Source organism: Helianthus annuus, chromosome 7, assembly GCF_002127325.2.
Source record: "Helianthus annuus cultivar XRQ/B chromosome 7, HanXRQr2.0-SUNRISE, whole genome shotgun sequence".
Lineage (NCBI taxonomy): Eukaryota > Viridiplantae > Streptophyta > Magnoliopsida > Asterales > Asteraceae > Helianthus > Helianthus annuus.
This window is the reverse complement of record NC_035439.2, coordinates 81,768,289-81,840,377: the sequence shown is the minus strand read 5'-3', so window position 1 is coordinate 81,840,377 and position 72,089 is coordinate 81,768,289. Positions and strand designations below refer to the sequence as shown.

At 41.0% G+C, this 72,089-nt stretch overlaps 1 protein-coding gene across 1 annotated transcript; it reads right to left on the bottom strand.

The window, feature by feature from the left end:
* Positions 1-20,447: 20,447 nt before the first annotated feature.
* LOC118480204 lies at positions 20,448-66,660 on the bottom strand. Its single transcript, XM_035974927.1, has 4 exons — positions 66,445-66,660; positions 65,965-66,345; positions 21,100-21,500; positions 20,448-20,517 (listed from the first exon to the last, which is right to left on the bottom strand). The coding sequence occupies exons 1-4, from the start codon at positions 66,658-66,660 to the stop codon at positions 20,448-20,450; spliced, it is 1,068 nt and encodes a 355-aa protein (XP_035830820.1).
* Between the last annotated feature and the right edge of the window lie 5,429 nt (positions 66,661-72,089).

The window sequence follows — 72,089 nt, the reverse complement described above, 5'->3', positions numbered from 1 at the left end:
TCTTCTTCAAATTGTTGATGATGATCTTGTTAGATGATTCTGCCTGACCATTAGCTTGTGGGTGGACTGGTGTTGATGTTATCATCTTAATCCCCCAGCTATCACAAAAGTTAGTAGTTCTGCCCCCAATAAATTGGGAACCATTATCACATATAATTTCAGAAGGAATACCAAATCTAGTTAAAATATTTCTATTAATGAAGGATATAACTTCCTTTTCTCTGACTTGGGCAAAAGCTTCAGCCTCTATCCACTTGGAGAAGTAATCAGTCATAGCCAGCATGAACACTTTTCCACCAGGTGCCTTAGGGAGCTTACCAACTATATCCATACCCCATCTCATAAATGGCCAAGAGGAGGATATAGGATGCAAAAATTCAGCTGGTTGATGAAGGATATTGCTGTGTCTCTAACAAGGATCACACTTCTTAGCATACTCCACAGCATCTCTTTTCATAGTTGGCCTATAGTATCCTGTCCTCAGGATCCTTGAGAATAATGCCCTGCCCCTAGTGTGGTTTCCACAATCTCCTTCATGGAAGTCTTTTAAAACTTCTTGGATTTCAGGATCCTCAATGCATCTTAAATATGGTTCTGCAAGAGATCGCTTATACAACATATTATTTAAAATTGTGAATTGAGATACCTTAATTTTGAAAGCCCTAGGGTTTTCTCTTGTAGGAATCTCTCCATGTTGTAAGTATCTCATGATTGGGAGGATCCATGATCCTGATCCTGAATGAGATCGAGTATCCTCACTAGGGATAATTGCAGAATCCTCTCCTATTTCCATGGCCGCATGATCCTCAATGGCAGGAGCCAGGATATGGATAATGGGGATACTGATATCCTCCGGGATCTTCAAAGATGATCCTAAATTAGCTAATGCATCAGCTTCTGTATTTTCTTCCCTTGGTACCTGTGTCAAACTAAAGGAAACAAAAGAGAGTGCCAATTCTTTGACTATCTCTAAATATTTGGTTAGCTTCTCACCTTTAACAGCATAGGATCCATTAAAGTGATTAGTGATTAACAATGAATCTACATGTACCTCAAGATACCTGATCCCCATATGCTTAGCAATTTGCAAACCAGCAATCAAGGCTTCATACTCAGCCTCATTATTAGTGGTTTGGAACTCACAAGCTATAGAGTAGGGTATTATGTCCCCCTGTGGCGATTTTAGTAGTATTCCAAGCCCTGTGCCATTGACATTTGAGGATCCATCAGTATAGAGTATCCAAGGATCCTTAGTCTCCCCTAGCTGCTGGACTTCTAACTCAGCTTCCTTTTGTAAATCACTACTGAAATCAACCACAAAGTCTGCTAATGCTTGGGATTTGATGGCTGTCCTAGGCTCATATCTTATATCATATGCACTAAGCTTCACTGCCCACTTAGCCATCCTTCCTGACATTTCAGGTTTCCTGAGGACATTCTTAATTGGAAAATTAGTTTTAACAATTATAGCATGAGTTTCAAAATAATGTCTTAATTTAGTAGATGCCATAATTAAAGCAAGGATGAGCTTTTCAAGATGTGAATACCTGGATTCGGCATCAAGTAAACTCTTACTTACATAATAGACAGGATGTTGTGTACCTTCGTGATCCTTAACAAGGACTGCACTTACTGCATTTAAGGATACTGCAAGATATAAGGATAGCACATCTCCTTTTTCTGGTTTCATCAAGGCCGGTGCTGAGGATAGGTAATCCTTGAGAGCTTTTAAGGCATTTTCATGCTTCTCTGTCCACTCAAATTTCTTGTTCTTCCTTAGGATATCATAGAATTCCTTGCACTTCTCTGAGGATTTTGGATATAAATCTGTTTAAAGCTGCTATCCTACCTATTAGCCTTTGGACATCCTTAGCATTGGCAGGAGATTTGATATTTACTAAGGCTTTGATTTGTTCTGGACTAGCTTCAATGCCTCTCTTGGTCACCATGTATCCTAAGAATTTGCCTGCTTTAACACCAAAGTGACATTTTGAAGGATTAAGTTTCATGTTATATTTGTCAAGGATATCGAATGCTTCCTCCAAGTCCCTTAGGTGATCCTCAGCTTTTACGGATTTTACCACCATATCATCTATGTAAACCTCCATAGTTTGTCCAATCTGATCCTTGAACATCATATTCACCAGCCTTTGATAAGTTGCACTTGCATTCCTTAGTCCAAATGGCATAGCAATATAACAATATATACCGGTTGGAGTCATAAAGGCCGTATCCTCTTGATCAGATGGTTACATCTGAATTTGTTGAAATCCAGATGAAGCATCCCTAAAAGTTAACAGTTCATGACCCGCCGTTGCATCCACCATGGAGTCAATGTGGGGTAATGGGAAAGGATCCTTGGGACATGCCTTATTTAAATCTGTAAAATCGACGCATACCCTCCACTTTCCATTTTTCTTTTGAACAACAACCACATTGGCCAACCATTTTGGATACTTGACCTCTCTAATCATACCTGTTATGGGTGAAATTCTGAGCCCATATCCTGGAAAATATCTTGATATATATCTTGTTTATTGTATCTGTTTGCATCCGGGATGCTGACTCAGGATATTGGTAACATCCTGAATGGTATCCTCAGGATCACTAACGGATTAAATGCAGGTAAGTGGGTTAGAAGCTAGCAACGTTCATGAAGACCTTTTCTACTGAAGACTCGGTCCAAGTCGTTCACAAGAGGCCGTTGAAGCCGCATTACTCGGTCTACAACGTTCGCATTGGAATATTCGGAGCATCCCATGTTTATAGGAATTTTAGTTTGTAATTCGTTACTATAAATAGTGGGTATATCAGATCAACTAGGACATCAAAATCACACTCTCTACACTCTCAACACTCGCTCTCTCGCAACTTTCACAAAATTCATTGTAACACTTAGCGATCTGATCTATATCCTGCACTGTATCCTGAAGTTTAAAGCAATAAGAAGAACTAGGCAGATGCGATTGTCAGCTCCCAAGGTTTTATGCCGGCGATCTAGATTGATCAAGGGCTTTCCTCGTACATCTTGTGTCATTTACGTTACTTTGTTGCTCATTGTTTGATCGTAGATACAGCTCAATATCCTGAGCCGTATCCTGAACACTGTTTTTCCAAAGAACCTAACAAGCATATTTTCAACACAATTTTTAGCACACTACCTCACTTAACTAATTTGATCACTTAATTGCTTCGGTAATTTTTGACCAAAACAATTTGGCGCCCACCGTGGGGCGAGTGGTGCTCTCTTTACTAAAAATCTTTGTGAAATCATTACTCGGTTTTCTGTTTTCAAAACTTTTTGCCACATTGTTTACAATGGCCTCAAGATCAAACATGAGCTCTTCTACTGTGTCTGCTACAACTTCTGCAACAGTTGGTTCGGTGCTTCCACCGCCTCCTCCAATGATGCCAGCCTCTACATAATCTCAAGATGTTATCCCTACTCGGAGTGTCCAGGGATCTGCTCCTGTTTTAGTTTCTAACGATGAAATTCTAACCTTGTTTGGAAGTGTGCAGGAACAAATGAGGCAGCAACAGGAAACAAACCAAATGCTTTTAAGGGAAATACAACTCCAGAAGTCTGGCTCGAGCAGATCTGCTGAGGATAATGTCACTCCATTACATCCCAGGGTGTTGAACTTTAGTTCGGCTGTGTATGCTGAGGATAACAGGGGGAATATCGTGCCCAGCCTTCCTCAGAATCATACTCCTGAAATACCCTCCTCGGTTAGGATATCGACTGTGAGGAGCTCAGGATATGCTTCAGGATATGGGCAAAATCCTCCAACGGGTAACATATCAAATAATAATAATGCTATTACCGCTAACAGTGTTGGATCTTTGCAGGATACAACTGTAGCATCAGAATTATCCAGGGAACTTCAGAAATTAAAGGATATGATATCCAGTGTACCTGGGGTGGTGCAGCCAATTCCTGAAGTGTCCCAGGATAGCCACAGGGTATCTCGGTTCGTGCATCCTATATGTGATGCTGAAATCCCAAAAAGATTTCAGACTCCGAACATGAAACTCTACGACGGAACCACGGATCCTGAAGAGCATATTGCCCAGTATAGGGAAAGGATGGAGATCAACCCTATCCCTCCAGATCTCAAGGAAGCCTGCTTGTGCAAGGGTTTTGGTTCAACCTTGACAGGATCGGCTTTGAAATGGCTCCTAAATGTCCTCCACATTCGATTACATCTTTTGCTCACTTAGTAAATTTATTTAATAGTCAATTTTCTTGTAGTAGAAGCTTTGAAAAATTAACAAGTGATCTTTACAGGATAACACAAGGGCCTCAGGAATCCCTTAGGGATTATGTGAACAAGTTCAGCCGGGAATCACTAGACATTCCTCATCTTGATGTTGCAACGGCTGTGCAAGCTTTCAAGATGGGGCTGCAAAAGGATTCTCAATTCTATCAAGACCTTGTAATGAACCCATGCAGGAACCTGGATGAAGCCCGGAACAGGGCTCTAAGATATATTCGGTTAGAGGTAGACAGAAAAATGCAAGAAAAGATGAATGCATCCTCGACATATGAATCGACTAACAGGAAATCAGAATCCTCATATAGACCATATCGCTCTAAGCCATATGGCAGAAATGATAACAAGAGAGTGAATGCTGTTGAAGACGAGGATCCTGAAGAATATCCTGAATTATCTGAATATTGTTTTTCTGTTAATATACCTGAACTAATGTATGCTATGCAGGGTTTGGGAGTAAAGCCAGGTGGCCTCGGAAGAATCAACAAAAAGCAGATTGGAAAGACAAGTCAAAATGGTGTGCTTTCCATGAAGATTTTGGACATATGACTGAGGACTGCATCGCTCTGAGGAAAGAAATCAGTTACCTTCTAAGCAAGGGATATTTGAAAGATCTCTTAGGGAAGAAGTAGAATAAGGGTCAGGATACTGAGAAGGATCCTGAGCGAGCGGCATCACCTCCCGCCGATGCCAAGATAATCAACTTCATTTCAGGGGGATCCGACATTTGCGGAACTTCGTATTCGGCGGCCAAGAGACATGCAAAGGAAGCTAAGGCCGAGAGGGGAGACAAACCTATCAGGATGACTATGCTCACAACTGACAAAGTGATCACTTTTGATGCAGATGATAGGGATACTGTCCAGGATCCTCACCATGATGCTCTGGTAATAACATTATATGTGGCTAACCATTTTGTACGCAGGATATTGGTTGATAATGGCAGCTCCGTCAACATAATACAACTGGAGACTCTGAAGAGGATGAATGTGTCTCCGATGGATATCACTTCGAAGTCTACTGTGCTCGTTGGTTTCAGTGGAGAAGCTAGGAACACAGTGGGAGAGATAAGGCTGCCAGTATATGTTGAAGGAGTCAACAAGATGCAACGTTTTTGTGTGATGGATTCCCTATCATGCTATAACATCATCCTAGGAAGACCTTGGATCCACGATATGAAGGTCGTTCCATCAACGTATCACCAATGCATCAAGATCCCTACCCCTTGGGGGGTTGTCAGGATCGACAGTGATCAGCAGGAGGCGAAAGAATGCTCAACCAAACCTAGTGCAGCATAGCAATTAAATCCTCAACCAAACCTAGTGCAGCATAGCAATTAAAGACGCGGGCCCAGGATATCGTGGAGGATACGGAGCAGGATGTGAAGAAAATTATCCTGGACCGGGATAATCCCGATATTTCGGTGCTCGTGGGAACCAATATCCCTCAGGATATTGAAGAACAATTAATTAACTTTTTGAAATGCAGGATGTCAACGTTTGCATGGAAGCATGAAGATATGACAGGTATATCTAAAGACATTATTACTCACAAGCTTGGAATTGACAGGTCATTCAAGCCTATACAACAAAAGAGAAGAAAATTCGCCCCTGAGCGGAATGCAATTATCCAAGAGGAAGTTGAGAGATTATTGAAGTCCAGGATGATCAGAGAAGTTAAGTTCCCGAGGTGGCTAGCAAACGTGGTTGTGGTACAGAAGAAAAATGGGAAATGGAGAGTTTGTGTAGACTACACAGACTTGAACAAAGCTTGTCCTAAAGACCCATTCCCTCTCCCCCACATTGATGCAATGGTAGATGCCACTGCCGGGCATGAAATGCTGACCTTCATGGACGCATCCTCAGGATTTCAACAGATCCAAATGGAGCCTTCTGACCAGGAGGATACTGCCTTTATGACACCAACAGGTATTTATTGTTATATAGCTATGCCTTTTGGTTTGAAAAATGCAGGAGCAACATACCAAAGATTGGTAAACATGATGTTCAAAGACAAACTGGGGGACACCATGGAGGTGTACATTGACGATATGGTGGTAAAATCAAAGAAAGCTCAGGATCACCTTCAGGATATTAAGGAAGCATTTGATATCCTGGACAAGTATAACATGAAACTGAACCCTGCTAAGTGCCATTTTGGAGTGGGGGCAGGAAAATTTCTAGGATATATGGTAACCAAAAGAGGAATAGAAGCAAGCCCAGAGCAGATCAAAGCTATCTTGGATATAAAATCACCCTCAAATATGAAGGACGTACAAAGATTGACAGGCCGAGTAGCAGCTTTAAACAGGTTTATCTCAAGATCCTCAGAAAAATGCAAAGACTTTTATGATATCCTGAAGAAGAACAAGAAATTTGAATGGGGTGAGAAGCATGAAGCAGCCCTGCAGGATTTGAAGCAGTATCTCTCAACCGCACCTCTATTGATGAAGCCTGAGGACGGTGAACCATTCTCCTTGTATCTGGCAGTATCAGGGAATGCAGTAAGTGCAGTACTCGTAAAGGATCACGAAGGTCAGCAGTATCCTGTTTATTATGTTAGCAAAAGTTTGTTAAATGCTGAAACTAGATATTCTCACCTAGAAAAATTAATACTGGCTCTAGTGATGGCATCAACAAAGCTTAGACATTATTTTGAAACACATAGGATTCATGTTAAAACTAATTATCCTGTTAAAAATGTGCTTAGGAAACTAGAAATGTCAGGTAGAATGGCTAAGTGGTCAGTAAAATTAAGTGCCTATGATTTAGTATATGAACCTAGAAATGCCATAAAGTCTCAGGCTTTAGCTGACTTTGTGGCTGATTTTAGTAGTGACATTCAGGATGAGGTAGACCTAGAAGTGCAACAGTTTGGAGAATCCTCAGGATCCTGGACATTATATACCGATGGTGCATCTAATGTAAGAGGAGTAGGATTAGGAATACTACTAAAATCGCCACAGGGGGACATAATACCCCAGGCTGTTAGATGTGAATTCCCTGCTACTAATAATGAGGCAGAATATGAAGCTTTAATTGCAGGATTAGAATTGGCTAAGAGTATGAATATCAAGAATTTGCAAGTATATGTTGATTCTTTGTTAATTACTAATCATTTTAATGGATCCTATGCAGTCAAGGGTGAGAAACTAATGGAATACCTCGGTATTCTTAAAAAATTAGCAGGATATTTCGATGTTTTTACGCTTGAACAGGTACCAAGAGAAGATAACGCTGAAGCAGATGCATTGGCAAATTTGGGATCATCAATCAGGATACCGGAAGGAATCCCAATACCGATATTACATATCCTGTATCCTGCAACGGATCCTCAGCATAAGGAAGTAGCAAGTATTCAAGATCCTGAAGTGGTGTATCCTGAAGAGGATCCTAAATCCTGGACAACTCCAATTATGATATATCTCAAGGAAGGACATATCCCCGAAAATGAAAATCCTAAGGCATTTAGGATGAAGGTATCACGATTCACTATTATAAATAATATTTTATACAAGAAATCTCTTGCAGGACCATACTTGAGATGCTTGAAGGATCCTGAAGCCAAAGAAGTACTTCAGGATATACATGAAGGGGATTGTGGTAACCATACCGGGGGCAGGTCATTATTTTCAAAAGTGTTGAGGACAGGATATTATTGGCCAACAATGAGAAAAGATGCTGCAGAATATGCTCGAAGATGTGATGCATGTCAGAGGCATAGTAACATATTGCATCAACCAGCTGAACCACTATATCCTGTAGCATCCCCTTGGCCGTTCATGAAATGGGGGATGGATATAGTAGGGAAGTTACCGAAAGCTCCGGGAGGAAAAGTCTTTATGCTGGCAATGACGGATTATTTCTCTAAGTGGGTTGAAGCTGAAGCATTTGTGCAAGTTAGAGACCAAGAAGTAGTTTCCTTCATCAAGAGGAATATCCTGACCAGGTTTGGAGTACCAGCTGAAATAATTTGTGATAATGGGTCCCAGTTTATAAGCAAAAGGACTACTGACTTTTGCAAGAGTTGGGGAATCAAGATGATAACGTCTACTCTGGTGCATCCTCAAGCGAATGGGCAAGCTGAGTCTTCAAACAAGATAGTAGTGAACAACTTAAAGAAGAGACTTGGAGCCAAAAAAGGAAGATGGGCAGAGGAATTACCCTTTGTGTTATGGGCTGACAGGACAACGGTATAAAATGCAACCGGCCAAACCCCATTCTCCTTGTTTTGGTCAAAAATCACACAAGGATAATGTAACCAAACTTTATGTAAACGGGGTATGATGCCTGGTTAATTATGAAAGTAAAGGATCACTTCTGTGATAAAAGATGCAAAGACACAATGATTTATACGAGGAAAAAGCCCTTGATCAATGAATGATCTCCGGCATAAAAAACCTCGGGTGATGGCAACCACCGATCACCAACTTCAATATAACAAAAATATGATTACAACTTTGGATGATAATGAGCTGAGTACAAGGATCACTATTGCTTTTGGTGTCTAAGTGTGTGAGAGTTGTGTCGTATGTCGTGTGTGTTCTTCCGAATGAGGAAGAGGGGTATTTATACAAGTGTAGGTGACTTATTTTAGGTAAAATGACTAATTATCAGCTCATTACCCCTTTAGAAATAAAGACAATCTAGCCTAAATTGCTGCCCATGAATCAAGCCATGTTTCCATATCCTGTGCAACGTCTTTCTTCAATTAAGCTCTTGCCATAATTGTGAAGACGCGTCCCTGGATCATGATGCCTAGAGCATATCCTGCTAGATATTCCTGCAAAAATAACATTGCATTAAGCGAAGATGATCGTTAGTATGAGGATCCTATAATGTCCCATGATCCTGATCCTGAAGTCCTCCTGAGGATCACTGTCTGCCAAAGAAACAAGGATCACTGGTTAGGATCACGTGTAAGGATCACCTATAATAAAAATCTAGCCCTAACAATTGCCCCCAAAATATAAGGAGTTAATTGTAAATAGACGAGTTATATTTTGTTTTGATCTTATCTCTAACGGGCGACTCCAAGAAACTAGCCGTTATGCTCGGACTAGCCGTTGTGATCATTACGTCATAGATGTGACAATCCCTGCAAATCATGATTATAAATAGGAGATAGGGTTAGGATCACTCTGCATTTAAATTCGAGATATCTTCCCTTTATAATCGCTACCGAAGACTGATCAGGTATCCTCTTCTTCTCTCTTTCTTTTCTCTTTGCTCTGTTTTCTGCTTCTACTCTGTTTCCATCCCGTTACAAATATGTTGCTCCGGAATTCTCCACACAAGGATCCTAAGAAGGATAGTCCCTTAAAAAGCCAGGGGATTATCAAGGATTCTCCTACGGAGAGGTGTTGTTTCACTGATGTTCACATAGACAGAATTCGTCATTGCTTTCCGGCGAATGCCGTTTTTAAATCCTTTGATCCTACTGCTCTGAGTGACTCTGTTTCGAATACCTGGGTGGCTTTTCCTGCTACTCCATTCACTGTAGGGTATTCATATCCTTTTCCATCGTTCACCCAATCTTTCTTTTCCTTAACCGGCATTTCATATATCCAAGCTATGCCGATGATCTGGAGGGTTCTGTATACTTTTGAGAGGATCATCGAGCAGGAAGGGATTGATCTAGGGATGGCGGAGTTAGCTGAGTTTTACGATCTCACCACCTTTGGTTCTCACCGGTATTTGTTGAAACGGAAGGCCGGGGGGGATCACCCTGTTATGAAAGTTACCAAAAATGACACAAACTGGAAGCGTCGTTTCTTCTTTGTGAGAAGAGATTCCATCCCAGATGGGAAGGATCTGCCCAAGGAATGGGCCACTCATGGTAGGATAGAGGATCCTCGAAGGATCACTATCAGCCCTGTCTCATATAATGAGGATCACTAATATCTCTTTTTATCTCTTGTGTAGCTATATCCATTGCTCATTTGAAATTAAGCCCTGCTGCAAAAGAGAGAGTCCTAGCTTTTAAAAAGCTTAATCCTGAAATCAGAAGTTTCCAAGTCACCGTCCAAGATTCTCAAGAAGTATCCTCTGCATCTGCCACTATGTCAAGTAAGTATCCTTATAGAATATAAATTAAATGTAGGATTGTTTGATTAATAAAGCAACTTATCTTGTTTTTTGATTGTGTAGGTGCTGGAAAGTCCGCCAAGTCTGTCAAATCTGCCTCCAAATTCGGGATAAGTGATCTTGCCAATGTCACATCTTCAAAGAAGAAGGCTCCTGCTGCCAGTCCTTCAGTATCAGCTCCCAAAGCACCTATTCGAGGCAAGGGGAAGAAGAGGAAGACTACTGAAGATCTACAAGGATTTCCCCTCCTCCGTCAGCAATTCCTTGATTCTGTCAACGAGGTTAGGATCACTGCCCCTGTGGGTTATCCTGATGGTTTTTGAGGATCACCTGTGTCTGATGTCATATCTTGTTGTTTTTGCAGAAACTTACTGAAATAGAGACTTATGTTAACCATGTTGAAGATCAGGATCGCCAAATTGCCGACCTCCACCAGATGGGTGCACTGAAGGATCTCAAGATAGCCGATCTTGAGAAGGAGCTCCGGGCTACCAGGGATGAAGCTGTCAAAGCATTGATCAAGTTTGACTACGAGAAGCATGATATCACCCAGGATGCTAAGGTTTCTGCTGCGATAACCATGTACAAGATCCAGCTGCAGATGGCTGCGGAGGCTCAAGATCCTTCCTTTGACAAAGGTACATGGGACGTGGAAGGTTAGAAGGCAAGGCTGGCAGAGTTGGAGGATGATGATGATGCTGAGGATATCCCTATGCTTGAAGGTGGAGATGCTGGTAAGGATCAGGGTGAAGCTAGTGGAGCTGGTGGTGATGGTGCAGCGAAGGTGTAGGCTGCATGATTGGGCGATGATGGATATTTCGAGACTAGGCCGGAGCCCAATTTTTTAGGATTGGTAGTGGTTTTTTGTGGTAGTGGTGTTTGTGAACAATTATGGTCTGTAATCTTCGAACAATAGTTCTTAGGGTAAAGGATCCTGGATCCTTCGAACAATAGGTAGGATTACAAAAGGTGGAGGGATCCTCTGTTTGGGGGATGAAGCCTTTGTGATCCTGCCGCTTTTAATTTCCTGCACAATGCTAAGACCGCATAGACAATGGACACCTTTTGCCAACCCATGTGGACGGGCCACGTTTTGCTGGTAGAAATGTGGGTTGGCAATTTTGACAACTTTTTGAAAGGGTTAATGATCCTTTTGTTTAATAATATAACTTAACTTTTCTGGCTTATCTCGTGTTGTCATCCTTATCTTCTTGTTTCTCAGTTGTTTTTATAGTATATTTTAAAGTAGCAAGAGTTGAAAATATGTTATCCAAACTTAGGATATGATCCTAGATCAAATATCATGATATTGAAAGTTTTCCAAGTACTTTAGTTCAAGGATCATAGGTTTGGTTGTCAAAGTATAAGGGTCGGTTAGGATAATGAATATAATCAAAATAGTCAAGGATCATACCTGAGGACCCAAGTTAGGATCCTTACCTTCAATCAAGGCAATCATAGATAAGACTTTGATAGTTAATAAGGATTAAGGACCCTTATGTGTTTAGACTTCCAAAACCTGAAAAGTGAGATATAACTTGGGACTAAGCCAATGTAAAAGATAAATTAGTAACTGGGGACATGCTCAAAGGATAACTGGGGATGATCCCAGAGGATCATTGGGGACAAGCCCATAGGATAACTGAGAATGATCCCAGAGGATCACTGGGGACAAGCCCATAGGATAACTGAGAATGATCCCAGAGGATCACTGGGGACAAGCCATAGGATAACTGGGGACAAGCCCAAAGGATCGTATGTAAACTGGAGTATGGCCCTTTTCTGGCGACTATCCAAACTTGGTGACATGAAAATGTCAAAACCTTAGCTAACGTGAAAACATTAGAAACCTTAGGAACGGATGTATGGTACGTCTACCATTATACGTAGGATCCTAAATATAGCCAGTACGATGAGGTTGTCAGCCCCGAAAGTGGGTACTGGTCCCAAAGACGTGAACTATACCAGGATCATCGTGCGCTGCTGGCGGAAACTGGGGATAATCCCAAGGATAACTGGGGTTGGACCCAAGGATCTGTGGTGCTTTTGGAGATCTTTGACGACTTGCTGAAGATACCTGAACTATCATAACTCAAATGGTTTGTGAGTAGAGGATGAAGGATACATGATCCTTATCCTTAGGTAAAAAGTAAGAAAATGCAATAGTTTTAGGATAAGCATATTACCAGAGTAAGGATCACTGATATCTCCGGGATCCTTCAAGGATACTTCAATGTAAGGATCTCATGCATGAAGGATCACGTTCACATGAAATATTTCTTTAAGTGAACAGCATTCCAGGCTCTTGGTAACAAGTTTCCTTCCATGGTTAGCAACCTGTATGCCCCCTTTCCTGCTTCAGCTTCAATCAAGTAGGGACCTTCCCATTTTGGTGCTAGTTTCCCGTCAGTAGGATTGATAGTATTTTGAAATGCTTTTCTCAACACCATATCTCCGACTTGGAACTTCCTTATCCTGACATTTTTGTTGTAGGTACCAGCCATTCTTTGTTGGTAGCTTGCCATCCTTATCCTAGCTAGATCCCTGATTTCCTCAATAGTATCCAAATCCTGAGCTAGGATTGTAGCATTTTCTTCAGGATCATGAGCACTTGTTCTAGCAGTTGGGATCACCATTTCTGTTGGGATCACTGCTTCTGCCCCAAATACTAAAGAGAAAGGTGTTTGACCAGTGGCATTCTTGGGAGTTGTCCTATCAGCCCATAGCACATAAGGTAACTCTTCTGCCTATTTCCCCTTCTTGGATCCTAGCTTCTTCTTCAGATTGTTGATGATGATCTTGTTGGATGATTCTGCTTGACCATTGGCTTGTGGGTGAACTGGTGTTGATGTGATCATCTTGATTCCCCAACTGTCACAAAAGTTAGTGGTTCTGCTTCCAATGAATTGGGAGCCATTATCACATACAATTTCAGAGGGAATGCCAAATCTAGTTATAATGTTTCTTTTAATGAAGGATATGACTTCCTTTTCTCTGACTTGAGCGAAGGCTTCAGCTTCTATCCACTTGGAAAAATAGTCAGTCATGGCAAGCATAAATACTTTTCCACCAGGTGCTTTAGGGAGCTTGCCAACTATATCCATTCCCCATCTCATGAATGGCCAAGAGGATGGTATTGGGTGTAAAAATTCAGCTGGCTGATGGAGGATATTGCTATGCCTTTGGCAAGGATCACATTTCTTAGCATACTCTACAGCATCCCTTTTCATGGTTGGCCAGTAGTATCCTGTTCTAAGGATCCTTGAGAATAATGCCCTGCCCCCAGTGTGGTTTCCGCAATCTCCTTCATGGAAATCTTTCAACACTTCCTCGATTTCAGGATCCTCGATACATCTCAAATATGGTCCTGCAAGAGATCGCTTATATAATACATTATTCAAAGTTGTAAATTGAGATACCTTAATCCTGAAAGCTCTAGGATTTTCTCCCGTCGGAATCTCCCCATGTTGCAAGTATCTCATGATTGGTGAGATCCATGATCCTGAATAAGATTGGGCTTCTTCACTAGGGATCATTGCAGTATCCTCTTCTATTTCCATGGCCACCCGATTTTCAATAGCAGGAGCCAGGATATGGATGATAGGGATACTTATATCTTCTGGAATCTTCAAGGATGATCCTAGGTTGGCCAATGCATCAGCCCCTGTGTTCTCCTCCCTTGGTACCTGTGTCAAGCTGAAAGAAACAAAAGAGAGTGCCAATTCTTTGACTATCTCTAAATATTTGGTTAGTTTTTCACCTTTAACAGCATAGGATCCGTTAAAGTGATTAGTGATCAATAATGAATCTACATATACTTTAAGATACTTTACCCCCATATCCTTAGCAATTTGTAAGCCAGCAATTAAGGCTTCATATTCAGCCTCATTGTTAGTTGCTTGGAACTCACAGGCTATGGAGTGGGGTATTATGTCCCCCTGTGGCGATTTTAGTAGGATCCCTAGCCCTGTGCCTTTGATATTTGAGGATCCGTCAGTGTGTAGTATCCAAGGATCCTTGGTCTCATCCAGCTGCTGGACCTCCAATTCTGCTTCTTTTTGTAGATCACTACTGAAATCAGCCACAAAGTCAGCTAGTGCTTGAGATTTAATAGCTGTTCTTGGTTCGTATCTTATATCATGGGCACTAAGCTTTACTGCCCATTTAGCCATTCTCCCTGACATATCTGGTTTCCTGAGGACATTCTTAATTGGAAAATTAGTTCTAACAACAATAGTATGGGTTTCAAAATAATGTCTTAACTTAGTCGATGCCATGATTAATGCAAGGATAAGTTTTTCGAGGTGTGAGTACCTGGATTCGGCATCAAGTAGACTTTTACTTACATAGTAGATAGGATATTGTGTACCTTCGTGATCCTTAACAAGGACAGCACTTACAGTGGTTGAGGATACCGCCAGATATAAGGATAACACATCTCCTTTTTCCGGTTTTGCTAATGCTGGTGCTGAGGACATATACTCTTTTAGGGCTTGTAAAGCATTCTCATGCTTCTCAGTCCATTCGAACTTCTTATTCTTCCTTAGGATATCGTAAAATTCTCTGCATTTCTCTGAGGATTTCGATATGAACCTGTTCAAAGCTGCTATCCTGCCTGTCAGTCTTTGAACATCCTTGGCATTGGCAGGAGATTTGATATTTATTAATGCTTTGATTTGTTCCGGGCTTGCTTCAATGCCCCTCTGGGTTACCATGTATCCTAAGAACTTTCCTGCCTTAACACCAAAATGGCATTTTGAAGGATTAAGTTTCATGTTGTAATTATCAAGGATATCGAATGCTTCTTCTAAGTCCCTTAGGTGATCCTCAGCTTTCTTTGACTTGACCACCATATCATCTATGTACACCTCCATAGTTTTTCCAATTTGATCTTTGAACATCATATTTACCAGCCTTTGATATGTTGCACCTGCATTTCTTAGTCCAAAAGGCATGGCAATATAACAATATAAACCGGTTGGGGTCATAAAGGCCGTATCCTCTTGGTCAGATGGTTCCATCTGGATTTGTTGGAACCCAGATGATGCATCCATAAAGGCCAACAGTTCATGCCCCGCTGTTGCATCCACCATGGAGTCAATGTGGGGTAATGGGAAAGGATCCTTGGGACATGCCTTGTTCAGATCAGTGAAGTCGACACATACCCTCCACTTTCCGTTTTTCTTTTGGACAACAACCACATTGGCTAACCATTTTGGATACTTTACCTCTCTGATCATACCTGCTCGAAGTAGTCTCTCTACTTCTTCTTGGATAATGACATTCCTTTCTGGTGCAAACTTCCTCCTTTTTTGATGGATTGGTTTGATAGACCTGTCAATGCCAAGTTTGTGAGTAATAATATCCTTAGATATACCTGTCATATCTTCATGTTTCCAAGCAAAGGTAGATTTTCTTCTTTTGAGGAAGGATATCATGTCTTCTTTCATCTTGCCAAGGATCCCTGATCCGATATAGATTTTTGATTCAGGATCACTAGGATCCAAGAGGATCTCATCTACATCTTGTTCCCTTGCCTCCAAGACATTCCTTGGAGGATACTGTAATTGCTATTGCTCCCTTGGCTTCGAGGTTGGCTTCATAGATGAGGTATAACAATCCTTAGCCTCCTGCTGGTCACTATCGATCTTGATTATTCCCCATGGGCTAGGGAGCTTCACACATTGATGGTAGGTAGATGGGACTGCTTTCATATCATGTATCCAAGGCCTGCCAAGGATAACGTTGCAACAAGATAAACAGTCAATAACACAAAATTTTTGGTAATTATGTAATCCTTCCACGTAGATTGGGAGTTTGATGTCCCCCAGAGTTTTCTTCGTCTCCCCACTGAATCCTACAAGCACGGAGGATCTTTGTGTGATGTCTGATTCTGGGATTCCCATCTTCTTCAGGACATCAAGCTGGATAATGTTCACTGAGCTCCCTCCATCAATAAGGATCCTGCGGACAAAATGGTTAGAGATAAAGAGAGTGATAACTAAACTATCATGGTGAGGATCCTGAATGTTGATGCGATCATCCTCGTCAAATGTTATTATCTTCCCTTCTGAGACACTTGATGTTCTAATAGGCCTTTCTCCATTATCCATTTTTGATTCTTTTGCATGTCTTTTGGCCGCCGAGAAGGATGTACCACAGATGTCTGATCCTCCGGATATAAAGTTGATCACTTGTGCATTTGCCGGAGGTGCTGGAGCTTTTTCGGGGATCCTTTCAGGATCCTGGGTCCTTTGCTTTTTTCTCCCCAATAACTCTTTTAGATGCCCTTTGCTTAGCAGGTATCCGATTTCTTTTCTTAAGGCTATGCAATCTTCAGTTAGATGCCCGAAATCCTCATGGTATGCACACCATTTTGACTTGTCTTTAGTCCCGGATGGTTTATCATTCTTCCTGGGCCACCTAGCTTTTTCACCTAAATTCTGCATTGCAAGGATTAGTTCATGATTATCAACGGAAAAACAATATTCTGAGATTGGAGGATATCCTTCATCATCCTCTTCTTGGTCAACAGCATGCACATTCTTGTTCTCATTTCTATGGTAGGATTTGAACTTGTTGCTCTTGAAGGAGGATCCTTGCTTATCTTGTTTTGAGGATCCTACTTGTCTCTCCTGGATCCTCTTGTCATCCTCTAGCCGGATAAACCTGAGTGCTCGAGTTCTTACTTCATCTAAATTCCTGCATGGTGTCATAACAAGATCATCATAGAAATAATGAATCCTTAAGCAGTCCCATTTTGAAGGCTTCAACAGCCGTAGCCATATCCAAGTTGGGAATGTCCAAGGATTCTTTACTAAATTTAGTTATATAATCCCTTAATGATTCATTATGATTTTGAGTTATCCTGTACAAATCACTAGTTAATTTTTCAAATTTTCTGCTACAAGAGAATTGGTTATTGAATAAATTAACTAAATTGGCAAATGAAGTAATAGAGTAAGGGGGAAGACTTAGCAGCCACTTAAGAGCTGATCCAGTAAGAGTGGATCCAAATCCTTTACATAGGCATGCTTCCTTCAATTTTTCTGGGATAGGATTGATCTCCATCCTCTCCCTGTATTGTGCTATATGCTCCTCTGGATCCGTTGTGCCATCATACAACTTCATGGTAGGGATATGGAACCTTTTGGGTACCTCTGCATCACAAATTGGTGGTGCAAAACGGGATACCTTGTGGCTTCCATCCGCAATCTCTGGGATAGGCTTGACTACCCCTGGAACACTTGAGATCATATCTTTTAGCTTCTGCAACTCCCTGGCCATAGCATGATTGGTACCTGTATCCTGCATGAATCCATGGTTAGTGGTAGGATAATTGTTTAAAGTGTTACCTCCCATTGGGTTCAAGTTAGGGAATCCATATTGCTGGGGTTCTGGAACAACGGAGGGACCAGTGGAAGCAATGGTCTGCATTGGAATGAAGTCCCCTTGATGGACATCTAGACTTCCTGTTTGCAGATTTTTTAGGGATCCTGGTATCTGGAAGGATCCTGGTGTCTGGGATGATCCTGGAACAAAGGAGGATCCTTGAACCTGGGATGTTCCTGGAACAAAGGAGGATCCTTGAAACTGCTGTGTCTCCGGATAGGCTCCCAAATTCCTGAAGGATCCCATGTACTGAGGATAGGATCCTACAGGCTGAAAATGTGAGCCTGACGTCTGAGTCATTGCTGCCGAGTTGAGATGTGATCCTCTTGACTCCCCTATGATTTGCACGTCCGGGATCCCTGATGGCTGGGAAGTGATCATTGGAGTATCAAAACTCAAGGATTTGGGCATCAGTGGAGAATGATCCTCTGCCGCTTTCTTTTGTCTTTTGAGATCTCCAATTTCCCTGAGGATCCTTTCGTTAGTTTCATCTTGCCGCTGCATACGATCCTTCATCTGCAAAATTAAAGCAAATACATCACTAGTACTGGGAATAGAAGAATTCATAGCAGAAGAAGATAGAGGTTTAGAGAAAGTGGGAGTTGATCTCTTCTCAGTATTTTTCTGAGATCCTGCCGGTGGAGGAGGCAAGGTGATCTCTGATGAGGTGACTGCAGACATCGCCGTGGACGTGTTCTTCAATGATGAAGCCATGTAACTCTTTCAAACGATTTCGAACAAAAGATTTTCTTATGAATGAAGCACCAATTGCCCCACGGTGGGCGCCAAACTGTTTTGGTCAAAAATCACACAAGGATAATGTAACCAAACTTTATGTAAACGGGGTATGATGCCTGGTTAATTATGAAAGTAAAGGATCACTTCTGTGATAAAAGATGCAAAGACACAATGATTTATACGAGGAAAAAGCCCTTGATCAATGAATGATCTCCGGCATAAAAAACCTCGGGTGATGGCAACCACCGATCACCAACTTCAATATAACAAAAATATGATTACAACTTTGGATGATAATGAGCTGAGTACAAGGATCACTATTGCTTTTGGTGTCTAAGTGTGTGAGAGTTGTGTCGTATGTCGTGTGTGTTCTTCCGAATGAGGAAGAGGGGTATTTATACAAGTGTAGGTGACTTATTTTAGGTAAAATAACTAATTATCAGCTCATTACCCCTTTAGAAATAAAGACAATCTAGCCTAAATTGCTGCCCATGAATCAAGCCATGTTTCCATATCCTGTGCAACGTCTTTCTTCAATTAAGCTCTTGCCATAATTGTGAAGACGCGTCCCTGGATCATGATGCCTAGAGCATATCCTGCTAGATATTCCTGCAAAAATAACATTGCATTAAGCGAAGATGATCGTTAGTATGAGGATCCTATAATGTCCCATGATCCTGATCCTGAAGTCCTCCTGAGGATCACTGTCTGCCAAAGAAACAAGGATCACTGGTTAGGATCACGTGTAAGGATCACCTATAATAAAAATCCAGCCCTAACACTCCTTAGTATTCGGAGCAGAAGCAGTAATTCCAACGGAAATGGTGATACCTACTGCAAGATCTATCCTGCAGAATCCTGAACAGAATCCTGAAGCCTTATGTCAAGATTTGGATACCATAGACGAAAGAAGAGACGCAGCAAGGTTAAGGATGACAGCATATCAACAAAGAATATCCAGAGCATACAACAAGAATATAAGGACTAGGAGATTTCAAGTGGGTGATTGGGTGCTAAGGAAGGCTTTTCAGAATACTACTAATCCTGCCGATGGCAAGTTAGCTCCAAAATGGGAAGGACCATACGAAGTTGAATCAGAAGCAGGGAAAGGAGCATATAGACTCAAGAATATGGAAGGGGATATGCTACCAAGGTCTTGGAATGCTGTACACTTAAAGCTCTATTTCAAGTAAGAATAGAATTTAATTCCTATCTCAGAATGGTATGTATCCTATCTCTTTTAAATATATATGTTTATTATCTTGAACCCAATACTGACTTAGGCATCGGAGGGGTGTTAGCCAAGCTAACACCCACCTTAGTTTACAATTGTTTTGCAGAATATGCTCCAGGATATAGCTCCAGGATGTGTACTCAGGATAACTCAGAAGATTAGAGGATTGGCCCCCTCTCTCACGTTTAAGGGATACTGATCCCTTCACAGGTTTAAAGGTATTCACCTTTCTCCCGAATTGGGTTTAAACACCCCGCCTAGAGCGCAAGTTATTCAGGGATAGTTCAAGGTGGCGGGACAAGTCCATGTAAAAGTGGCTGACAATTTCGTTACTATTGGCTATATCCTGAATTCTAAAGGTATATGAGGATTGATCACCCTCTCTCACGAAAGGGTATTTTCATACTCTCTAAGGTTTAAAGGTTTTCACCTTTCTAAGTCTTGGAGTTTATACACTCCCGCCTGTAGCGCATGAAACTCAGGGTTTATCCCCAGTATACTAAGGGTTCATTTCAGGATATCAAGGGTTTTACCCTGAGGTATGTGGAATTCATTCGAGTCAAGAATATGAATACATTTGTGTTTCTATGTTAAGTACAGGGGACATACGTCATACTATTCTGAAGATGGATTTGAGTTTATAAGTGTGCACTGGGGACAAGCCTATAATGAGGAATTGAAATTGATTCACTAAGAATCTCTGGTATGATCTCTCCTTTTTACTTAGACAATTAATAGGTTGTATTTTGATATCTTTATCAGCATACCTTTCAGGATATCTACAGGGATATATCTGTAATATGTTCCCAAAAATGTTTGAACAAAACAATTTTCACAAGAGAAATTTATAACAATAATAATAAAGTCTAAGGAAGAGTTATATTATTAACATACCAAAAGATGTGCTCTTAGTTTCACCTAATAACAAGGCCCATCCACTAAGAGCACTAATAGTTCATTACCATATTTACCCAACAGTTGAAGGCTTCATCTCAAACCGAGACCCATCCACCTCCAACTGTTGTATTGTTCAAAATAAACCATACTAACTGATGACCAAGGGCTTCGTCCTGAAACTCAGGATCCCTCCACCTTTGGCCATCATATTGTCTACGTGCAGGAAATTAAAATTGTTTAACAGACAAGAAAAGTAAATTGTTCAACACATCAACCATCAAACCTAAAAAAAGTGGGCTCCGGCCTAGGCATCAATATCCATCATCGCCCACTCAGCTGCCCTCACACAGCGGCATCCTCTCCTGCTTTCCCCGGCTTCTCAGCACCAGCATCCTCTCCAGCATCCTGTCCAGCATCCTCACCAGCATCCGCTCCAGCATCCTTCTTGTCTCCAGCCTGATCTGCCACCTCTGCTGACTTGGAAGATTCACCGGCTTCAGATGGGAGTGGCACAGCCTTGCCTCCGAGCTCTTTCAGCTTGGCTACCCAGGATTCAATTGGCCAGGATGGACAAACAAGACCTGTCTCCTTGGCCTCATAGGCCATCTTGATGCGTGCTTGTAGCAGGGAGACAATAGCGGAAGTCTTGATTCCTTCCCGGAAATTGATCATGGCCTGATCGTGATCCATTTGCATGGCGGCCAATTTGAGCTCCGCATCCTGGGTGACCTTTTTCAGCTTATCCTCATAGTGCCGGCTCTTTGCCTCGGCGATGGCACCTTGGTCGGCAACAGTGGTTTCGAGCTGCTTAATCCTGGCTTCATGAAGGGCGACAGTACCACATGCATCGTTGTACAAGTGGAGCAAATGCTGGAGGCCCTGTGCATCAATAACAGGTACGAGTTAGAATCTATATATCTATAATGACCAAGATATCCTATCAGGATATCCTGTTAGGATATCCAGGCAGGATATGTGTGCAGGATATATATGCAGGGTATGCGTCAGGATATTACCTTGTTAAGGAAGGATGTCATCGGCTCTAAGGAATCGGTAAAGCTGAGATCGTCATAGGAGAACCCTCCTGAGCTTGGAGCACTGACCTCAAGGCCCTTTCTCTTTTTCGCTGTGGTAGCACGAGTCCTTGGGTTGGCCTTGGGAGCTGGAAGTGGCTTGGAGCTGGTGGCAGTAGGAGCCTCCTTCTTGACTAAGGTTGGAGTTGGATAGCTGTCGAGTTCGTCAAGGTCTAGATAGACTGGAACTTTGCTGGAATCTGCACACAGGGAGTAAAATTCTAAACTTTTCCTAAAGATATCAAATAAAAAACATGTGTCTACAGGATATCTTGCAGGATCCTTACCAGACATAGTTGCGCTTGAAAGAGGGCTTGGAGTTGCTGGAGATGGGTTGAAACTTCTCTCTGCTTCCGGAAGGAGCCTGATAGCGTCTATTCTTTTCTGAGAATCTGCAAGGGGAGGTGCTAGCTTCCTAAAATCAGCTGTACAAGAAAACGACAAAGTCAGTTCAGGATATAAAGCAGGATAACAAGCAGGATCGTCTTTAAACCCTAAATCCTACCCTTCTTCAACCAATGCACCGGATAATCCGCTCCACCAGGGATTGAATCTCTTTTTACGAAAAAGAATTTGGATTTCCATTCCTCTTCATTCCTGGTGGCTCGGAGGATTAGTGGGTCACTGGAAGTAGAATAAAACAAGAATCGACAAGAACCGTGGCACCTAAGTCGGTAGGCTAATGGGAGATCATGAACAGAGAGATCAGGGATGTGGTTGTTCTTGATTTGATCAAGAACGGACAAGACTCGCCAAAGCATTGGCATCGTTTGACTAAAACAGATTTTTGTGACGTCAAAGAACTCGGTGATAAATTCAGAAAAAGGAAATTGTAGCCCTGGAGTAAAGGGGAAAGCATTAAAACACAACCACTCGTCGGAAACCATGTCTGATCGGATTTCCCGATCAAACGGCCGGAACACTGTCCCTTTTGGGAAAATGCCGGAGGTTTTAAGGGCCGATAAGTGTGCACCATCGAAGGTGCAAATTTCTTTCTCCGGATCCTGGAGAATATTTTGGTGGATAAACGTGGGAGCGGAGTCGCCGGAACTAGACCTGGTCTGCCTTGTCATATTGTGGCCGGAATATTAGAGAGAATAAGAAAAGAAGTTGAGAGAGAAGTCTTTACCTTTTACTCTTTGGTAAAAGCTAAATGGAGATATACATGAGAAGATATAGGGAGCAATGAGTAAATATAGGCTGATCGGTTACAAGTAGTCACATCATGGGTCTTATCACTTAATTGCCTCGTTCTTCGGGAAAAAAATATAACCGTTAGTGACCAGGATACTTAACGGTAACATTTTTTCGGGACAATTGTTATGGGTGAAATTCTGAGCCCATATCCTGGAAAATATCTTGATATATATCTTGTTTATTGTATCTGTTTACATCCGGGATGCTGACTCAGGATATTAGTAACATCCTGAATGGTATCCTCAGGATCACTAACGGATTAAATGCAGGTAAGTGGGTTAGAAGCTAGCAACGTTCATGAAGACCTTTTCTACTGAAGACTCGGTCCAAGTCGTTCACAAGAGGCCGTTGAAGCCGCATTACTCGGTCTACAACGTTCGCATTGGAATATTCGGAGCATCCCATGTTTATACGAATTTTAGTTTGTAATTCGTTACTATAAATAGTGGGTATATCAGATCAACTAGGACATCACAATCACACTCTCTACACTCTCAACACTCGCTCTCTCGCAACTTTCACAAAATTCATTGTAACACTTAGCGATCTGATCTATATCCTGCACTGTATCCTGAAGTTTAAAGCAATAAGAAGAACTAGGCAGCTGCAATTGTCAGCTCCCGAGGTTTTATGCCGGCGATCTAGATTGATCAAGGGCTTTCCTCGTACATCTTGTGTCATTTACTTTACTTTGTTGCTCATTGTTTGATCGTAGATACAGCTCAATATCCTGAGCCGTATCCTGAACACTGTTTTTCCAAAGAACCTAACAAGCATATTTTCAACACACTTTTTAGCACACTACCTCACTTAACTAATTTGATCACTTAATTGCTTCGGTAATTTTTGACCAAAACAATACCTGCTCGGAGCAATTTCTCTACCTCTTCCTGGATAATGGCATTTCTTTCCGGTGCAAACTTCCTCCTTTTTTGATGGATTGGTTTGAATGACCTGTCAATGCCAAGTTTATGAGTGATAATATCCTTAGATATACCTGTCATATCCTCATGTTTCCATGCAAAAGTAGTTCTTCTCCTTTTGAGGAAGGATATGAGGTCTTCTTTCATTTTGCCAAGGATCCCTGATCCGATATAGATTTTGGATTCAGGATCACCAGGATCCATGAGGATCTCTACTACATCCTGCTCTCTTGCCTCCAAGACATCCCTTGGAGGATACTTTGATTGCTATTGCTCCCTTGACTTCGAGGCTGGTTTCATCGATGAAGTGTAACAGTTCTTAGCTTCCTGCTGATCACTATCAATATTCACTATTCCCCAGGGACTAGGGAGCTTCACACATTGATGGTAGGTGGATGGAACTGCCTTCATGTCATGTATCCAAGGCCTGCCAAGGATAACATTACAACAGGATAAACAGTCAATAACACAAAATTTTTGATAATTATGTAATCCTTCAACATAAATTGGGAGTTTGATGTCCCCTAGAGTATTCTTAGTCTCGCCACTGAATCCCACGAGCACAGAGGATCTCGGTATGATATCTGATTCGGGGATACCCATCTTCTTTAGAACATCAAGCTGGATAATGTTCACTGAACTTCCTCCGTCTATAAGGATCCTGCGGACAAAATGGTTAGAAATAAAAAGAGTGATAACCAAACCATCGTGATGAGGATCCTGGATATCAACACGATCATCCTCATCAAAGGTTATGACTTTTCCTTCGGAGACACTGGATGTTCGGACAGGCCTGTCTCCATTATCCATCTTGGTTTCCTTTGCATGTCTTTTAGCTGCTGAGAAGGATGTGCCACAAATGTCTGATCCTCCAGAAGTAAAGTTTATTACTTGTGCATCTGCTGGAGGGGCTGGAGCTTTCTCAGGGATCCTTTCAGGATCCTGAGTCCTTGACTTTTTTCTCCCCAATAATTCTTTCAAATGCCCCTTGCTCAACAAGTATCCAATTTCTTTTCTCAATGCAATGCATTCTTCTGTGAGATGCCCAAAATCTTCATGATATGCACACCACTTTGATTTATCTTTGGTTGCAGCTGGTCTGTCATTTTTTCTGGGCCATCTAGCTTTATCACCTAAATTCTGCATCGCAAGGATTAGTTCATTGTTATCAACAGAAAAACAATATTCAGAAATTGGAGGATAATCCTCATCATCCTCTTCTTGATCAACAGCATGCACGTTCTGGTTATCAGATTTGTTATAGGATCTGAACTTGTTGTTCTTGAATGAGGATCCTTGCTTTTCTTGTTTTGAGGATCCTGCTAATCTCTCCTGGATCCTTTTGTCATCCTCTAGCCGGATGAACCTGAGTGCCCGGGTTCTTACCTCATCTAGGTTCCTGCATGGTGTCATAACAAGAGCATCATAGAACAATGAATCCCTAAGTAATCCCATTTTAAAGGCCTCAACAGCCTTGGCTATATCCAGGTTGGGAATGTCTAAGGATTCTTTACTAAATTTGGTAATGTAATCCCTTATTGATTCATTATGACCCTGGGTTATCCTATATAAATCACTAGTTAAGCGTTCAAATTTTCTACTTCAAGAAAACTGACTATTAAATAGGTTAACTAGGTTAGCAAATGAGGTAATAGAGTAGGGGGGAAGACTTAGTAGCCATTTGAGAGCTGATCCAGTAAGAGTGGATCCAAATCCTTTGCACAGACATGCTTCCTTTAATCTTTCTGGGATTGGATTGATCTCCATCCTCTCCCGGTATTGTCCTACGTGTTCTTCAGGATCCGTTGAACCATCATATAACTTCATGGTTGGCACGTGGAACCTCTTGGGTATCTCAGCATCGCAGATTGGTGGTGCAAAACGAGATATCTTATGGATCCCATCTGCCATTTCCGGGATAGGTTTGACCACTCCTGGAACACTTGATATCATATCCTTTAACTTTTGCAATTCTCTGGCCATGGCATGGTTGATACCTGTATCCTGCATGAATCCATGGTTAGTGGTAAGAGAATTATTAAAAGTGTTACCTCCCAGCGGGTTCGAATTAGTAACTTCGGATGTGAACCCATATTGTTGAGACTCTGGAATGATCGAAGGACCAGTAGAAGCAATGGTCTGCATCGGAATAAAATCTCCTTGATGGACATCTGAACTTCCTGTTTGCAAACTCCTTAAGGATCCCGGCATCTGGAAGGATCCTTTAAACTGGGATGATCCTGGAACGAAGGAGGATCCTTGAACCTGGGATGATCCTGGAACAAAGGAGGATCCTTGAACCTGGGATGATCCTGGAACAAAGGAGGATCCTTGAACCTGGGATGATCCTGGAACAAAGGAGGATCCTTGAACCTGGGATGATCCTGGAACAAAGGAGGATCCTTGAACCTGGGATGATCCTGGAAACGGCCAGAACCCCTGAATCTGTTGTGCTCCTGAGTATCCTCCTGAACTCGTGAAGGATCCCATATGCTGAGGATAGGATCCTGTTGGCTGGAAATATGAACCTGATGCCTGAGTCATTGTTGTTGATCCGTAGTGCACTCCTTTTGGTCCTCCCACATATTGAACATCTGGAGCCACTAAAGGTTGAGAAGTTATCACCGGAGTATCAAAATTCAGAGATCTGGGCACCAGCGGGGAATGATCCTCTCTCGATTTCTTTTGTTTCTTGAGATCTCTGATTTCTTTGAGAATCCTTTCATTGTTCTTATTCTGCTGCTGTATATGCTCCTTCATCTGCAAAATCAAAGTAAACATGTCACTAGTAGTAGGAGTATAAGAAGCAGAAGAAGTTGGAGGTTTTGAGAAGATGGGAGTTGGTTTCTTCTCAGCATTTTTCTGAGATCCAGCAGGTGGTGGAGGCAAAGGTGGAATGCCCTGAGATGAATTGACCGCAGACATTGCAGTAGAAGTATTCTTTGATGATGAAGCCATATACTTGAATGCAATGAACCGGAATGATCACAAACAGAAAAACTTCTTAGGAATGAAGCACCAATTGCCCCACGGTGGGCGCCAAACTGTTTTGGTAAAAAATCTGATGAGGATAATGTAACCAAACTCTTAGTTACGTGGTATGATGCTTGAAATGAGGAACAATGATAAGGATCACTTAGATGTAATTTGCATAATTGACACAGAGATATATACGAGGAAAAAGCCCTTGATCAATGAATGATCTCCGGCATAAAAAAACCTCGGGTGATGGAAACTACCGATCACCAAGTTCAAATTAACCAACAAATGTTTACAACTTCGGATAATAACGAGCTAGGTACAAGGATCACTACGGTGTTACGTGCAAAAATGTGTAAAAACTGTTAAGTGTTTTGCTGAACGCTCAAGAGTGCAATTGTACGAGAGTGTGTAGCTAAAATTAGCTAAGTGTTCTAACTACTAGCTCGTTACCCCTTTAAAAATAGAAGTTAACTACGCTAACAAACTATCCGAAATTCGTGCCATGCTCCCACGTTCTCCACAACGTCCATTTTCAGTCAAACGTGTGCGAAATAGCCGTAGAATATTCCATGGTAACGTTGCCAAGACCAGGTCCAACTTGTTACTCCTGCAAAACAATACCAAATTCAAAGAGAACAATCGTTAGTATAAGGATCCTTAGGGTGATCCATGATCCTGATCCTAAAGCACTTCTGAGGATCACTATCTGTCACAGAAGTAAGGATCACTAATAGGATAACATGTGAGTATAACAACCCTCGGTAAAACCGACATCCTCATAATATTTCTGACACCCTAATATATATTGTAAATATATCAACTTGTCTTTATATGCACCCCGTATGTGAAAACCGAGCCCCAAGATAGATTATACTATATAAAATAAATAAAAACAATAATTATTAAGTTGAGGCGGGCCGCGTAGGGCCTCACCTCAAGTCTATGCGGGCCGCGCGAGTAGGAGAACCAGATATCGTCAAACCATAAGCCCAAGCGGGCCGCGTACCTATTCAGTTTAATTGATGCGGGCCGCGAGCGACCCAAATTGTGGCGTGACCCGGTGCGGCCACGTGTCATCATCGTGGCGAGTCTAGTAGATGAGCCGGACAAGCTAGTCCGTTGACTAGCATTGACGCGGGCCGCGTAGACCCGGCCCAAACTTCACGCGGGCCGCGAGGAAGTCCAATTACAGCCCTATATAAGAAGGCAACGGGCTTTCGGTTTTCGTCGCTCACAAACTTTCTTCTTTCTAAATTTCTGAAGTAGTATACACTATACCCGGGCATTATACCCCCTAAAATAGTGAGGTTCTGCTACGATGTAAGTATTATAACCCCTGGAGACGTATTAGATACGCTGCCCGATTGATCTAGGGTTCCGTAACGGCTGTCGTGGTTCTGCCCGACGTAGTCGTTGGAATGCCGTCTCGGGGAGGGTATTACTAATGTTAAAATGGGTTATTATACTAACACACGTGCATTTGTGTAATTTATAGATTATCTCCAGGAAACCCTTACGAAAAACCTAAAACAGCAATGTGAGTAATCCTCTTTTTATGTAAACCTTTTTGTGAGTTGATCCATCTTTTGTGAACTTTTTGTTTACTGGTTTTACAAAACCTCACTTAATTAAATATATATAAAGCAGTTATTGAGTATTTGTAAAGAATACAATTATAGTGGGTATGTTGGGGTTTTGTATACAAAATTGGTTACTGGCGTGGTAACATCCCATATGTTGAGTATGACCGTACCACTGATGTTAATTGTGATGTCTTGGATACAAATGTAATTGCGGATGTGCCCTCAATACTGCAAATTGGTTTTTACTTAAACTTGATTAAACTGGGATTCACTCACCAGTATTTCCCACTGACAAAATGTTTTTAAAACGCGTTTCAGGTAACAAAATGTGAAAGCCAAATAGAAGCCAGCTGGACAGCACTGAAGGCTTGGAAAAGTGGCAATAAAGTTACCTAAGAATAAAATGGATGTTTTTATTAAATAAATAGGATTTATTCCTATGAAACGTGTGTATTGAAAACTTGGGTTTTTACCCATATGTTTAATGTTATAAAATGTGGTGGTTTACTCTGATTAAATATTTCCTAACTACGATCCTGATGAAAATTTCCGCTGCCAAATTGGATAAATAAAACGTGATATCACCGAAACTGGCTCACGGCCGCCCGTTCCTGGGAGATAGGGATCGGGGGTTGTGACAGAAGGTGGTATCAGAGCTATGCCACTGATTCAGCCACAGAAGTGTTCTGCTGACATCAAAATTCAAAGTGTTAGGAAATAAATTATGGAAATACGTGTATAATTGTATTTCTTGCTATGTGTTATCTGACTATTTGTTAGTTTACAGTATGAGCGACCAAGGACCTTCTGACGCCTATCGTCAACTGTCTGGTTCGCCTAGGAGCGAAGGCACCTCCTCTTCTCAGCCTGCCCTCTCAGGGTATTCTGCTGACACAGAAGAAGGGATCTTTGTGTTTAAGGCTCAGTCTGAAGAGCCATTTCCTCATAAAAAGAGGGGATGGTTCAGTAGGGGAGCGCACGAACGTAGGAAAAGAATGAAAAAGTTGCAGGAACAGCGAGTGTTAGCCGCAGCAAAAAGAGAAACTGATGCTTATAATCAGGATATGCTCAATAGGGGTATCGCTAATATCCATATTTTAGCAACCACTGCTGCTGACCCAAACCTGGAACAAATGCTAGCACCACAACCACAAAATCCTGATCAACCCATGGAAATAGAAGACCAGATAGAAATACCTGATTTCAACCCGGAGGAGATACCTAGGGTACCTGCACCTGATCCTTTAGACCCAAACAACTACGACCCCTGGTGGGACGATGTTAGGGACTACGTGCAACAAAACCCAATTCAGGAAAATGTGCCAATACCCAACTTAGGAGCTTACCCAGGGTTAGATCCTCAAGATCCCTACAACATTAGTGACGCATATGTTAGGGAAATTTTAGAAAATCCGTACCCGTACCAAGCCCCTATGCCTCCGTATCAGGAACCCGTACCTCAGTTTCCAAACCCAGTCCTAGAACCTGCACCCCCAATGAGTGCAGAAAATGTCCAGGAACTTAGGACTTTTGGGGAAGAAATTTTAGAAAGCAGTGATCGTATGCGACAGGTGGGAGAACGCCTCGTATGGAAATACGATGAGCGTAATATGGATTTTTGGATGAATCCATATCAGTGAAGGTGATGGTAGAAACAATAATAATAATAATAATATAATAATATATGTGTGTATGTGTTAGAAAAAAAAAAAAACTACGGATGCATACTATTAGTATTGTAGCTTTACATTTCAGTCGGTACTGTAATTTTTATTTCTGTACTGGTGTGTACTGATGCATACTATATAAAAAGAGTAAAAGTCGCAATGCTCGACGCTTTTGGTTAAAAAGTGCGTGTCATGTGATTGGCTATATATAAATATTATTTGTGATATTAATATTTGGTAAATGTCTAAAATTCAGATGGCCGACGCGGGAAATCAAGAAAATCTGAATAACGATAACCAGAGTAACATTAACGTGGTTAATGAGAATTCGGACAATAATAACAACGGAAATCAAATGGATAATAGTGCCGTTCAGCATATTGTGGCACAGGGAATTATAGATGCGATGCCATTTATTATTCAAACAGTTCAGGAAGCGAATAATAAAAGTAAGCATAGCAGTAAGCGACCAACTGAACCCGAAAACAGCGTGAACAATGGACCCATACTTCAAGCGCCCGTCCCCAAAAGAAGAAGAACCATGCCACATGGTTGTTCTTACAAGGAATTCTGGTCCTGCAAACCAATAGAATTCTCGGGCAATGAAGGACCCATTGCAGCTTTACGCTGGATAGAGAAAACTGAGGCAGTTCTGAAAATAAGCAAGTGTGCTGAAGAAGATAAAATACTGTTTGCTTCAAATCTGTTTAAAAATGCAGCCTTAGAATGGTGGAACACTATCCTCCAATCCAGAGGAAGTGATAGGATTTATAATATGGAATGGGGAGAATTCAAGAACATGGTAGAAAGGAAATTCTGCCCTCCCAATGAAAAAGAACAGATAGCAAATAAGTTTCTGAATCTAAGAATGACCGGGGTAGATAGTAAGGGTTACACTACCACATTCTTTGAATATGCTAGGATAGTACCTACCCTTGCATCACCTGAACCAGTGTTAATCTCCCGTTACATTTGGGGATTAATTGGAGAAATTAGACATGTAGTCAAGGCAAATAGACCCCAAACCATAGAGGAAGCTGTAGAACTAGCCAATACCTTGACAGATGAGTTAATCCGTACTAGAGAAGAAGATCAGAGGAGAAACCTAACCCAAAGGCTTACTCAAGAATTCCGTTCTGGGAATTCCAATCGTAGGAATGTAGGTTCTACCTCTGCACCCTACTGCAAAGCTTGCAGAAAGAAGCATTCTGGAAGATGCTCTACTTACTGTAATTTTTGCAAGGCCCCAGGACACAAGGAAGAGAATTGCAAGAAGAAATCCAGTAATGGAATGTGTTTCAATTGTGGGGAAAAAGGTCACATTAGGACAAACTGTCCAAAATTGGCTCCAGCTGCAACCAACAAAAATCCTAAAAATGCCAGAGCATTCGTGCTAACTACAGAGGAAGCCAGGATGATTCCAGACGTCATTGCTGGTACGTTTTTAGTTAATGATATTTTTGCTAAAGTATTATTTGACTCTGGTGCAAACCAAAGTTTTATTAATACTTCGTTTTGCAAACTCCTAAATCAATCATTAACTAAACTACCACAAGAATGTCTAGTGGAAATCGCAAATGGAGAAACTGTTAAGATTTCTGAAATCCTGCAGGGAGCAAGAATAGAAATTTTTAATCAAAAATTTATGGCAAACCTTTACCCAATGAATCTGGTGGGATTTGATGTAGTATTAGGAATGGATTGGTTAATAGCCAATAAAGCCAGTATTTTATGTGATCAAAATACAATTCAATTAAAATCACCAAGAGGTGAAAAGATCTCAATTAAAGGAGATAAACCTTTTAGATCCACTAAATTCATCTCTGTGATGAAAACTGCAAGTTGTATAAGAAAAGGATCTATAGTGTATTTGATTTCAATAATCACTAACACTAAAGGAAAAGAAGTAAAAGATATCCCAGTAGTATCCCAATTTTCAGATATCTTTCCAGAAGAATTGCCAGGACTACCGCCAGACAGGGAAGTTGAATTCAGAATTCATCTGTTACCCGGAACAGCACCGATTGCCAAAGCACCTTACCGTTTAGCACCCGCTGAAATGCAAGAACTGAAGAAACAACTAGACGAGTTGTTGGAAAAGGGATTCATACAGCCAAGCTCATCGCCATGGGGAGCGCCGATTTTGTTTGTTAAAAAGAAGGACGGATCAATGCGTATGTGCATTGACTACCGCGAATTGAACAAAGTCACGATTAAGAATCGGTACCCATTACCGAGGATCGATGATTTGTTTGATCAACTTCAAGGAGCTCGATTTTTCTCTAAAATCGATTTAAGATCAGGATATCATCAATTAAAGGTACAGGAAGAGGATATTCCTAAAACCGCATTCAGAACAAGGTATGGTCATTATGAATTTACTGTCATGCCATTTGGTTTAACCAATGCCCCAGCCGCATTTATGGACATGATGAACCGAATATGTAAGCCATATTTGGATAAATTCATAATTGTCTTCATAGATGATATTCTAATTTACTCTAAAAGTAAAGATGAGCATGCAAAGCACTTGCACTTACTTTTAAGTTTATTGAGAAAAGAGAAGCTTTATGCTAAGTTTTCAAAGTGTGAATTTTGGTTAGAACAAGTGCAATTTCTCGGACATTTGGTAAATCATGAAGGAATTCATGTAGATCCAACGAAAATCGAGGCAATTACCAAATGGAAAACCCCAGAGTCACCAACTGAAGTTAGAAGTTTCTTAGGATTGGCCGGTTATTATAGAAGATTTATTCGAGATTTTTCTAGAATAGCCATTCCTTTAACTAAGTTAACCTGTAAATCTGTTAAGTTTGAATGGGGACCAAAACAAGAAGAAGCCTTTAGAATCCTTAAGCAAAGATTAACCCATGCACCCATACTAGCATTACCAGAAGGAACTGAAGACTTTGTAGTCTTTTGTGACGCTTCTAAATTAGGTTATGGATGCGTATTGATGCAACGTCAAAAGGTTATAGCTTATGCATCTAGACAGCTTAAGAGTCATGAAGGAAATTATTCAACCCATGATTTGGAATTAGGAGCCATAATTTTTGCCCTTAAGATTTGGAGACATTATCTTTATGGTAGTAAGTTTACCATATTCACAGATCATAAGAGTTTAAGATATGTTTTCGGGCAAAAAGAGTTGAATATGAGACAGAGACGCTGGATGGAATTGCTTAGTGATTATGATTGTGATATCCAGTATCATGCAGGAAAAGCAAATGTGGTGGCTGATGCTTTAAGTCGAAAATATCACGAAAAACCAAAAAGGGTACGTTCTCTTAAATTAAATCTACAAGTAGATTTAAACAATCAAATTAGAAAAGCACAAGAATCAGTAATCAAGGAAGATACTGAAAAGTTAAAGGGAATGATTAAGGAATTAGAACAAGGAACGGATGGAATTTGGAGGTTCCATAAAAAGAGAATGTGGATACCTAAATTAGGAAATTTACGTCACCGTATATTAGAAGAAGCCCATAAGTCTAAATATCCGATGCATCCAGGAAGTGATAAAATGTACCAGGATTTAAGGAAAAATTTCTGGTGGATAGGAATAAAAAAGGACGTAGCAGCTTATGTTTCTAAATGTTTAACTTGCTCACAAGTTAAAGCTGAACATCAGAAACCCTCAGGATTGTTACAACAATTAGAAATACCAGTTTGGAAATGGGAATGGATAACAATGGATTTTGTTACCAAATTGCCTAAAACAAGAAAAGGTAATGATACAATCTGGGTGATTGTAGATAGATTAACCAAGTCAGCTCATTTCTTACCAATGAAGGAAACCTTTAGTATGGAACAATTAGCCAAATTATATGTAAATAAAATTGTTTCATTACATGGCATTCCTTTATCAATTGTTTCTGATAGAGATAGCCGTTTTACTTCTCATTTTTGGTCAAGTTTCCAAAAAGCAATGGGAACCAGGTTAAATCTAAGCACAGCTTATCATCCTCAAACGGACGGACAAAGCGAAAGGACAATTCAGACAATGGAGGACATGCTTAGAGCTTGTGTAATTGATTTTGGAGGTAACTGGGACGAACACTTACCTTTAATAGAATTTTCTTATAATAACAGTTATCACACAAGTATCAATGCTGCACCATTCGAAGCACTTTATGGACGAAAGTGCAGAACCCCAGTCTGTTGGGCAGAAATTGGGGAAAAACAATTATCTGGACCTGAAATAGTACAAGAAACAACTGATAAAATCATTCAAGTCAAGGAACGACTGAAAACAGCACGTGATCGACAAAAGAGTTACGCTGATAACAGACGCAAACCATTAGAATTTCAAGTGGGAGATAAAGTGTTATTGAAAGTCTCTCCCTGGAAAGGAGTGGTAAGATTCATCAAAAGAGGAAAGCTTAGTCCCAGGTATATTGGACCTTTTGAAATTATCCGAAGAATAGGACCTGTAGCTTATCAGCTACGACTGCCAGAGGAAATGGCAGGAATACATGATGTGTTTCATGTATCCAATCTTAAAAAGTGTTTAGCTGATGAATCACTCGTAGTACCTCTTAAGGATATAGAGGTTAATGAGCAACTCAAGTTTGTGGAGAAGCCTCTACAAATTGAAGATAGGAAAGTTAAAAATCTCAAGCATAAGAGATTGGTTCTGGTCAAAGTAAAGTGGGACTCCAAAAGAGGACCCGAGTACACGTGGGAGCTTGAATCCGAAATGCAAAAGAAATATCCACACTTGTTCCAGTAGATCTCGAGGACGAGCTCTAAAACAAGGTGGGGAGGATATAACAACCCTCGGTAAAACCGACATCCTCATAATATTTCTGACACCCTAATATATATTGTAAATATATCAACTTGTCTTTATATGCACCCCGTATGTGAAAACCGAGCCCCAAGATAGATTATACTATATAAAATAAATAAAAACAATAATTCTTAAGTTGAGGCGGGCCGCGTAGGGCCTCACCTCAAGTCTATGCGGGCCGCGCGAGTAGGAGAACCAGATATCGTCAAACCATAAGCCCAAGCGGGCCGCGTACCTATTCAGTTTAATTGATGCGGGCCGCGAGCGACCCAAATTGTGGCGTGACCCGGTGCGGCCACGTGTCATCATCGTGGCGAGTCTAGTAGATGAGCCGGACAAGCTAGTCCGTTGACTAGCATTGACGCGGGCCGCGTAGACCCGACCCAAACTTCACGCGGGCCGCGAGGAAGTCCAATTACAGCCCTATATAAGAAGGCAACGGGCTTTCGGTTTTCGTCGCTCACAAACTTTCTTCTTTCTAAATTTCTGAAGTAGTATACACTATACCCGGGCATTATACCCCCTAAAATAGCGAGGTTCTGCTACGATGTAAGTATTATAACCCCTGGAGACGTATTAGATACGCTGCCCGATTGATCTAGGGTTCCGTAACGGCTGTCGTGGTTCTGCCCGACGTAGTCGTTGGAATGCCGTCTCGGGGAGGGTATTACTAATGTTAAAATGGGTTATTATACTAACACACGTGCATTTGTGTAATTTATAGATTATCTCCAGGAAACCCTTACGAAAAACCTAAAACAGCAATGTGAGTAATCCTCTTTTTATGTAAACCTTTTTGTGAGTTGATCCATCTTTTGTGAACTTTTTGGTTACTGTTTTTACAAAACCTCACTTAATTAAATATATATAAAGCAGTTATTGAGTATTTGTAAAGAATACAATTATAGTGGGTATGTTGGGGTTTTGTATACAAAATTGGTTACTGGCGTGGTAACATCCCATATGTTGAGTATGACCGTACCACTGATGTTAATTGTGATGTCTTGGATACAAATGTAATTGCGGATGTGCCCTCAATACTGCAAATTGGTTTTTACTTAAACTTGATTAAACTGGGATTCACTCACCAGTATTTCCCACTGACAAAATGTTTTTAAAACGCGTTTCAGGTAACAAAATGTGAAAGCCAAATAGAAGCCAGCTGGACAGCACTGAAGGCTTGGAAAAGTGGCAATAAAGTTACCTAAGAATAAAATGGATGTTTTTATTAAATAAATAGGATTTATTCCTATGAAACGTGTGTATTGAAAACTTGGGTTTTTACCCATATGTTTAATGTTATAAAATGTGGTGGTTTACTCTGATTAAATATTTCCTAACTACGATCCTGATGAAAATTTCCGCTGCCAAATTGGATAAATAAAACGTGATATCACCGAAACTGGCTCACGGCCGCCCGTTCCCGGGAGATAGGGATCGGGGGTTGTGACAATGAGGATCACGGGCTATTAGGAAATCCTCCCCTAACAAAAGTGATTAGTAATTAACAGTGAATCTACATGTACCGCAAGATACCTGATCCTCATGTGCTTGACAATTTGCAAACCAGCTATCAAGGCCTCATATTCAGCCTCATTATTAGTAGTTTGAAACTCACAAGCTATTGAGTGGGGTATTATGTCTCCCTGTGGCAATTTTAGTAGTACTCCAAGTCCAGTTCCCTTGACATTAGAGGCTCCATCTGTGAAGAGTATCCAAGGATCCTTGGTCTCTTCAAGTTGCTGAATCTCTAACTCGGCTTCTCTCTGTAGTTCACTACTGAAATCTGCCACAAAGTCAGCCAAGGCTTGGGATTTAATGGCAGTTCTTGGTTCATATCTTATATCATAAGCACTAAGCTTCTGCCCATTTGGCCATCCTTCCTGACATTTCAGGTTTCGTGACAACATTCTTAATTGGAAAGTTAGTCTTAACAATGACAGCATGAGTTTCAAAATAATGACGTAATTTAGTAGATGCCATAATCAAAGCAAGGATAAGTTTTTCTAAATGTGAATACCTGGATTCAGCATCAAGCAAACTTTTACTTACATAATGTTTTGGTCAAAAATCACTTAAAGATAATGCAACCAAACTTTATGTAAATAGGGAATGATGCTTGGTATGATGAACAAAGTGAAGGATCACTCAAATGTAAAATGCACAAGTGACACAAGGATTTATACGAGGAAAAAGCCTTTGATCAATGAATGATCTCCGGCATAAAAAACCTCGGGTGATGGAAACTACCGATCACCAAACTTTAATATAATAAATAATGGTTACAACTTCGGATGGTAACGAGCTAGGGACAAGGATCACTATAGTATCGTATGCTAAAGCGTGTGAGAAGTGTGTTGTGTCTTCCGAATGTTCAAGAGTGCCATTTATACAAGTGTGTGTGGTTCTATTTTAGGCAAATCACCTAACTACTAGCTCGTTACCCCTTTAGAAATAGAAGTAAATTTAGCCTAAATAATCGCCCTTGAATTGTGCTGAGTTTCCATATTTGCCATAACGTCCATCTTTGATTATGCATGTGCGAGATTATCGTGACAGATTCCTTGTTTACGTTGCTAAGACTGGATCCAACTCGTAATTCCTGCAAGATAATATTAAGTCCAAAGAGAACAGTCGTTAGTATGAGGATCCTTGGAATGATCCGTGATCCTGATCCTAGAGCTCCTTTGAGGATCACTATCTGCCAAAGAAACAAGGATCACTTGTTAGGATCACATGTTAGGATCACATGTAAGGATCATAGGTCATAAAAATCCAGCTCTAACAATTGCCCCCAAAATATAAGGAGTATTTATGTAATATAAACGAGTTATATTTTGCTGAATCTTATCTATAACTAACTCAACGGATATATAGCCATTAAGGTGGAACTATCCGTTGCGGTCTGACGTCATGGAGGTGACAGCCCTGCACAATCATGATTATAAATAGAAATAGGGATAGGATCGAATGCATTTAAATTCAAAGCAACTCCCTTTATAACCGTATTCAGAAGATCAACCAGGTATTCTCCTTTTCATCTTCTTCTCTCTTGCTCTGTTTTTCTTCTTCTTCTTCTATTCTTCTGTAAAAGATGTTGCTCCGAAACTCCCCCTGCAAGGATCCTAAGAAGAACAGCCCCTTAAAGGGTCAAGGGATCATCAAAGATTCCCCCTCCGAGAGGTGTTGCTTCACTGACCCTCAAATCGATAAAATCCGTCGTTGTTTCCCGGCGGAAACCCTTTTCAAGTCTTTTAGTCCTACCGCTTTGAGTGATCACATCTCAGAGACTTGGGTAGCTTTTCCGGTCACTCCTTTCATGATAGGATACTCATATCCTTTTCCTCAGTTTACCCAATCCTTTTTCTCCCTTACCGGCATCTGTTACATCCAGGCTATGCCGATGATCTGGAGGGTATTATACACCCTTGAAAGGATCATTGAACAAGAAGGGATTGACCTTGGCATGGCGGAGTTGGCTGAGATGTATGATCTCACCACTTTTGGATCCCATCGATATTTGTTCAAGCGGAAAGCTGGAGAGGATCACCCTGTTTTCAAAGTGACCAAAAATGACACGAACTGGAAGCGACGATTCTTTTTTGTTAGGAGAGATTCCATCCCTAATGGGAAGGATTTGCCCAAGGAGTGGGCTACCCATGGTAGGATAGAGGATCCTGGAAGGATCACCATAGAACTTGTTCCTTAAGATAAGGATCACTAACACTTTCTTGTTTATTGTGCAGCTATATCCGTTGCTCATCTTAGGTTGACTCCTGCTGCAAAAGAGAGACTCTTGGCCTTTAAGAAGCTTGATCCGGAGACAAGAACGTTCCAGGTTGCCACCCAGGATTCTCAAGAAGTATCCTCTGCCTCTGTCACAATGTCAAGTAAGTATCCTCATTTAAAAAGTAATTCTGTGTAGGATTCTCAAGTTTAATTAGAATACTTATCTTATTTTGGTTGTGTAGGTGCTGGAAAATCCTCTAAGTCTGCTTCAAAGTTCGGCATCGATGATCTTACCAATGTCAAATCCGCAAAGAAGAAGACTCCTGCTGCTAGCCCAACTGCTTCAGCCCCTAAAGCACCTATTAGGGGTAAAGGAAAGAAAAGAAAGGCCTCTGAGGATCTCCAAGGTCTGCCCCTGCTCCGCCAACAGTTTCTGGATTACGTCAACGAGGTAAGGATCACTGCCCCTGTTTGTGTATCCTGACAGTTTTGAGGATCACTTGTTTCTGACGTTATGCCTTGTTTTCCTTGCAGAAATTTTGTAACACCTCGAATTTTTGTGTCCAATAATGTGTTAACACGTGTCATTAGTTTACACGTGGCATTGATATTAAATAAAGGACTAATTTTGACAAACCTTGAAAGTATGTAAATTCGAGGGTTATAAATGTCAACAAAGGGTAAATATACTGTATGGTAACCCTAAATGGTGCTTGTACCTTCAAACGAATAAATCATGGATCGTACGGAAGCAAAACGCGGAAGAAAGTGAGAGATTACAAGCTACAGGGGTTAACTGTGTCAACATGTTTAATTATACCTCTGAGTGACCCTTTAACGCTCCCGAGGCTTTGTAACAGTTTTATACGCTCACTAGAACATACTGTATAAATTCCGCGAAGTTCCGTTTTAAAACGAGAAAGTTATGATCGAATTCGTATGAGAAGGGTTAAAAGCGTCAACAATGAAAGTTAAGACTTTCTGAATAATTAATAAACTAACCGGGGACTTAACAACGCGGGTAAATAACAAGAGGTCCTTAGTTGTAATTAACCGAGGGCCAAAACGCAAAGTTACCCCTTCAAACCCGAAAGGTCAGGTTAATAATTATGAAAGATTTCGTTATTAATTATCAGGATTTCGTAATCATTACAAAAGATTTTAAAAACCTGAAATTTTAACCTCTCGCGACCCGCGTAAGGATTAGGCTTAAGTTGAGGCGGGACGCGAGCCACCTAAGATACGCGCCTGAAGTTTGAATCTCAGGCGACCCGCATACAAACGCATGGTAACTCCCATGCGGGCCGCATTAGACGCCCAGATGCAGAAAGTTTGTATTTTCTTGCCTTTTGAGCTCATGAACGATCAAACATGCAATAAGAGAGGCATGGGCGCCCCCTACTCGACCCATAGCTCTATGGGACACCTGCCCATCATCCATGATCAGTGTAGAGTGTTGTGTAATGATCTTGAGGGCTTTGTTGCACTATAATAGCCACATTTGGCTCATAACATTCACACAACTCAAACACTCAACTACTGATCATTCTAAAGCTCTCAAGCATTTCTTCTCTGCTCTCTAAGCAAGATACAACTTCTGTAAGTCGTTCAAATCCATTTTGGTCTTATATTTCCATAGATTTAGCTCATAAACCAAACCGTCGTAACTAACGGTTGTCATAGCGATAATTCACAAACGGTCCAGTGAATTGTCGGATCAAAAGTTGTTATGAGTTGGTACTTATGTGGGTAATAAACCCCTAAAAGGGTTCCCTCTGATCACCACTTTAACTATGTCAAATGTCGAGTCAAACGTGCACTTAAAAAGTCAACAGAAAGCTATTTTGCCGTTTTATACATAATCTGTAATGTATATGCTATGAAACCTGTTTTGACACTCATAAAACATGATATTAAGTATATAAACTTGTTTACGCTCGTTTGGACCGACCATTTGCTATATTGACCCGGTTCGGAGCCGAATGTCGCAAAAGTTTGACTTTTGCTTTGACTTCAGTTCTGACCCGTTTTAGTGAGGTATAGATATGCCTTAGGACTCTCTTAGGACCAGGTTACATGATGGTATAGACCTCTGTGATCGGTTCATGAATTGTCCGAGTCTTTTACGCATTTCCGTTAATCGCCTAAAAGTTGACCGTAACGGCCTTTTAAAAATAAAACGAGTGTTTCGGACAACCTTGCTTACTAAATTATAAGCATGTCCTTAAAGTTTCACGTCAATCCGAGGTCTAGAATGAGAGTTATGCTAAATAGCGCAATTAAAGTAAACTTTTGTAATAAACGACGCAATTAGCATAACACCCATCTAAACCAAGATTTCGTCTCCAAAACTTTTACCCACTGTAGTAAAATAATATTTTTGGAATTTTAAAGATTTTTAATAATTTTTACCTTGCTCATAACCTGCGGTTATGGCTACGGTTCGGTAAATACCGAATATGCCCTTTTCGGCCAAAACTTGAGTTCTACAAAGTCTTTTGACCCGATTCCAGTTGCTACTGATTTTAAATAATAAATAAAGTATTTTAGACTTTATGAACTGTTCGGGACACTCAGATTTCCTGTAGAACTCGAAAAGCCCTTTTAAAAGTCTTTAAAACGACCGAAAAGCCCCTACGGGGCATAATATTAACCTAAACTCGTTACGGGCATCACGGAAGATATCCTACTGATACCACAACCTCTTTAAGGCATATTGACTTAGGAAATAAGCGTAAGGCTCTCATGGTTAACCGTTTTGCCTATAGAGCGCACGGTTCGGCTTATGAAACTAGTTTTCGTAAATTAGCCGATACGGGTCAAATCATATTATTTGGACCCCAAAATCCAGAGTGTGAACCTTGAACCCATATAAAACAAGTCTCTGAACTTGTTTGGGGCAGAATCACATTCCATTCTCGGTTTTCGCCTTTTCGCGCGATTAAACCATATTTATATACCGGAACCAACCGGTCTAGGCTACGGCCAATATAAAGACCCGTTAGGATTCTAAGAGGTTAATTAAAACCTTCGTTCCAGATTAGGAGCCCAGTAAAAGCTATCGGTGATTTAATCAAATTAAGGAATAATACTTGCAAAGGTAAATACTTTAACTTATTTCCCTATACGGGCTTGGGTTACGGTATGTTAATACCGCTTGATTGAGCATTATATTTTTCCATCGCTTAGGTGGTTAATTAAATAGTATGATCGGCTCATTTAAACAGTTTTGTTTCTTAAAAGCCTTTGGGGGGTTTAATGACCGTTGTCCCGGATATCCTTGGCATCATTTTACGAAATGGCCACGACCATCGACATCCCGGTGTAGGCGTACACCCGGTATATATTGTCGACATTAAATTAAAAGACGTAGCCGTTGGTTTTTATACTACGGTTTTACGCAATGTGGTGTGTCTATAAATCTTTAACCCGACACGACCCGGGCTACTGAACGCATAAAAGAACATGTAAAACGTTCACAAGATTTTAATAATTTTCCCAAGTTATAAAAGAGTTTGTGCCTTGTGCATTCAAACCAATTTTAATAAACATTTTCAAATGTGTCAGTTGAACGTATTTACCAGTGTAAACTGACGTATTTTCCCCAAAAAGATTAAGTGCAGGTACTATACGAAATGGGCTGGTATTAGCTTCCTAAGCATCACGAATAGTCTCGCAAACTCGATGCCGTATCTGAATGAACAATATTTTATTATTATTTTGATCCGCTGTGGATATATTCGACTTTTGTAATACATTTGATATTACAACCAGAGGTTGAAGTATATATTTATCTTTACGCTTCCGCTGTGCATTTATATAATTGTGTGGTTTGACTATATTGTTGCCAACATCGTCACGGTAATCCCCCACCGGGCCCACCGGTGAAACACGTGGAAATCGGGGTGTGACAGGTTGGTATCAGAGCCAACATTGAGTGAATTAAACACTATCCTATTGTGTTTAATCTCAATGACACAATTGCACATACTTGAGTCTAGACAAGAACTTAGGACAAATTCGAATTGTTATTCCAATTTTGTCTTTTTCTTTTATTATCAGTATTTAAAGTTTTATAAAGCAGGAAAAATGCCACCTGTTATATTCCGAGGAAGAGGAAGGGGAAGAAGAGGCAGAGGAGATATCGTGACACATCACGATCACGAAGCTGGACCGTCTGGTACAAGACCTCCTTCAATGACAAGGAGCGAAGAACCACAACGACGAAGAGATCTTTACGAACCTGCGAGGCATTCCACCTCGCACAGCTCGACGCCATCATACCGGCACTCCTTTGGGCCAAACTCAGAAAATGATCCCAACAACCCACAACCTTCCTTCATACCTCTACAACGTTCGGTATCACACCGAAATTACGACGACCCTACTCCATACTTCATAGGTCAGTTTAATCCAGCTGACTACATACAGGAACCTTCAGGCTTTGTCCCACTAGGGCCACAAGATCACTTCTCCGAAGACCATATGGATGAAGATACTGATCCAACAGAACCTGCTCGTGGTACGCCCACGCATCCGATAGAAGTCTCTGATGGGTCATCCTTCCAAGGCACACCCTATCAGGGACCAGACAGTTTCCAAGCGTTGTTTGACCGACATGAGTGGTACTACACACCACCTTAACAGACATCACAACAACCGCGACATCCACAGGATCCCTCTGAGGATTCACGCTTTGTGGCAGTTACGCCACCACCTCCGCCACCGGCGCAACCAGTAATACCTGATCCGCCAAGGCGTAGGAGGACAAATGCTCGTATGTCCACACGAGGAGGAGGGGGTATCCACTTCAGCACCCCTCGACACTCTAGTAGTAGCCACTATCCGCCACTACAAGAAGAAGGATCTTCAAGTCCTATACAGGAGGCGAACTCCGCACCAGCTGCGCCAAATTCGCCACCATTTGGGTATGACCAACCCATACCTGCTTACACGGGTCCAACGGCTTACAACCCGTTCGAACCGTCACAAGCACATTACAACTACAATTATGAGCGCGACCCATATGTGGTGTCGGCTAGATATAATGCACGCTACTCTGACGGAGCTCATGGGAACATGGGAGTTCCGGACTACTCAGCTCATGGGTATCCAATACCTCCCAGACCTCCAGTTCCGCATCAAGCGCCACAACCACGTTTCTCTCCTCCTGAACAGGAAGAGATACTCCATCGACTAGATCGTGTGGAGAGAGAGAGTTCGAGGAAGAGAAAAAGAGCCACCGAGGATTTCTCAAAGGCTTAGCGAACCTATTAAAGGGCAAAAAGAAGAAACGTGACCACTAGCCCTTAATAGTTGTACTAATGTAATTTTTACTTTAAAAGAAGTCCCTACATGGACATTTATCGTAGTTCAGTCCCTACGTGGACTTATCTTTTAGTCCTTGCATGGACACCTATCTTATATTAGTCCCTGCGTGGACTTGTCACTCATTTTAAAAACCTCTATGGAGGTATGTACTATTTAAAAGACCCGTTTAGGGCAATATGTAATTGTATTTGAGATTTTGGAATGTATGTTATGAGTTTGTTTTAATATGTATAAAATAAATCAAAACCATTCCTTTTAAACTGATCTGCCTAAATAAAGAATCTTACGAGTGAAACCTAGCCTGGTGTCTTTTAATATCCGGCCAAGATGGTAGGACTTAATTAAAAGATTCAGATTCCCTGTTAACCGCTGCAAGCATGTTAACAATCATGGCAGATGTGATCCATTAAAATCACGCGCGTCATTCCTATACAATAATCCTTTAAGGATTTCAAAACCCAACTAAATGATTTATAAATCGTGGGTTAAATCACCAATGAAGGTGATAAATCTTATTTAAACATCCATTAGTGACGTAATGCCTAAGGGCCAAATCCTATCAAGACATCCATTAAGTGATGCAGTGCCTACGGGCCAACCATATTAAAACATCCATTAGAGGTGTAGCGCCTATGGGCTGTAATAATTGTCTTATAAAGACAAAAGGCAGTGGTGGTCTATGACTCTCTGCCAGAAAGAGATAAAAGAACTACGGTTCAAATCTCTATGCCTTTGATTCTCTGAAATCTCGGCTAATATTATAAAACATCCTCGTAATTAGGCTTTATGCCGCCAATATTATTGTTATAGCTAAAATAGGATGTATTCAAATCCTAAGATTTAATGAGTAATAAGTTAACCAAATATGGTCTCTGTTACCATGGTTGACAAATTGTCATAAAAAGACAATTATATAATAATCCCCTGAATAAAATTTTGTTATCTTCTGTAACAGATTCAAGTTACAATGGCGGATCCCAATGGAGAGAATAGCCACACAAATGAAGATGACTACGACAATGCGCCAGTGCATCTGACAGGCGCACAGTTAAAGGCTCTGATTGACAATGCTGTTCAGGCAGCTTTGGATCGTCAATATACTGAGTCCCAAGGCAGAACCGTATCAAACCCACCCTCCAAACCAAAGTCACAATCCAAACCACCCTCTCAACCCAAGAAGGATGACGACAATCACTCGTCAGCTGAAAATAGTATTCGTCGTGAACGAGAGTACACTGATGCATCTGGTGCCAAGGGTTGCACCTACAAGTATTTTGTATCTTGTAAGCCCCGGGAATTTACGGGGGAGAAAGGTGCTGTTGATTGTATCACCTGGCTAGATGAGATGGACACTATTGTGGACATCAGTGGGTGCGTAGAGAAGGATGTGGTGAAGTTTGTGTCCCAGTCATTTAAGGGCGAGGCCCTGGCATGGTGGAGGGCGTTGGTGCAGGCATCAGGTAAGTCTGCTTTATACAAGATGACATGTGAGGAATTTATTGCTCTCATTAAGGAAAACTACTGCCCTCAGCATGAGGTTGAGAAGATCGAGGCTGACTTTGTGTCACTGGTGATGACGAACCTGGACTGCCAGGCATATTTGACGAGCTTCAATACGATGTCTCGCCTGGTTCCGTACCTTGTGACACCAGAGTCTAGAAGAATCGCCCGTTTCATTGGGGGCTTGGAGCCTGCGATAAAGGCGAGTGTGAAGGCCTCTCGGCCGACGACCTTCAGGTCCGTTACTGACCTCTCCTTGTCTCTCACCTTAGACGCTGTCCGTCTGAGGACACTAAGGAGCAAGGAGGCTGAGAAGAGAAAACGTGAGGATGATACCTCACGAAGGTCAGGGAAGAAGCACCGTGGAAACGGTGAAGGCAAAAGAGGGTCGGAGGCGAAGAAAGATGGGCAAGCTGGTGAAAGGCCCAACTGCAAAATCTGCAAGAAACCCCACTCTGGGAAGTGCAGGTTTGCATCGAATTCACAGTCACAACCAAAGACTCCTTCCTGTGGACTGTGCAAGTCCAAGGATCATAAGACTGTGGAATGCAAGAAGATCAAGGATGCAACCTGCTACGGTTGCAATGAAAAGGGGCATATCAAGAGTAACTGCCCTAAGAACGCCAAGAAGGCGGAAGAGACCAAGAAGACAAACGCGAGAGTCTTCCGCATGGATGCAAAGGAGGCAGTACAGAACGACAATGTGCTTACAGGTACTTTTCTCGTAAATAATATATTTGCAAGAGTACTTTTCGATTCTGGCGCTGATAAGTCCTTTGTAGACCAAAAGTTTTGTAAACTATTGAACATGCCGATCAAAACCCTAGATATGAAATACGAGGTAGAGTTAGCAGACGGCACGATAGAAACCGTCTCCACTATTCTAGAGGGATGTGAAATGTCCATTAAGAGCCATTCTTTTCCTCTATCTCTACTTCCTTTCAAACTAGCGGGTTTCGACATAGTCCTAGGCATGGACTGGTTATCCCGTAATCAGGCCCAAATCATTTGCGGCAAAAGGCATATAGTGTTAAAGACTCCGAGTGGTGAATCGCTTACCATTCGAGGAGATACGCAGTACGGATTGCCCGAGGACGTATCTATGCTCAAAGCTTCTAGGTGTTTGAACAGAGGCTGTGTTATTTACATGGCTCAGGTGATAATTGACGAGCCTAAGCCAAAGATAGAGGATCTTCCTGTCATTTCTGAATATCCCGAGGTTTTTCCTGAAGAACTACCTGGTTTACCACCAGATAGACAAGTGGAATTCAGAATAGATATCATACCAGGAGCAGCTCCCATAGCTAGAGCACCTTACAGGCTAGCTCCTACTGAAATGAAGGAACTGAGAACCCAGTTGGATGAACTGCTGGCGAAAAGTTTTATCAGACCTAGTTCATCTCCCTGGGGAGCACCAGTCCTATTTGTAAAGAAGAAGGACGGATCGATGCGGTTGTGCATCGACTATCGAGAGCTAAATAAAGTTACCATAAAGAATAGATATCCTTTGCCGAGGATCGAGGATCTATTCGATCAGCTGCAAGGAGCAAGCTATTTCTCGAAGATCGACTTGAGGTCGGGCTATCATCAGCTAAGGGTCAGAGATGAGGATGTACATAAGACAGCATTTAGGACTCGCTATGGTCATTACGAGTTCCTAGTGATGCCTTTTGGGCTCACAAATGCACCGGCTGCGTTCATGGATCTCATGAATCGCGTCTGCAAGCCGTATTTGGACAAATTTGTCATAGTCTTCATCGACGATATCCTTATATATTCCAAGAACCAAGCTGACCACGAGAAGCACCTCCGTTGCATTCTCGAATTACTACAGCGTGAGAAACTCTACGCCAAATTCTCGAAATGTGAATTCTGGCTACAAGAGGTTCAGTTTTTAGGTCACGTTGTAAGTGAGCGTGGTATCCAAGTGGATCCCGCTAAGGTAGAGGCAGTCATGAACTGGCAAGAGCCAAAGACGCCTACCGAAATCCGTAGTTTCCTGGGATTGGCAGGATACTACAGAAAGTTTATTAAAAATTTTTCAAGGATTGCTGCGCCCCTGACTTCCTTAACCAAGAAGAAAGAAAAGTTTGTTTGGGGCCCAAAGCAGCAAGAGTCCTTCGAAGTTCTGAAGCAGAAGCTAAGCAACGCACCTGTGTTGACACTACCTGAAGGTGCAGATGAATTCGTAGTTTACTGTGATGCATCACACACAGGCATGGGGTGTGTGCTTATGCAGAAGGGCAAGGTGATTGCCTATGCTTCAAGGCAATTAAAGGTGCACGAAAAGAATTACACCACCCATGATTTGGAGTTGGGTGCCGTTGTATTTGCACTAAAATTGTGGAGGCATTATTCTGATCACAAAAGCCTCCAGCACCTATTCAATCAGAAAGAGTTGAACATGAGGCAGCGTCGTTGGATGGAAACCTTGAATGACTATGATTGCGAGATCAGGTACCATCCCGGCAAGGCGAATGTAGTCGCTGATGCCTTGAGCAGAAAAGAAAGGGTAAAACCTATTCGAATCAATGCCAAGAGCATTGAAGTCAAGAACAATTTGATTGAGAGGATATTAGCTGCACAGCGGGAGGCTGTGTTGGAAGCTAATTATCCTAATGAAAAGTTAGGAGTAACTGAGGAGCAGTTGACTCTTAGCAAGGATGGAATCCTTAGATTGAACGGACGTATATGGGTTCCAATTTATGCAGGACTACGAGATGTTATCCTCCAGGAAGCCCATAGTTCCAAATACTCAGTCCATCCTGGTGCAGACAAAATGTATCAAGACTTAAAGGCAAACGATTGGTGGATAGGCTTGAAAAAGTCTGTAGCCGCCCATGTAGCAAAGTGCTTGACTTGTGCTCAAGTCAAAGCCGAGCACCAAAAGCCGTCTGGCTTGCTACAACAGCCTGAGCTTCCCAAGTGGAAGTGGGAATGTGTAACTATGGACTTCATAACCAAGTTACCCAAAACCAGGAAAGGAAACGATACAATATGGGTCATAGTCGATAGGCTGACTAAATCAGCTCATTTTCTACCCGTCAAGGAGAAGTATAGCTCCGATATGTTAGCCCAACTTTATGTTGATAAGATTGTAGCCTTACACGGCATACCTGTGTCTATTATCTCCGATAGGGATACTAGATACACGTCTCACTTCTGGAAGAGTTTCCAGCAATCTTTGGGCACGCGTTTGAACTTCAGTACGGCTTACCATCCACAGACGGACGGTCAAAGTGAGCGTACTATCCAGACGTTAGAAGACATGCTTCGTGCATGTGCAATCGATTTAGGCGGTAACTGGGATAAGAATCTACCCCTGATCGAATTCACCTACAATAATAGCTACCACACCAGCATAAAGGTTGCGCCTTTCGAGGCATTATACGGTAGGAAATGTAGATCGCCTGTTTGTTGGGCGGAAGTAGGAGAGGTCCAATTATCGGGACCAGAGATAGTTTTCCAGACGACGGACAAGATTGTCCAGATCCGGGAACGTCTCAAGGCTGCTAGAGATAGGCAGAAAAGTTACGCTGATCCAAAGCGTAAGGACTTTCACTTTGAAGTGGGTGAAAAAGTGTTGCTTAAAGTGTCACCCTGGAAGGGGGTGATGCGTTTCGGCAAGAAAGGCAAAATGAGTCCGAGATACATAGGACCTTTTGAGGTCATTGAACGTGTCGGGTCAGTTGCCTATAAGTTGAACTTGCCTGAAGAGCTCAATGGAATTCACGACGTATTCCACATCTACAATCTCAAAAAGTGCTTCGCCGATGAATCATTGGTGATTCCACACACAGATGTGCATATAGATGAGAGCTTAAAGTTTATAGAAAAACCTTTGTCGATTGAAGATCGACAGGTGAAGAAACTTCGAAGAAAGCACGTACCGATTGTAAAGGTCAAATGGGATGCTCGTAGAGGATCTTCCTGTCATTTCTGAATATCCCGAGGTTTTTCCTGAAGAACTACCTGGTTTACCACCAGATAGACAAGTGGAATTCAGAATAGATATCATACCAGGAGCAGCTCCCATAGCTAGAGCACCTTACAAGCTAGCTCCTACTGAAATGAAGGAACTGAGAACCCAGTTGGATGAACTGCTGGAGAAAAGTTTTATCAGACCTAGTTCATCTCCCTGGGGAGCACCAGTCCTATTTGTAAAGAAGAAGGACGGATCGATGCGGTTGTGCATCGACTATCGAGAGCTAAATAAAGTTACCATAAAGAATAGATATCCTTTGCCGAGGATCGATGATCTATTCGATCAGCTGCAAGGAGCAAGCTATTTCTCGAAGATCGACTTGAGGTCGGGCTATCATCAGCTAAGGGTCAGAGATGAGGATGTACATAAGACAGCATTTAGGACTCGCTATGGTCATTACGAGTTCCTAGTGATGCCTTTTGGGCTCACAAATGCACCGGCTGCGTTCATGGATCTCATGAATCGCGTCTGCAAGCCGTATTTGGACAAATTTGTCATAGTCTTCATCGACGATATCCTTATATATTCCAAGAACCAAGCTGACCACGAGAAGCACCTCCGTTGCATTCTCGAATTACTACAGCGTGAGAAACTCTACGCCAAATTCTCGAAATGTGAATTCTGGCTACGAGAGGTTCAGTTTTTAGGTCACGTTGTAAGTGAGCGTGGTATCCAAGTGGATCCCGCTAAGGTAGAGGCAGTCATGAACTGGCAAGAGCCAAAGACGCCTACCGAAATCCGTAGTTTCCTGGGATTGGCAGGATACTACAGAAGGTTTATTGAAAATTTTTCAAGGATTGCTGCGCCCCTGACTTCCTTAACCAAGAAGAAAGAAAAGTTTGTTTGGGGCCCAAAGCAGCAAGAGTCCTTCGAAGTTCTGAAGCAGAAGCTAAGCAACGCACCTGTGTTGACACTACCTGAAGGTGCAGATGAATTCGTAGTTTACTGTGATGCATCACACACAGGCATGGGGTGTGTACTTATGCAGAAGGGCAAGGTGATTGCCTATGCTTCAAGGCAATTAAAGGTGCACGAAAAGAATTACACCACCCATGATTTGGAGTTGGGTGCCGTTGTATTTGCACTAAAATTGTGGAGGCATTACCTTTATGGTATTAAATTTGTGATTTATTCTGATCACAAAAGCCTCCAGCACCTGTTCAATCAGAAAGAGTTGAACATGAGGCAGCGTCGTTGGATGGAAACCTTGAATGACTATGATTGCGAGATCAGGTACAATCCCGGCAAGGCGAATGTAGTCGCTGATGCCTTGAGCAGAAAAGAAAGGGTAAAACCTATTCGAATCAATGCCAAGAGCATTGAAGTCAAGAACAATTTGATTGAGAGGATATTAGCTGCACAGCGGGAGGCTGTGTTGGAAGCTAATTATCCTAATGAAAAGTTAGGAGTAACTGAGGAGCAGTTGACTCTTAGCAAGGATGGAATCCTTAGATTGAACGGACGTATATGGGTTCCAATTTATGGAGGACTACGAGATGTTATCCTCCAGGAAGCCCATAGTTCCAAATACTCAGTCCATCCTGGTGCAGACAAAATGTATCAAGACTTAAAGGCAAACTATTGGTGGATAGGCTTGAAAAAGTCTGTAGCCGCCCATGTAGCAAAGTGCTTGACTTGTGCTCAAGTCAAAGCCGAGCACCAAAAGCCGTCTGGCTTGCTACAACAGCCTGAGCTTCCCGAGTGGAAGTGGGAATGTGTAACTATGGACTTCATAACCAAGTTACCCAAAACCAGGAAAGGAAACGATACAATATGGGTCATAGTCGATAGGCTGACTAAATCAGCTCATTTTCTACCCGTCAAGGAGACGTATAGCTCCGATATGTTAGCCCAACTTTATGTTGATAAGAGTGTAGCCTTACACGTCATACCTGTGTCTATTATCTCCGATAGGGATACTAGATACACGTCTCACTTCTGGAAGAGTTTCCAGCAATCTTTGGGCACGCGTTTGAACTTCAGTATGGCTTACCATCCACAGACGGACGGTCAAAGTGAGCGTACTATCCAGACGTTAGAAGACATGCTTCGTGCATGTGCAATCGATTTAGGCGGTAACTGGGATAAGAATCTACCCCTGATCGAATTCTCCTACAATAATAGCTACCACACCAGCATAAAGGCTGCGCCTTTCGAGGCATTATACGGTAGGAAATGTAGATCGCCTGTTTGTTGGGCGGAAGTAGGAGAGGTCCAATTATCGGGACAAGAGATAGTTTTCCAGAAGACGGACAAGATTGTCCAGATCCGGGAACGTCTCAAGGCTGGTAGAGATAGGCAGAAAAGTTACGCTGATCTAAAGCGTAAGGACTTTCACTTTGAAGTGGGTGAAAAAGTGTTGCTTAAAGTGTCACCCTGGAAGGGGGTGATGCGTTTCGGCAAGAAAGGCAAACTGAGTCCGAGATACATAGGACCTTTTGAGGTCATTGAACGTGTCGGGTCAGTTGCCTATAAGTTGAACTTGCCTGAAGAGCTCAATGGAATTCACGACGTATTCCACATCTGCAATCTCAAAAAGTGCTTCGCCGATGAATCATTGGTGATTCCACACACAGATGTGCATATAGATGAGAGCTTAAAGTTTATAGAAAAACCTTTGTCGATTGAAGATCGACAGGTGAAGAAACTTCGAAGAAAGCACGTACCGATTGTAAAGGTCAAATGGGATGCTCGTAGAGGACCCGAATATACGTGGGAAGTCGAAGACACAATGAAAGAAAAGTACCCCTATTTATTTAAGTAAATCTCGGGTCGAGATTTATTTTAAGGGGGTGAGGATGTAACACCTCGAATTTTTGTGTCCAATAATGTGTTAACACGTGTCATTAGTTTACACGTGGCATTGATATTAAATAAAGGACTAATTTTGACAAACCTTGAAAGTATGTAAATTCGAGGGTTATAAATGTCAACAAAGGGTAAATATACTGTATGGTAACCCTAAATGGTGCTTGTACCTTCAAACGAATAAATCATGGATCGTACGGAAGCAAAACGCGGAAGAAAGTGAGAGATTACAAGCTACAGGGGTTAACTGTGTCAACATGTTTAATTATACCTCTGAGTGACCCTTTAACGCTCCCGAGGCTTTGTAACAGTTTTATACGCTCACTAGAACATACTGTATAAATTCCGCGAAGTTCCGTTTTAAAACGAGAAAGTTATGATCGAATTCGTATGAGAAGGGTTAAAAGCGTCAACAATGAAAGTTAAGACTTTCTGAATAATTAATAAACTAACCGGGGACTTAACAACGTGGGTAAATAACAAGAGGTCCTTAGTTGTAATTAACCGAGGGCCAAAACGCAAAGTTACCCCTTCAAACCCGAAAGGTCAGGTTAATAATTACGAAAGATTTCGTTATTAATTATCAGGATTTCGTAATCATTACAAAAGATTTTAAAAACCTGAAATTTTAACCTCTCGCGACCCGCGTAAGGATTAGGCTTAAGTTGAGGCGGGCCGCGAGCCACCTAAGATACGCGCCTGAAGTTTGAATCTCAGGCGACCCGCGTACAAACGCATGGCAACTCCCATGCGGGCCGCATTAGACGCCCAGATGCAGAAAGTTTGTATTTTCTTGCCTTTTGAGCTCATGAACGATCAAACATGCAATAAGAGAGGCATGGGCGCCCCCTACTCGACCCATAGCTCTATGGGACACCTGCCCATCATCCATGATCAGTGTAGAGTGTTGTGTAATGATCTTGAGGGCTTTGTTGCACTATAAATAGCCACATTTGGCTCATAACATTCACACAACTCAAACACTCAACTACTGATCATTCTAAAGCTCTCAAGCATTTCTTCTCTGCTCTCTAAGCAAGATACAACTTCTGTAAGTCGTTCAAATCCATTTTGGTCTTATATTTCCATAGATTTAGCTCATAAACCAAACCGTCGTAACTAACGGTTGTCATAGCGATAATTCACAAACGGTCAAGTGAATTGTCGGATCAAAAGTAGTTATGAGTTGGTACTTATGTGGGTAATAAACCCCTAAAAGGGTTCCCTCTGATCACCACTTTAACTATGTCAAATGTCGAGTCAAACGTGCACTTAAAAAGGCGACAGAAAGCTATTTTGCCGTTTTATACATAATCTGTAATGTATATGCTATGAAACCTGTTTTGACACTCATAAAACATGATATTAAGTATATAAACTTGTTTACGCTCGTTTGGACCGGACATTTGCTATATTGACCCGGTTCGGAGCCGAATGTCGCAAAAGTTTGACTTTCGCTTTGACTTCAGTTCTGACCCGTTTTAGTGAGGTATAGATATGCCTTAGGACTCTCTTAGGACCAGGTTACATGATGGTATAGACCTCTGTGATCGGTTCATGAATTGTCCGAGTCTTTTACGCATTTCCGTTAATCGCCTAAAAGTTGACCGTAACGGCCTTTTAAAAATAAAACGAGTGTTTCGGACACGTGGACGGACCATAACCTTGCTTACTAAATTATAAGAATGTCCTTAAAGTTTCACGTCAATCCGAGGTCTAGAATGAGAGTTATGCTAAATAGCGCAATTAAAGTAAACTTTTGTAATAAACGACGCAATTAGCATAACACCCATCTAAACCAAGATTTCGTCTCCAAAACTTTTACCCACTGTAGTAAAATAATACTTTTGGAATTTTAAAGATTTTTAATAATTTTTACCTTGCTCATAACCTGCGGTTATGGCTACGGTTCGGTAAATACCGAATATGCCCTTTTCGGCCAAAACTTGAGTTCTACAAGGTCTTTTGACCCGATTCCAGTTGCTACTGATTTTAAATAATAAATAAAGTATTTTAGACTTTATGAACTGTTCGGGAAACTCAGATTTCCTGTAGAACTCGAAAAGCCCTTTTAAAAGTCTTTAAAACGACCGAAAAGCCCCTACGGGGCATAATATTAACCTAAACTCGTTACGGGCATCACGGAAGGTATCCTACTGATACCACAACCTCTTTAAGGCATATTGACTTAGGAAATAAGCGTAAGGCTCTCATGGTTAACCGTTTCGCCTATAGAGCGCACGGTTCGGCTTATGAAACTAGTTTTCGTAAATTAGCCGATACGGGTCAAATCATATTATTTGGACCCCAAAATCCAGAGTGTGAACCTTGAACCCATATAAAACAAGTCTCTGAACTTGTTTGGGGCAGAATCACATTCCATTCTCGGTTTTCACCTTTTCGCGCGATTAAACCATATTTATATACCGGAACCAACCGGTCTAGGCTACGGCCAATATAAAGACCCGTTAGGATTCTAAGAGGTTAATTAAAACCTTCGTTCCAGATTAGTAGCCCAGTAAAAGCTATCGGTGATTTAATCAAATTAAGGAATAATACTTGCAAAGGTAAATACTTTAACTTATTTCCCCTATACGGGCTTGGGTTACGGTATGTTAATACCGCTTGATTGAGCATTATATTTTTCCATCGCTTAGGTGGTTAATTAAATAGTATGATCGGCTCATTTAAACAGTTTTGTTTCTTAAAAGCCTTTGGGGGGTTTAATGACCGTTGTCCCGGATATCCTTGGCATCATTTTACGAAATGGCCACGACCATCGACATCCCGGTGTAGGCGTACACCCGGTATATATTGTCGACATTAAATTAAAAGACGTAGCCATTGGTTTTTATACTACGGTTTTACGCAATGTGGTGTGTCTAAAAATCTTTAACCCGACACGACCCGGGCTACTGAACGCATAAAAGAACATGTAAAACGTTCACAAGATTTTAATAATTTTCCCAAGTTATAAAAGAGTTTGTGCCTTGTGCATTCAAACCAATTTTAATAAACATTTTCAAATGTGTCAGTTGAACGTATTTACCAGTGTAAACTGACGTATTTTCCCCAAAAAGATTAAGTGCAGGTACTATACGAAATGGGCTGGTATTAGCTTCCTAAGCATCACGAATAGTCTCGCAAACTCGATGCCGTATCTGAATGAACAATATTTTATTATTATTTTGATCCGCTGTGGATATATTCGACTTCTGTAATACATTTGATATTACAACCAAAGGTTGAAGTATATATTTATCTTTAAGCTTCCGCTGTGCATTTATATAATTGTGTGGTTTGACTATATTGTTGCCAACATCGTCACGGTAATCCCCCACCGGGCCCACCGGTGAAACACGTGGAAATCGGGGTGTGACAAATTTGCTGAGATAGAGACTTATGTTGGCCACGTCGAGGATCAAGACCGCCAGATTGCTGACCTCCAACAGATGGGTGTGCTGAAGGATCTTAAGATAGCTGATCTTGAGAAGGAGCTCCGGGCCACCAAGGATAATGCTGCCAGGATGCTGATCAATTTTGATTATGAGAAGCATGAGATCACCCAGGATGCCAAGGTCTCTGCTGCAATAACCATGTATAAGATCCAGCTACAGATGGCTATGGAGGGTCAGGATCCTGCCTTCGACAAAAGCACATGGGATGTAGAGGGTTGGAAGGCGAGGCTAGCAGAGCTTGAGGATGATGAAGAGGCTGAGGAGGTCCCGATGGTTGAGGGTGGAGAGGCTGGCAAGGATCATGCTGGTGAGGCAAGTGGAGCTGGTGGTGATGGTGCAGCGAAGGATTGAGCTGCAGGATTGGGCGATGAAGGGAACTTCTAGACATAGCCAGAGCCCAATTTTTTTGTTTGATGGTTGTAATGTTTTAAAACAATTATGGTCTGTATTTGAACAATAGGTTTAGGGTTGAGGATCTAGGATCCTGTGAACAATAGGTAGGATTACAAATGGTGGAGGGATCCTCTGTTTGGGGGATGAAGTCATTATGATCCTGCCGCCTTTTAATTTCCTGCATGCTGTGACCGCACAAACAATGGACACCCTTTGCCAACCCATGTGGACGGGCCACGTTTTGCTGGTAGAAACGTGGGTTGGCAATTTTGACAACTTTGAAGGGTTTTAAGCCTTTGTTAATAAAATAACTCTAATCTTTTTTGGCTTATCTCGTATTGTTATCTTTTTAATTTCCAATTGTTTTGATACATATTTGTTTGAGTAAGAAAAGTTAAGCAAATTATGTTTAAGAAATTTAGGATATGATCCTGGATCAAATATCCTATAATCGAAAATTTTCAAAGTAGTTTATTTTAAGGATCATAGGTTCAGTTGTCAAAGTCTAAGGGTTATTCAAATAAATAATGAATGAAATTGAAAATAGTTAAGGATCATACCTGAGGATCCAAGTTAGGATCCTAACCTTTAATCAGGATAACCATAAGTGAAACTTTAATGGATAATAAGGATTAAGGATCCTTAATTGTTTAACTTCGAAAACCTGAAAAATAGGACATAACTTGGGACTAAGCCAATATAAAAGATAAGTTAGTAACTGGGGACATGCCCAAAGGATAACTGGGGACGAGCCCAAAGGATCACTGGGGACAAGCCCGAAGGATAACTGGGGACGAGCCCAAAGGATCACTGGGGACAAGCCCGAAGGATAACTGGGGACAAGCCCAAGGATCGTATGTAAACTGGAGTATGGCCCTCACTGGCGACTATCCAAACTTAGTGACATGAAAATGCCAAAACCTTAGCTAACGTGAAAACGTTAGAAACCTTAGGAACGGATGTATGGTACGTCTACCATTATACGTAGGATCCTGGGTATAGCCAGTACGATGAGGTTATCAGCCCCTAAAGCGAGTACTGGTCCCAAAGACGTGAACTATACCAGGATCATCGTGCGCTACAGGCGAAAACTGGGGACAAGCCCAAGGATAACTGGGGACAAGCCCAAGGATCTGAGTTGCTTCTGAAGGTTGTCGACATTATGCTAAGGATACCTGAACTTATCAGAACTCAAAATCTCGTGAGAGAAGGATGAAGGATACATGATCCTTATCCTTAAATAAGAAGATATGTAAATAAGAGTTCAAGCTTAGGACATTACCAGAGTAAGGATCATTGATGCTTCAGGGATCCTTGAAGGATACTTCCAATGTAAGGATCACTCATGCCAGAAGGATCCTGCTTACATGAAATATTTTTTCAAGTGGACAGCATTCCAGGCTCTTGGTAACAGATTACCCTCCATGGTAAGCAACCTATATGCCCCCTTTCCTGCTTCGGCTTCGATCAAATAAGGGCCTTCCCATTTTGGTGCCAATTTCCCATCAGCAGGATTGGTGGTATTTTGGAATGCTTTTCTCAATACCATATCCCCAGCTTGGAATTTCCATATCCTGACATTTTTGTTGTAAGCACCAGCCATTCTTTGTTGGTAGCTAGCCATCCTTATCCTAGCCAGATCCCTGATTTCTTCAATAGTATCCAAGTCTTGAGCCAGGTTTGCATCATTCTCCTCAGGATCACGGGTACTTGTTCTAGCAGTTGGAACCACCATTTCTGTTGGGATCACTGATTCTGCCCCAAATACCAAAGAGAAGGGTGTTTGACCAGTAGCATTCTTGGGAGTTGTCCTATCAGCCCAAAGCACATAAGGCAATTCCTCTGCCCATTTCCCCTTCTTGGATCCAAGTTTCTTCTTCAGATTGTTGATGATGATCTTGTTGGATGATTCTGCTTGACCATTAGCTTGTGGGTGTACTGGTGTTGATGTTATCATCTTAATCCCCCAATTGTCACAAAAGTTAGTAGTCCTGCTCCCAATAAATTGGGAACCATTATCACATACAATTTCAGAAGGAATGCCAAATCTAGTTATAATGTTTCTCTTAATAAAGGATATAACTTCCTTCTCTCTGACTTGGGCAAAAGCTTCAGCCTCTATCCACTTGGAGAAGTAGTCAGTCATAGCAAGCATGAATACTTTTCCACCAGGTGCCTTAGGGAGCTTGCCAACTATATCCGTCCCCCATCTCATGAATGGCCAAGAGGATGGTATAGGATGTAGAAATTCAGCCGGCTGATGAAGGATATTGCTGTGTCTTTGACAAGGATCACACTTCTTAGCATACTCCACAGCATCCCTTTTCATAGTTGGCCAGTAGTATTCTGTCCTTAAGATCCTTGAGAACAATGCCCTGCCCCCAGTGTGGTTTCCACAATCTCCTTCATGGAAGTCTTTTAACACTTCTTGAACTTCAGGATCCTCGATACATCTTAAATATGGTCCTGCAAGAGATCGCTTATATAGCACATTATTTAAGATTGTGAATTGAGATACCTTAATCCTGAAAGCCCTAGGATTTTCTCCCATAGGAATCTCCCCGTGTTGTAAGTATCTCATGATTGGTGAGGTCCATGATCCTGAATAAGATTGAGTATCCTCACTAGGGATCATTGCAGTATCCTCTTCTATTTCCATGGCCACCTGATTTTCAATAGCAGGAGCCAGGATATGGATGATGGGGATACTTATATCCTCCGGGATTTTCAAAGATGATCCTAGATTGGCCAATGCATCAGCTTCTGTATTTTCCTCCCTTGGTACCTGTGTCAAACTGAAAGAAACAAAGGAGAGTGCCAATTCTTTGACTATCTCTAAATATTTGGTTAGTTTTTCACCTTTAACAACATAGGATCCATTAAAATGATTAGTGATTAACAATGAATCCACGTATACCTCAAGATACCTGATCCCTATATGCTTAGCAATTTGTAAGCCAGCGATTAAGGCTTCATATTCAGCCTCATTATTAGTGGCTTGGAACTCACAAGCTATGGAATGGGGTATTATGTCCCCCTGTGGCGATTTAAGTAGTATACCAAGCCCCGTGCCTTTAACATTTGAGGATCCGTCAGTATGTAGTATCCAAGGATCCTTGGTTTCATCCAGCTGCTGGACTTCCAATTCGGCTTCCTTTTGTAAATCACTACTGAAATCAGCCACAAAGTCTGCTAATGCTTGGGATTTGATGGCTGTTCTAGGCTCATATCTTATATCATGGGCACTAAGCTTTACTGCCCACTTAGCCATTCTGCCGGACATCTCTGGTTTCCTGAGGACATTCTTAATTGGAAAATTAGTTCTAACAACAATAACATGGGTTTCAAAATAATGTCTTAGTTTAGTAGATGCCATAATCAGTGCAAGAATAAGTTTTTCAAGGTGTGAATACCTGGATTCAGCATCAAGCAAACTCTTACTTACATAATAGACAGGATATTGTGTACCTTCATGATCCTTAACAAGGACTGCACTTACTGCTTTTGAGGATACCGCAAGGTATAAGGATAACACATCTCCTTTTTCTGGTTTCATCAATGCTGGGGCTGAGGACATGTATTCTTTTAGGGCTTGTAAAGCATTCTCATGCTTTTCAGTCCATTCGAATTTCTTGTTCTTTCTTAGGATATCATAGAATTCTTTACACTTTTCTGAGGATTTGGATATGAATCTGTTTAGAGCTGCTATCCTGCCTGTTAGCCTTTGCACATCCTTAGCGTTGGCAGGGGATTTGATATTCACCAATGCTTTGATTTGTTCTGGGCTTGCTTCAATGCCCCTCTGGGTTACCATATATCCTAAGAATTTACCTGCTTTAACACCAAAGTGACATTTTGAAGGATTAAGCTTCATGTTATAATTATCAAGGATATCAAATGCTTCCTCCAAGTCCCTTAGGTGATCCTCAGCTTTTTTGGATTTCACCACCATATCGTCTATGTACACTTCCATGGTTTGTCCAATTTGATCTTTGAACATCATATTCACCAGCCTTTGATATGTTGCACCTGCATTTCTTAATCCAAAAGGCATAGCAATATAACAATATAAACCGGTTGGGGTCATAAAGGCCGTATCCTCTTGGTCAGATGGTTCCATCTGAATTTGTTGGAATCCAGATGATGCATCCATAAAGGTTAACAGTTCATGACCCGCCGTTGCATCCACCATAGAGTCAATGTGGGGTAATGGGAAAGGATCCTTGGGACATGCCTTATTCAAATCAGTGAAATCGACACATACCCTCCACTTTCCATTTTTCTTTTGAACAACAACCACATTGGCTAACCATTTTGGATACTTCACTTCTCTAATCATACCTGCTCGTAGTAATCTTTCTACCTCTTCCTGGATAATGGCATTTCTTTCTGGTGCAAACTTCCTCCTTTTTTGATGGATTGGTTTGACTGACCTGTCAATGCCAAGTTTATGAGTGATAATATCCTTAGATATACCTGTCATATCCTCATGTTTCCATGCAAAGGTAGATTTTCTTCTTTTGAGGAAGGATACTATGTTTTCTTTCATTTTATCAAGGATCCCTGATCCGACGTAGATCTTGGATTCAGGATCATCAGGATCCAAGAGGATTTCGTCCACATCCTGCTCTCTTGCCTCCAAGACACCCCTTGGAGGATACTTTAATTGCTATTGCTCCCTTGATTTCGAGGCTAGTTTCATTGATGAGGTGTAACAATCCTTAGCCTCCTGTTGATCACTATCGATCTTGATTATTCCCCATGGGCTAGGAAGCTTCACACACTGATGGTAGGTGGACGGGACTGCCTTCATATCGTGTATCCAGGGCCTGCCAAGGATAACATTACAACAAGAAAAACAGTCAATAACACAAAATTTTTGATAATTATGTAATCCTTCCACATAAATTGGGAGTTTAATGTCCCCCAGGGTTTTCTTAGTTTCGCCACTAAATCCTACAAGCACGGAGGATCTTGGGGTGATATCTGATTCCGGGATACCCATTTTCTTCAGAACATCAAGCTGGATAATATTTACTGAGCTTCCTCCGTCAATAAGGATCCTGCGGACAAAATGGTTAGAAATAAAAAGAGTAATAACTAAACTATCATGATGAGGATCCTGGATGTTAATTCTATCATCCTCATCAAAGGTTATGGTTTTTCCTTCCGAGACACTTGATGTTCGAATAGGTCTTTCTCCGTTATCCATTTTAGCTTCCTTTGCATGCCTTTTAGCTGCTGAGAAGGATGTACCACGGATGTCTGATCCTCCAGATATAAAGTTGATCACTTGTGTATCTACTGGAGGAGCTGGAGCTTTCTCAGGGATCCTTTCAGGATCCTGAGTCCTTTGCTTTTTTCTTCCCAACAATTCTTTCAAATGCCCCTTGCTCAGCAGATATCCAATTTCCTTTCATAATGCGATGCATTCCTCTGTCAAATGCCAAAAATCTTCATGGTATGCACACCACTTTGATTTATCTTTAGTTGCGGCTGTTTTGTCATTTTTTCTGGGCCATCTGGCCTTTTCTCCTAGATTCTGCATTGCAAGGATTAGTTCATGATTATCAACGGAAAAACAGTATTCAGAAATTGGAGGATAATCTTCATCATCCTCTTCTTGGTCTACAGCATGCACATTCTGATTGTCAGTTCTGTTATAGGATTTGAATTTGTTGCTTTTGAAAGAGGATCCTTGCTTTTCTTGTTTTAAGGATCCTACTTGTCTCTCCTGGATCCTCTTGTCATCCTCTAGCCGGATGAACCTGAGTGCCCGAGTTCTTACTTCGTCTAGGTTCCTGCACGGTGTCATAACAAGATCATCATAGAACAATGAATCCTTAAGCAATCCCATCTTGAAGGCCTCAACAGCTGTGGCCACATCCAAGTTAGGAATGTCCAAGGATTCTTTACTAAACTTGGTTATATAATCCCTTAATGATTCATTATGACCCGGTGTTATCCTATATAGATCACTAGTCAATCGTTCAAATTTTCTGCTACAAGAAAATTGATTATTTAATAAGTTAACTAAATTAGCAAACGAAGTAATAGAGTAAGGGGGAAGACTTAGTAGCCATTTAAGAGCTGATCTAGTAAGAGTGGATCCAAATCCCTTGCACAGGCATGCTTCCTTTAACCTTTCTGGAATAGGATTGATCTCCATCCTCTCCCTGTATTGTGCTATGTGTTCCTCAGGATCCGTTGTACCATCATACAACTTCATAGTAGGGATATGGAATCTTTTGGGTATCTCAGCATCACAAATTGGTGGTGCAAAACGAGATACCTTATGGCTTCCATCTGCAATCTCCGGGATAGGTTTGACTACCCCTGGAACACTTGATATCATATCCTTCAGTTTTTGTAGTTCTCTGGCCATAACATGATTGATACCTGTATCCTGCATGAATCCATGGTTAGTGGTAAGAGAATTATTAAAAGTGTTACCTCCCATCGGGTTCAAGTTAGGAACATTGGATGTGAATCCATATTGCTGGGATTCTGGGATGATTGATGGACCAGTGGAAGCGATGGACTGCATCGGAATAAAATCTCCTTGATGGACATCTGGACTTCCTGTTTGCAAATTCTTCAAGGATCCTGGCATCTGAAGGGATCCCTGAATATGGGATGATCCTGGAACTAAGGAGGATCCTTGAACCTGGGATAATCCTGGAACGAAGGAGGATCCTTGAACCTGGGATAATCCTGGAACGAAGGAGGATCCTTGAACCTGGGATGATCCTGGAACGAAGGAGGATCCTTGAACCTGGGATAATCCTGGAACGAAGGAGGATCCTTGAACCTGGGATAATCCTGGAACGAAGGAGGATCCTTGAACCTGGGATAATTCTGGAACGAATGAGGATCCTTGAACTTGGGATGATCCTGGAACGAAGGAGGGTCCTGAGTTCATGAAGGATCCCATATGCTGAGTATAGGATCCTGCTGGTTGGAAATATGATCCTGATGCCTGAGTCACTACTGCTGGGCCGAAATGCACTCCTCTTGATCCATACATGTGTTGAACGTCTGGGACCTCTGATGGCTGAGAAGTAATCATCGGAGTATCAAAATTCAAAGATTTGGGCATTAGCGGGGAATGATCCTCTGCCGTTTTCTTTTGTCTTTTGAGATCTCCGATTTCCTTGAGGATCCTGTCATTAGTTTCATCCTGCTGCTGCATACGATCCCTCATCTGCAAAATCAAAGTAAATATATCACTAGTACTGGGAATAGAAGAAGTTAGAGCAGAAGATGATGGTTTAGAGGAGATAGGAGTTGGTCTCTTCTCAGCATTTTTCTGAGATCCAGCTGGTGGTGGAGGCAAAGGTGGAATGCCATTAGATGAATTGACTACAGACATCGCTGTGGAATTATTCTTCAACGATGAAGCCATGCTACACTTCCGAAATGATCACCAACAGAAAAACTTTCTTATGAATGAAGCACCAATTGCCCCACGGTGGGCGCCAAACTGTTTTGGTCAAAAATCACTTAAAGATAATGCAACCAAACTTTATGTAAACGGGGAATGATGCTTGGTATGATGAACAAAGTGAAGGATCACTCAAATGTAAAATGCACAAGTGACACAAGGATTTATACGAGGAAAAAGCGCTTGATCAATGAATGATCTCCGGCATAAAAAACCTCGGGTGATGGAAACTACCGATCACCAAACTTTAATATAACAAATATTGGTTACAACTTCGGATGGTAACGAGCTAGGTACAAGGATCTCTATAGTATCGTATGCTAAAGCGTGTGAGAAGTGTGTTGTGTCTTCCGAATGTTCAAGAGTGCCATTTATACAAGTGTGTGTGGTTCTATTTTAGGCAAATCACCTAACTACTAGCTCGTTACCCCTTTAGAAATAGAAGTAAATTTAGCCTAAATAATCGCCCTTGAATTGTGCTGAGTTTCCATATTTGCCATAACGTCCATCTTTGATTATGCATGTGCGAGATTATCGTGACAGATTCCTTGTTTACGTTGCTAAGACTGGATCCAACTCGTAATTCCTGCAAGATAATATTAAGTCCAAAGAGAACAGTCGTTAGTATGAGGATCCTTGGAATGATATCTGATCCTGATCCTGGAGCTCCTCTGAGGATCACTATCTGCCAAAGAAACAAGGATCACTTGTTAGGATCACATGTTAGGATCACATGTAAGGATCATAGGTCATAAAAATCCAGCCCTAACACATAATATACAGGATGTTGTGTACCTTTGTGATCCTTAACAAGGACCGCACTTACTGCTTTAGAAGAGACTGCCAAATATAAGGATAATATATCCCCTTTTTGTGGTTTCATCAAGGCAGGAGCTGAGAATAGGTAATCCTTAAGGGCTTTAAGAGCATTCTCATGCTTTTCAGTCCACTCAAATTTCTTGTTCTTTCTCAGGATGTCATAGAATTCCTTGCACTTCTCTGATGACTTTGAGATGAACCTGTTCAAGGCTGCGATCCTGCCTGTCAACCTTTGCACATCCTTAGCATTGGCAAGAGATTTAATATTCACAATCGCCTTGATTTTCTCTAGACTTGCTTCTATGCCTCTTTTGGTTACCATGTAACCTAGGAACTTGCCTGCCTTAACACCAAAGTGACACTTGGAAGGATTCAGTTTCATATTGAATTTATCAAGGATAACAAATGCTTCCTCCAGATCTCTAAGGTGATCCTCAGCTCTCTTGGACTTAACCACCATGTCATCTATATAGACTTCCATAGTGTGTCAAATTTGTTCTTTAAACATCATATTGACTAGCCTTTGATAGGTAGCACCTGCATTTCTTAGTCCGAATGACATATCAATATAATAATAGATACCAGTTGGGGTCATAAAGGCTGTATCCTCTTGATTAGATGGTTCCATCTGAATTTGTTGAAATCCAGATGAAGCATCCATGAAAGTCAACAACTCATGACCCGCGGTAGCATCCACCATGGAGTCAATGTGGGGTAATGGGAAAGGATCCTTGTTGTTTAAATCAGTAAAATCGACACATACCCTCCACTTTCCATTTTTCTTTTGAACAACAACCACATTGGCTAACCACCTTGGATACTTGACCACTCTAATCATACCTGCTCTGAGCAGCTTGTCTAATTCCTCTTGGATAATGGCATTCCTCTCAGGTGCAAACTTTCTCCTCTTTTGATGTATGGGTTTGAATGACCTGTCAATGCCAAGCTTATGAGTAATAATATCTTTAGAGATACCTGTCATGTCTTCATGCTTCCAGGCAAAGGTAGTTCTTCTCTTCTTGAGGAAGGATACTAGATCCTATTCGATGTCATTGAGGATCCCGGATCCTATGAAGATTTTGGATTCAGGATCTTGAGGATCCATCAGTATATCTTTCACATCTTGTTCTCTTGCCTCCAGGACATCTCTTGGAGGATGCTTTAATTGCTATTGCTCCCTAGGTCTTGTGGCTGGCTTCATCGATGAAGTGTAGCAATTCTTGGCTTCTTGTTGGTCACTCTCAATCATCACCACCCCTAAGGACTAGGAAGCTTTACACATTGATGATATGTAGATGGGACTGCTTTCATGTCATGTATCTATGGCCTGCCAAGGATAACATTGCAACATGATAAGCAATCTATAACACAAAATTTTTGAAAAGAACTAAGTCCCTCTATATAAATGGGAAGCTTAATGTCCCCTAATGTGTTCTTGGTTTCCCCACTGAATCCTAGAAGAACCGAAGATCTTGGGATAATTTCTGATTCAGGGATGTTTATCTTCTTGAGGACATCAAGCTGAATGATATTTATAGAGCTTCCTCCATCTATCAGGATCCTACGAACAAAATGATTAGATATAAACAATGTAATAACGAGACCATCATGATGAGGATCCTGAACATCCACACGATCATCCTCATCAAAGGTAATAACTTTCTCCTTTGTAACATTAGAGGTTCGGATGGGTCTATCCCCATTATCCATCTTGGTCTCCTTGGCATGCCTCTTGGCTAATGAAAAGGAAGTGCCACATATGTCTGATCCACCAGATATGAAGTTGATAATTTGTGCATCAGCAGGAGGAGCAGGAGCTCTTTCTGGAACCTTTTCAGGATCCTGGATCCTTGACCTTTTTCTTCCCAACAGCTCCTTCAAATGCCCTTTGCTTAATAAGTAACCAATCTCTTTTCTGAGTGCAATACATTCTTCAGTGAGATGACCGAAATCTTCGTGATATGCACACCATTTGGATTTGTCTTTTGTTGCAGTTGGCTTATCACTCTTTCTGGGCCATCTCACTTTTTCAGCTAGATTCTGCATTGCAAGGATTAGTTCATTATTATCAACAGAAAAACAATATTCAGAAATGGGAGGATAATCCTCATCATCCTCTTCTTGCTCCACTGCATGCACGTTCTGGTTATCTGACTTGTTGTATGACTTGGACTCGTTGTTCATGAAGTAGATTCCTTGCTTTTCCTGCTTCGAGGATCCTGCCTGTCTTTCTTGGATCCTTTTATCATCCTCTAATCGGATGAATCTAAGGGCCCTTGTTCTCACTTCATCTAGATTCCTGCAAGGGGTCATGACAAGATCACCATAGAACCGTGAATCCCTAAGTAATCCCATTTTAAAGGCTTCTATAGCCGTAGCAATATCCAAATTAGGAATGTCTAAGGATTCTTTACTGAATTTAGTGATATAATCTCTAAGTTATTCATTTTGACCTTGTGTTACCCTATATAGATCACTAGTTAAACGTTCAAATTTCCTACTACATGAGAATTGGCTATTGAACAGATTAACTAGATTAGCAAATGAAGTAATAGAGTAAGGGGGATGACTTAGTAGCCATTTAAGAGCTGATCCTGTCAGTGTGGATCCGAAACCCTTGCATAGACATGCTTCTTTTAACCTCTCAGGAATGGGATTGATCTCCATCCTTTCTTTGTATTGAGCTACATGCTCTTCTGGATCTGTTGAGCCATCATATAGCTTCATGGTTGGTGTTAGGAAACTTTATTTGTAAGTAAAACTTTATTTGTAAGTATTGAAGAAAATCTCAATCAACTGGATCTCTGAAGAAGATAACAGTCCTGAAGAACACAGCAAGATGAAGAAAATCAGTTGGGACAATTGAAAAGCAAAGTATCTACTACAAAGAATCACAAGTTGATCAAGAGTTGATTTGGATTATCAAAGAAGGTCATTTCTGATGGATCTGATGATATTTCTGATGAAATATCATCAGTTTCTAACAAATTCTGATCATCAGACTTTCTGATGATATGTTCACCAGAATTTCTGATGAAGTGGTTTATCAGAAATTCTGATAAAAGACCCACTTGTCTAAAAATCACAACTCTATCCTGCCACCCGTGACCGAAGCATGACATTATTGGTTTTCATGATTACAAATGCAACTTGAACGATGGATTCAATGAATATGTCAAATTGCTACTTTACGGAGGACTTATTGCATGAATAAACAATTGTTTATTCATGTCCACGGCCGTCTATAAATAGAAGGCTCGAGAGGCAGAAGATACTTGAGTTTGAAGCTTAGCATTCACACACAAACACCCAAACTCCACTGCTCTTCTCACCCACAGAAATCAAGATTCATTTGTATTAGATAATAATCTTACAATCACCTTGTTAAACTAATTTGTTTCAAAATGATATAAACTTGAGAATTCTGTAGGTCTTGTTTCTTGAAAGTCCGATTTCCATTTCCGCACATCTTTTTCACATATACTGAAATCACTTGCCATATTACGTAAAAAGAAGTTGTTAAGGCCATACTAGGTCCAACAATTGGTATCAGAGCAGATTGAATAAATTATTTTCAAACGATCAATTGCTCTTCTTCTTTTTTCTAAAGATGGCCAGCTTTCAAACCTGGAATATTGCTTTCAACATTGGTTTTATGTCCAAACCTCCGACTCTGGTCAGGGAGGAATACCCCCAATGGAAAATCAGGATGGTCAATTTCCTTAATGGTCATGACCGAGCTCTGTTTAGATCCATTGAAAGGGGTCCACATATACCAATGACTGAAATACCTGCAATTCCAGCAACTGACCAACTACCTGCTATCCCTGCCTTCCGAGCTCCCAAAAGTGAAATACTTTGGAGTGAGGAAGACAAGGAACTGGTAGCAGGGGATGAAAGAGCAAAATCAGTCTTAATAATGGCCATCCCCAATGACGTATTTTCACAAGTTGATGCTTGTGCATCAGCTAAGGAAATATGGGATCAGTTGGAAAATCTTTGTGAAGGAGGAGAAAGGATGAAAAGAAACAAGAGAACAAACAACGTATCATCCTATGAAAGGTTTAAAAGTTTACCTAATGAAAAGTTAAATGACACATATCAAAGGTTTACAAAACTTTTAAACGAGCTAAAGAAATTTGGAATAACTAAATCAAATGATGAAAGAAACATAAAATTTCTTGATGCTTTGCCTAGAGAATGGAGGAGTCTCACAATGACTTTGTCCTCAACCTTAGAACTAGGAAACATGAGTCTTCATGACTTATATAGCATCTTGATCCCCAGAGAGGAAGAAATATTTGAAGAAACCATTCAAAGAGGGGGATCTTTAGCTCTTATCTCTAACTCACAGAGACAAACAACTTCCAATGATCCACAACCATCAAACAGCCAGGCCTTTGAAACTTCTGATTCATCATCAGATTTTTCAGCCTTTGCTGATGCAATAGCACTGCTCACCAAAATGTTTGAGCAGAGGTTGAGGGGAGGAGGCCAGAGGTACCAGAGGAGTGATAGTAGGAGGATGGATGATAGATCTAAAGAAGAAGTTAGATCTAAGGATAAAGGAAAGGCTGAGGTGGTGTGTTACAAGTGCAAGCAAAAAGGTCATTATGTATCTGAGTGTAAGACCAAGAAGCTGAAAAATGTTGCATACTATGAAAAGAAGCTTGAGGAAGCTAAGAAGCAACAACAGCAAGTCAGCTTAATTGTTGGAACATATACATGGCTATCTGATGATTCTTCTGATGATGAAGAAGAAGAAATGGCCAACTTCTGTCTCATGGCACTTTCTGATGACATACCAGAAACTTCAAGACAACAGGTAAGTTTAGACAATTTTGATCTTGAACACAAGCTAAATGAGCTCATGTCAAATTTTTTAAACTTGCAAGTTAAACATCAATCAGATGGTAAAAAATCTGATGAGTTGCAAAGGACCTTGAATAAAATCATTCTTGAAAACCAATTACTTATAGAACAAAGTTTAGATCAAAGAGCTAAAATTGAGTTCTATGAAAATGAAAGAAGAGATCTTTACAAGAAAATCAATGATAAATAAATTAACGTAAGAGGTTTTCAAGAGGCAAAAGAATTCATAAATTTCATAGAGTCCACTCCAAAGAACAAAGGAGAAGGGTTGGGTTATGTAAGAACAAATAATAACAAACCCACTGTCATTGTAAAAGCAACTCAACAGACTTCTGATAAATTCTTATCAGAATCTGATTCTGAAACTTACAAATCAACACGTTCTGAATACTCCTTTAAAAAGCCAAATTTTGAACCAGAAAGAAGTGAATACAGTCAAGAGTTTGTAAAAACTCCAGAAGCAATTCAATCATCTTTTCAAAACTATCCCTTCATTCCATCACAAGAAGGAAAATCAGAAATTTCTGATGATTCCTGTATGTGTGTTGAAATACTGAAGCTTGTTCAACACCATCTCCAAAAGAAAAAGAAAAATTCTGTTAATGGCTCAGCATTTAACAGAAATTCTGATGAAAGGTCATCTAGAAGAAATAATAGAACCAGAATATCATCAGAAAGTGTACCCAAGCATGCCTGGGTACCTAAAACCCTCTAATCATTCCATTTCAGGACCATCATGTGCAGCAGATCTGGTACTGCGACTCAGGAAGCTCCAAGCACATGACTGGAGATAGGAGCTTACTCAGCAACTTTGTCTCAAAGCTGGGTAAAATGGTGAACTTTGGAAATGGAGTGAAAGGAAGGATAATGGGATACCGATGTATCAGGTATGGATGTTTGACCATTGAAAGAGTAGCTTATGTTGAAGGCTTAAAGTATAATTTGCTGAGCTGTGGTCAATTCTGTGACAAAGGTTTTCAAGTAACATTTTTACCAGAAAAATGCTTGCTAATAGGTATGGATGATAATAAAATATACTTGAGTGGGAAAAGAATAAGAAAATCAATCTATTACTTTGACTTCAAAGAAGAAAATGAACATCCTAAACTATGTTTATTTTCAAAAATCAACAAAGAAAGTAGTTGGTTGTGGCATAAAAGATTGGCTCACTTAAATTTCAAAAACCTAAACAAATTAGCAAGTAAAGGTCTGGTAAAAGGGTTACCTTTCATATCCTCTAAAAAGGATAAAATTTGTGATGCTTGTGAGATGGGAAAGTCAAAAAGAAGCGCTCACAAGTCAATTTCTGAATCTTCCATTACACAAAATTTGGAACTTTTACACATGGATTTGTGTGGACCCATAGGTACAGAAAGTTTTTCTGGAAAGAAATATATACTAGTAATAGTTGATGATTTTTCCAGATATACATGGGTTGAATTTTTGAGAAAGAAAAGTGAAACACCTGATTTGATCATTAATTTTATAAAGAAAATTGAAAATCTGTTAAAACTAACAGTAAGAAGGATCAGACCAGACAATAGGACAGAATTCAAAAATTCAAAATTGAAAGCTTTCTCGTAAACAAAGGAATCTCTCATGACTTTTCTGCTCCCAGAACCCCTCAACAAAATGGGGTTGTTGAAAGAAAAAATAGAACCTTAGTAGAAGCTGCCAGAACAATGCTTGCATATGCCAAAATGCCCTCTCACTTTTGGGCAGAAGCAATTGCAAATGCATGTTTTACTCAAAACAGAACTCTTATCAACAAAAGGCTAAACAAAACACCCTATAACATTATAAATAATAGAATTCCAAGTGTAAAATTTTTACACACATTTGGTTGTAGATGTTTTGTCTTCAATGATTTTGAAAGCCTTGAAAAATTTGACAGAAAAGCAGAAAAAGGTATTTTTCTTGGATATTCCTTGTCCTCAAAAGCTTATAGAATTTTTGTTCTTAATACAAGGACAATCAGAGAAAGTTTATATGTCTCATTTGATGACTCATCAGAGACTGAAGTTTCTGATGAATACATAAAAGAAATAAACTTTTCTGACAAACAGGAAAATTATGAGCATCTCTTTGAAATGATATCAGAAGATTTTCTAGAACATGATAAAGCTTGTACATTTAAATCATCATAAATATCATGTACTAACCCTGAAGAACAAGTAAATAGCACAACAGAAAATCAAAATTCTGGTGCTTTACATGGAACAGAGGTAACTGAACAGGGGGAAACTTCAAATCCATCAGAACCAACAATTGTGCAAAACAGGTTAAGATGGATCAAAGGGCATGTTCATTCTGATATCATTGGCAATCCAGCTGATGGTGTGAGAACAAGATCTGCAACTGCACATGAATGTGCATATGCTGGGTTCTTAAGCACAATAGAACCCAAATCTGCCAAAGAAGCTCTGAATGATCCAGATTGGATACAAGCTATGCAAGAGGATCTGGATCAATTCAAAAAGAGCAAGGTATGGGATCTGGTACCTAAGCCCAAAGACAAATCTATCATAGGTTCAAAATGGGTATACAGGAATAAATCTGATGAAAATGGCATAATCATAAGGAACAAAGAAAGGTTAGTAGTCAAAGGTTACTGTCAACAAGAAGGTATTGATTATGATGAAACCTTTGCACCAGTAGCTAGATTAGAAGCTGTAAGAATTTTTCTTGCTTATGCTGCATCCAAGGATTTCAAAGTTTATCAACTGGATGTAAAATCAGCTTTCCTAAATGGTAAAATTGAAGAAGAAGTTTATGTGCAACAACCTGAAGGCTTTGTTGATCCAGAATTTCAAAATCATGTTTATAGATTAAACAAAGCCTTGTATGGATTGAAGCAAGCTCCTAGAGCCTGGTATGAAACATTATCAAACTTCTTACTCAATTCTGGATTT

What these genes read in the sequence shown, in the direction of transcription:
- LOC118480204 (XM_035974927.1), bottom strand. Translation starts at nt 66,660, where the DNA reads ATGGGATTACTTAGGGATTCACGGTTCTATGGTGATCTTGTCATGACC. An exon ending in CTAATGTTACAAAGGAGAAA is followed by an intron (nt 21,501 to 65,964) that starts GTTATTACCTTT and finishes ATTGATGCACAG; the next exon opens with GGCCTCCAGCATTTGCTCCA. An exon ending in GAAGCCGGTGAATCTTCCAA is followed by an intron (nt 20,518 to 21,099) that starts GTCAGCAGAGGT and finishes AACATATTACAG; the next exon opens with ATATATCCCTGTAGATATCC.